The 61,366-nt window shown below is 37.8% G+C and overlaps 2 protein-coding genes across 2 annotated transcripts; one reads left to right on the forward strand and one right to left on the reverse strand.

Annotated features, from left to right (window-relative positions):
• The first annotated feature begins 29,196 nt into the window (after nt 1-29,196).
• Nucleotides 29,197-45,392, forward strand: LOC108665279 (dnaJ homolog subfamily C member 25 homolog). Its single transcript, XM_018152014.2, has 7 exons — nt 29,197-29,373; nt 39,850-39,991; nt 40,280-40,468; nt 41,157-41,254; nt 41,878-41,998; nt 42,386-42,554; nt 43,267-45,392. Exons 1-7 carry the CDS (start codon nt 29,271-29,273, stop codon nt 43,450-43,452), a joined length of 1,008 nt encoding a protein of 335 aa, XP_018007503.1. The 5' UTR covers nt 29,197-29,270; the 3' UTR covers nt 43,453-45,392.
• A 209-nt stretch (nt 45,393-45,601) lies between these two features.
• Nucleotides 45,602-60,444, reverse strand: LOC108665278 (E3 ubiquitin-protein ligase MARCHF6; the record flags this gene model as incomplete). The annotated part of the gene is made up of 19 exons (XM_018152013.1): nt 45,602-49,220; nt 50,052-50,291; nt 50,629-50,763; nt 51,395-51,529; nt 52,297-52,457; nt 53,111-53,248; nt 53,600-53,885; nt 54,607-54,790; nt 55,175-55,326; nt 55,560-55,739; nt 56,390-56,528; nt 56,954-57,122; nt 57,638-57,790; nt 58,022-58,183; nt 58,382-58,451; nt 58,997-59,132; nt 59,467-59,601; nt 59,913-59,994; nt 60,274-60,444. Coding segments are annotated over 19 exons (3,284 nt in total), but the record flags the coding sequence as incomplete, so codon positions are not given.
• Nucleotides 60,445-61,366: the final 922 nt, after the last annotated feature.

Raw genomic sequence — 61,366 nt, forward strand, 5'->3', positions numbered from 1 at the left:
AGGGGTGATATGCTGTAGAATGTTTCGTATTAAATAACGTGGGATAATATTGAGCGGCGGTGAATGTTGAAGAATGGTGGATTGGGCAATGCGGGAGAATATTGAGTTCTGGTGAATGTTTGAGAATGTTCGCTTGCGGGTAATATGGAAAGCTGTGATCGAAAGTTGTAATAACTAATATTATTAAGTTCAAATTCGCGTTTTTTTTGCCATTTCATCATTGTTTTCTCATCTGTCCCCGCTAGAATAAGAATTTGCAAAGACAACAAACGTAATGAAAAGATCTTTTCCTGTCTCTCCTTAGGAAAGGATGGCAGGCGGGGTGTTTTTTTAGTCCATTTTCCCGGATAGGTCGTTCCCGCCTTGGAAGGTATCAGATGCCTATATAGTACGATCTCGCCATCATTGAGGAATTTACCTCATTCTAATTAGGTGCCTATTTCGTTCTGAAAAATTGAACGAAACTCTGACATAGAGCCGCCAATTTATGTTCGAATCGAGCTTTTGATGTCACGAAATCATAAGCTGCCAGGACCGCCAAACATAACCGCCAGCGACTTGCTGGCTGAAATAATATCTCATTAATTTTTGTGTATCAAAGTTTCAGCAATATCTGGATCAGATCGTTCGAAATGTTTTTAATTTGTTTTAGTGAATAGTACCATTGAGATCCAGCATTTCAGGTGGACATAGCAGAGCCATAAAGTAAACTCCCCTGTGTGAGCAAACAGTTAGAGAGGAAGAAATTTTCGAAAAAGCCTGCGTTTACGTAACTCACTGAGACCTCCAATACTAGGAAAAGTATTTCGAACGTAGCAGTTGTAGTCCCTGGAACCCGGATAAGTTCGGTTGAACAAGGCCGGGGACGTGGAGTTCAGCAGCAGGCACTGCCCGCTGGTGCTGTGCACGCACAGAGTTGGGTAGGGGATGCCACTCTGCACAGCCCGGCTGGCACAGCGGATGGCACTCATGCCAGAGTAGTTCTTCGATGCCACGCCAATTTTGAGTAGTTCTTCCACCGGAACAGAGACCGAGATGTGCTTACTAGAACTCCCCAGAGTTTCCTTCACCACGGTAAGCAAGGTGAACACTAGCAGTTTGATGGTCATTATGCTCACAATTTCCATTGTCAACGGAAACTTTCCAATCATTGGAGTATCTGAAAAGAGTTAAGGATACATCTGAATTCTAAACACTGATCGCACAAGAAACGGAAGGAATTCTCGAGTGTGCATTTCAATCTAATAGTTGATATTCATGAACGTGCGATAGTTTGATAAATGGACAGGAAATATTCTTACACGACGTTGTTATATTAGCAATTATCCATTACACATTGAACGTTTTGCACTTAATAGTCTTCTTCTATTGGTCGACGCTGCTAGGAAAAGTGAGAATAGCAGCAATTATGTCAGTAGTTCATATGATATAATTTTCTCCAGAGTTTCCGACATAAGTTCGATGAAGGAATGCTTTACTTGCATTCGTTCTTTAGCCTCCTCTCTATTTCCTCACAACAGCCTCCTCTCTATTTCCTCACAAGAGCCTCCTCTCTATTTCCTCACAACAGCCTCCTCTCTATTTCCTCACAACAGCCACCTCTCTATATCTCTATTTCCTCACAAGAGCCTCCTCTCTATTTCCTCACAAGAGCCTCCTCTCTATTTCCTCACAAGAGCCTCTACCAACGACAGCCTTCTCTTCTGACCTTCAATTTATTTCGTTAATTAAAATTCGTAAGTAAACTCAAGGATGATCTGATGTTGGAATTGACTGCTTTAACTGATGTAAAATAGCAACATTATATAAAAAATGAAATACCTACCGAATTAAAAGTATACATTCATAAATGTCGTCTGCCTAGCGGCCGCAATAGCTACATTGAACGTCTACTGTACAGATTTTATGCATGTAGTATAAGAATCATATAGATTATGTGTTTTCAGCTTACCGAATGAATTGAGTAAATTTCAGGTTAAAGAATTATTTTCCTTTTCACTTTCAATTTAAAAAATGAAAATAGACTGCGTTGAAGCTTCGTTTATATCTCAAAAATAATTTGAAACATTAAGTTTTGTGGATAAGTGGCCTGTAATTAAAGCTAATCATTTTAATAACAACAAACACGTCCTCGTCTTGCAGGGACCTCGTACACACTGACAATTGAGTTCCTCTTTGTTCTACTACAGTGGAAATCAATGGAAATTATCAGCGAATACCACTGAGTTCCGAAATAATTTTGCAGACGAGAACATCAGGAGAGATTCGTGATAATCTGGGACGATCGAGTAGCGTGAAGTCTTCAGTTCCATAGCATTGATCAAGAAACAAATGGTGAGCTTATAAGTATTGTACTGAAATTAGTATACGAAAATGTAGGTTTGATCAGCGAAGTGGCATCGCTGTGGCAAAAAATTCATGGATGATCGAGATTATCACTGCTCGAGCTTAGTTAGATATTCATTGCTTTATAGCAGTGACATACTGCCCTGGAGCAGTGACCAACTGCCCTGGAGCAGTGATCTATATACTGCTCTGGGGCAGTGTGTCAACTGGACGTGTTTGTCATACCAACGGTAGTTCTAGTTACTGGTTGTTTAGCATGAATTTACATCGCGACGGTTAATACGTAAAATAGGTCAATAACACTAAGAACAACGTTCAAGTAACGTCATTCATCGAACTCAAATTTGATTCGGTGTCAGATGTCTGGTGGGATGTTTTTGGAACTTTGGCCCGTTCTATAGGACGGAACACAAGCATCTTAAGGGCAGGCTGTTGGCTGTGTTCAGTCCCCCTCAGGTTCTCTATTGGCCGAATAACTCACTTTACTTGAGGGATGAAAAATTCTCACAATTTGTTTTGTGCATTCGGCTGGTATATTAACATCATTCGGACGATGTAATAACAGTGCTTGAGACTTCCGTCAGAAATAGGATTCTCTATAATTGTGGGTTCCTGAACAGGAATTAACATCAGAAAACCAATTCTAAGTACCTAGCCTAAATATTTCTTATAAATAAATATTTAATAATATTTATTAATATAAATAATAATATTAATATATATTAATATAATAAAAATAATTTTAATATATCAAATATTAATATTAATAATATTAATATAAATAATATAAATATTATAAATAAATATTTCTTATAAATAAAGAATAAATGTATAATAACTAAGATGGGGAAATTAATTACAGAATCGTTCTTTCTGCTACAGGTTTCTTAAAGAACCAGTATCGGTCAGCAGCCCATATTCCGCAATTCCTCAACATTCAATAATTTAAAAATAATTATTTCACATTCATTTCGATGAATATTTAGTACTGAGCTCAAAAAGGTGCAAAAAATATTTTCGCTGCACAGGTTGCCACCCGATGTCAAACATCTTGGAGAAGGAAATGAGTGCAATGACCTATCAATGCATTTTATCGCTTTATGACTTGGATAATTCAAATATTACAAGTGGCTCAGGTTGAATAATACAAACAAGGACACGCTTATTTAGAAACACAGACAACTGAGAGGGTTAAAGCAGAACTGCCTTGTTCCACAATGCAGGATCATATTAAAGCCTTATTGAAGGTTAATTTAATTTTAATAATTGTAGCATTAAATATTTATTTAAAACGTTCCCTTGAGGTAAATATCACAGAGATATTTCAAAACGAATATAAACATCCTTATAAATTTCAGGACGCAATTTCAAAGAATATATCATCGGTGATATCAAAGAATATATCAATTTGATGATTTGACAGTGTTTGAAGGAATTCCAGTCTAGGTATCAAATTGGGCATCATGACACGGCAGCAGTAAAATTCTTTGGGTAGCGTTCGACCGTATAGGCTGATTCGACACACGGGACAGATACGGACGGCTCCTGCTCGCTCCGTCCGGGTGCACGGTCTAAAATTTTTTCGCGTATTGGCAGACGATAGTGCATGGGCCATTCTACGTCAGGCTATTTTCCTGTGGGCTGATTGATCTAATTCAATGCTGTGATCTGTCTGGTGGCTCGCGGCTGATAATGTTACAGTCAAAAAGTGTTATAGGCTACGTTCTTGAGGGAAGGGATCATGATAGTCCATTTGTCATTTGATGCAAGGCAGTTGTGGTCTCCGACAGGCGTCCCACAATTCGAATGAAGCATTACCTCGAAATATTGACGTTGTACTTGTCGCAAAGGCAAATCCACTAAAATATATTAGGTAGATTTTTAGTGTGTTTGCTTTATTTTTTCCAACCCTTGGACATAATATTGCCATCGGAGAGCGATAGAGGTTGGAATTGCATCAGGAGTTTTTGGGGTTTTAAAGGAAAGTATAAAGTAAATTAACATTTTTTATTAAGACTTCATAGGTCACCGCTGACAGCTTGAGAAATATTACAGTTTGGGGTTAAGTAACAATTATGTTTAACGAACGGGCTTTCAATGGTGATCTTAGCAGATGAGCGCAGAATGAACATATAGTATCGATGAATGAACGCTGAGAAAATATTTTTCTTAAGTTAAGACTCAATCATGCTCGCTGCTGTGAATTTCATCGACAATTTTCATTAGGATCCCCCGCAAGACTGGAAAATGTTGGATTTTGAACCCAGACTAACGTTTGAAGTCCTAAAATGCAAGATCAAAAAAGAATTATATAGGCAGACAATACCTGTGCATTTGAACGTGTGTCGTGTCACATACTAGTAATATAGGCAGACAATACTTTGGCATTCGAATGCGTGTCGTGTTACACACGGCAGACAAATGAGACAATACAGGGTCATTTGAATGCGTGTCGTGTTACAAACCAGAAATATAGGCAGACAATACAGCGGCATTTGAATGCGTGTCGTGTTACACACCAGTAATACAGGCAAATAATACAGGGGTATTCGAATGCGTGTCGTGTTACACGCCAGTAATATAGGCAGACAATACAGGTGCAATTGAATACGTGTCGTGTCACATACCATGGGATCGTCTCCAATTTCCATGTGTTACACGGCTGGAGGTGCATCAGTGGGAAATACTCGAAGAATTTCAAAAGTTAGACAGTTTGTGTATTATCTATGCTTATATAAGTGTTGTCACGCTAATCCTAATATCAACTGCTATATAAGAACATCCCAATTACTCAACACTGCCAACACGGAATAAATAAAAGGGGGAATAACCCAGCAATTTCTTCACGTTTTGAACGTTGCACCGTGGCAAAATTAAAGACTGCAGACTTCGCAAGAGGTACTTTTGCGAAGCACCCATTTAGCGAAGAAAAGTGGTAAATTTTACTAACATTAAAAAACTAACATGTATATGCCATCCATAAATACAGAAACTAAGCGCAAATGAATCTTCCAACCGGTAATTTAGAGGGTTTGTTGAAGCAGATCACGATGTTAGGAAACCAGTTGCAAACAAATCTATGTAAAATCATTCGAATATCTAGTTTTACGGAGTGAAATGCCACGTCGCATGATTGGTATCTTGAAAACTGATTGAATTAGTTTATATGAATTATATTAAATTATCAATTAATTCACATTTTTTTATCATCTGGGCTTTATATTCAGCGCACGCAGATGAGAGGCATCCACATAAGGAATAGAAAGACGCTTAATTAATTAAGTCAATTATGTCACATGCTAACCTGTTCTCGCTTCATCTTATATTTATGTTCAGTCTTAAAATGCCTAGCAACTTACGGACCAAGCAATAAGTCCAGCAGCTATCTCAATCAATCGTCACGTATGGAAAGATCGGGTTCCAAAGGCCGGATCCCTTGTGAATCAAGTCACGAAAAGTAGAAGAATCGGCAACAGGCCATGGGCCTATTTCTTCAATGCTGACACTTCTATTCTATTTTATTCTGTATATGAGTCATTCTTTGCATCATACTTATACGTCACTCGTTGCATCTCTAGGAGCTGGAATATGATGCGTGCTTAAAACTGCATCAATGTATTAAAGTATTAAGTTACCTTTACTCTTTATAACCTGTACAGTAACCTTTCTTTAATGCATCATTGATCTGCCATAACGGGGTGCATGATGGAGGCCAGCTTTGCCAAACTTCACTTTTAGTTCATATTTCTTTCCGTAGGTAAGAACGCTAGAGTGCATAACAGCCTTAGAAGTCAAGTGCTCAAAGCCATAGCGCCGGATGTCCACAGTCACATTATAAGCTTGCAAAACTTAAGCAAGGCTACAGCCTACTCACTCAGCAGGGGTCTCCAAACTATGGCCCGCGGGCCACATCCGGCCCGCCACACAATTTCATCGGCCCGCGGCCCGCCGGATGAAATCGTGAAATTAATAAATAATTATTGTACGAATGGCATCGCAAAATTATTCAAAGCTGGGGCCTGCGCACGGGTCAGTTTTCCTCTCTCTCGATAGTGTGACGTACAGATACTAGTGCTGGTAGGTAAGTGATATGCATTACAACCAATCAGTTGTGTATAACTGTATATTGTGGGAATGGAGGCCGAGTGGGGCTTCGCTTCTTCAGTTTCAGGGAGCACAGCTCTTTCATAATCCATTTGACTGCAATGCTGAAAATCTTCCAACTCAATTTCAAATGGAAATTATTGATCTTCAGGCAGATGACAGACTGAAGGATAAGTATCGAAAAGGAAATCTGATTGAGTTCTATAAATACCTACAGCCAGATCAGCGTCCAAATTTGATAAAGTTTGCTTGTAGTTTTGTGTCCATTTTTGGTTCAACATACTTGTGTGAACAAACATTTTCCAAAATGAAGTATGTGAAATCTAACTATCAAGCAAATTTGTCTGATGATCACTTGAAATCATTTCTTACAATTGACTAATCTAATCTGAAACCGGATTTTAATGAAATTTTGAAGTCAAAACGACAGCATCATTCGTCATTCTAATTTGATTAAATAAAACTAAAGACAGGCATCTATTTAGTTTACCCAGATTTTTTACAAAAATATTTGTTTTCAATTTTCCATGGTTATACCTTAATATTTAGGTAAATAAAATTACTGGCACTGATTTTTTTATTCATTCGGCCCGCATAAATATTGGAAATATATAATGTGGCCCGCACTGTGAAAAGTTTGGAGACCCCTGGCCGACTGCATCTGGCCAAACCTCTTCCAAGTAACCTACACAAGTTGCAACATTTCTTCACCCAAAACAACCCTGAGCAGACTTAACCTAACCTCATTGGCTGCAGAAAGTAAGAAAGACGGTCCAAGTGTGCTGGTAGAGCCAGTCATTGGCTGCAAGAAGGTTGTAAGCCCGGACAGCATGAATAGGTTAGGCCAGAAGAGGTTAGGTTGGAGTAGGTACTGCCAGATGAGGAACTGCCTGCTTATGAGCAAGATTGCTTATATAAGCATTAGCTGAAGACGTACGGCTCTATTATCTTTCGGCAGTGTATCACTAGCTTGGATTACGGAGTTGAAGCGTAGTCTGCGTCTTAAAGCTCTGAGGCTGAGTAAAGTTAATGCATGGCGAAGCTCAACGTTGGCTCCAGGACTTATTTGAGAGTAAAATTTGTGGCCTATTGCTGCGCCCCCTCGCACCGGAAGTCAAAATGAACATCACAAACGAGGTGGAAAGTCGCAAAAATCAAAATTTTCTCAAATCAACGATCATTCGTCGCCCACAAAGGGCGGAAGTTCTCAATTGTGTAGCCCGATAAAGCTGGCTGGGTCTGACGTAACATGCATGAGCCGCTGAAGTTGGGACTGAAGTAACATGAGACCGCTGAAGCTGGGACTGAAGTAATATGAGCCCACTGAAGCTGGTTCATGTGCTACAGACACATTATACTCGTATTTGCGAAAATACTGTAAATATTTTTCCATGCAGCCCTCATTGCTACAGGCTACTGGTGAGTTACTGTCATTACTTCCACATGGCAACTTCGTGCACTGCACCCCTGCACCTGCAATTAATACATTAATACGACAGTAAATATTCCATCACTTGACTTCTCGGAACTACCACCCAGCAATTTAAAACCACACAAACTGCTTTTTATTTCTCTCGCATGACACCCTCCGTTACTGATAGTTACATCTGTTTTACTGTACGTCCAGTCACTGTGTCACTGTACTTCTTATTAATTACTGTCTCACATCAAAATGTAGTGTTTCACTATTGCATAACAACGGAAATTAACATCACTGCATCATTGTATTTGTACCACATCACTGCCTGTAAAAACAGTCGTACGAGGTCTCTCATTAACGAGCTGTGTTTCTGCAGTCATTACTCATTACCTACCCTCATTGTAACGTATTTTGCGCAATTTTTTCTGCAATTGCCATTTTTTCTAGCATTACTGTTAGAATGAGATCGTACAATGTACAAAATAATTGTGGCGGTCATAATTATCTGCAGTATCTGCTATTGCTTGACCATTTGACAGCATCTCTCTTCACTGCAGTGCACACACATACCAAGCGCTTCTAAAACATGCCTGGTCAATAAAGTTAAAGCTTGAATTACTGAGTACGATGACTGCACAGTCCGAGTTCTCGTTGGGGTCATAAGGTCCCCAAAGCTCCGAACCCCGAACGCCTGTCATGACTTGGCCGGCGCGCCACGTCCACACGAGGTTGTAGCGGTGAACCCCGAGGTGGTAGATTACAGATTGGCTGCCAGCTGACATGGAAGAAGTAATATTTTACGATAATTGGAGTTTCAAGATTGCAATTGTATAGGATAGATGTTTCAATTTGATATTGGACTGTCAAGTGTGTTTTCAGTCGAATGTACACGGACGAGAAAATCTTGCAGTAAGAATACAAATAGGAATATTCGGGAATTTATGCTACTTCTAGAGTGAATCTGCGTTCTATCGCGCTCACTTGTAATATATCAGCAAACAAAATGATGACTCAAACACTAACTTCGAACGAATGACTTATTTCGCACGTAGGCAGCGAGCTTCCAGGTATTATCGCTGTAGAGGGACACGAGTTTGGAGCCTCTAGGGCAAGAGGCCTGGGCAACGTCGTACGTCACTGCGGTCTCAACCACAACCACACAAACGACGTCCTCAACCCAGTCGAAGGTGGCCGGGCAGGGTGGGGCTGTGGGGTAAGTTATTACTAACAAGCTACAGGGTAATACATTCATCTATGACTCTATATTCACCAGAAAAATTTCAAACGGGTCATATTTGGAGAGCTGTTTCGCGCTGATTGTGAATTTAATCGAATAGTAGAGGGCATCCATGCCATTGACGAAGTCTGGCTGTGAAGTAGGCTTTCTGCTGACCTAATCAGAACTACATAATTTGACAGTTGAAGCAACTATACCCCCATTAGATCGAATCGATACTCTGCAACCCCACTAAAATGCATTTTAACAATGAAAGTTGCGATTCGAAATTAATGATTGTTTATTTATTCGAGATTTAATTATAATAATGCTATAGTGCAATAGTTTGCATTATAGACTCAAAATAAAGGTTTAAAATTGCTCTGTCAAATATTTAAATTTACGTGACTTTTTTCCCAATCTACCTTGACATGAGGTTGTCAACGTGTTTAATGATTAATGAGTATTTAAGTTGTTGAGGCACAACCAACGTTAGCAGGGTGAGGCTGTAGTTATCTGTTACTACTATACGTAATACGTGTGTTTATGATGCTGAGGCACAAACTACGTCAGCAAGCAGGTTCTTAGAGAGCCATCCAATATTTAACAAGTTGAGACAGAACCCGGCAATAAGGATAATCCTCGTCAGCAAACTACCGACAGATATTAATCTTTTTCGCATCTATCTTTCTGATTCTTCGTAGCGCCGCCTTTCATACGGCCTTAAATCGATTCAATTTATCACCATTTATTAATCCCTTTATTAATTACAATCCTGTCTCTAATAATGTTTGGTTTAAGTATCACCATTCGTTAATTGGCACCTCAACAAACGTATCAACATTTACGAAACGTTTTCTATTGACACAAGTGTTGGGGCGCGTATCCAGGATACTTATTGTGTCGGAATATTGTACTATATAGGGGCTGTTGGGGCGCGTATCCAGGATACTTATCGTGTCGGGATATTGTATACAGGGGCTGTTCGGGGCGCGTATCCAGGATACTTATCGTGTCGGGATATTGTATACAGGGGCTGTTGGGGCGCGTATCCAGGATACTTATCGTGTGGGGATTTTGTATATAGGGGCTGTTTGGGCGCGTATCCAGGATACTTATCGTGACGGGATATTGTATATAGGGGCTGTTGGGGCGCGTATCCAGGATACTTATCGTGNTCAATACCGTCTTACAAACAAGATTTAGCATGTACGATATGAAACTCATCAATACCGTCTTACAAACAAGATTTAGCATGTACGATATGAAACTCATCAATACCGTCTTACAAACAAGATTTAGCATGTACGATATGAAACTCATCAATACCGTCTTACAGACAAGATTTAGCATGTACGATATGAAACTCAGCAATACCGTCTTACAGACAAGATTTAGCATGTACGATATGAAACTCATCAATACCGTCTTACGGGTTCTTGTTATTTATTGCACCAACTTGTTTTGGTCAAACACACTTTCACGTATAAAAACTCCCAGCTGCAACCAACCAAAACGTAAGTGCCATTTATAGGTACCGTTAGTTGAGTAAACATGTCACTCGTTTCCGAAAATTGGACGACTGTATTTTAACCTAATTTTATTCCTCGATGTGAAATTTGAGTTGAATGTTCATGCGGTTGTTGAATGGAGATTGAAAGATTTGGGTTAAACGGAATTGAATGAAATTAATTCTATCATTTTTCTAAATTGTTTTGGGGGAGCAATGAAAACTATTTGAGTTCACGATCTTCATGTTTCAGTGTTTCTCCAGAAATGCCTAACAATGCCGGTTCTCCCACCAGTATAATGCCATGAAATGACGAGGATTAGAAGTATGAGCCTCATTCCTGATCACTGGCGCATGCAAGTCCTGCAACTCGACTAAATATGATCACGTCACGCAAGTTCTAATATATCCATACTGATTGATCCATACTGATTTATTCATACAAATACTGATACTAATTGATCAATACTGATATATTCATACAAATTAATTAATCATACCAAATATTGAACAAGATGCCAATACTATATCTTACTTTTCATTCACTGAATCACGATATTGCATCGAGCGTTCATAATTTATCGAACGCTCGATATTCATCGAGCGTTCACTACGCTATAAAATATTTCGTTTGTAATGGTTGTTCATTGCACGGAATTATGGAGAGCTTCTCTACCGTACCAAATACTTAGTATATAGGGCAGCCACAGATTTTCATATGTACAAATTCTTAGTACATAAAGCGGCGGCAGATTTTGATACGTAGTCTTCAGTACTTACTAATACTTAAAATTATCCTATGAAAAAGTAGGCAAGGCCTTGCTGGGTCGGAATTAGTTCTTCTATTCATGGCGTGCGACTGGCGAATATTTGCGACTATTTGTCTATCATGAATATTGACTTATTGATTTTTTAGTATTTCTGTCGAAATATTGTGCTTGTATCGACCATTCTATTATTTTTATAGTTTACATTTGTTCGTTTGACGCTGACATTCGCAGGAATAGTTTGCCTGTGTGAGCTTGATAGCAATTTGCCTTTCAACTGAACGTGTTTATACCTAACTTACAGTAATTTGGTGAGCACATTATTAGTAATTTGTTATAGTCTATTTAAGATAGTAATTGTATAGTTTATAGTAATTAATTATTAGGATAGTAATAGTTTATAGTAATTATCGGCCAAAATTGCCGTTTCTATGGAATCGGCAGCCAGTTTGCCGAATTTGTAGAATCAGCATTTCGTTGCTAATTCAGAAAATCGGACGTTAGAGTTAGAGTTGGAAAAGGTTAGGTCAAGTTCGGTCAAGTTCCTTTATATTTAATTATTGAAAAAACTTGGCTGACTGACTTAACCCCAATTTCCTATAGTATAGAAATTTCGATTCAACTGATTCGGCAAACTGGCAGCCGATTCAATGGAATCGGCAATTCTGCGATTTCGGCACGACACATATCTACATTTTATATACCTACGTTTTCTAGATTTGCCCTTTACATATTATACATTCATTTCAAAGACCGGTCAATATTCAACGCGAAAAACGCGACTTCTTTTTTGTGTCTACGAACCTAAAGTTTCTGCTTTAAGAATTCTTCACAAATTTTTAAACCGTTTTCATTAGCACCTCAATCACACAATAACGAAAAAAGAAATTCTGAAACAACGTATGTAGTGAAGCAAAATTTACCTCGAACGCCAAGTTTTGTATTTAATCTTGGTTAGATCAAAGAAAATATCTCTTTTAATATCAAACGCGTCCGTGTCTTGAGGGAACGCCGGTCGCACTGACGACATATTTCTGCAGGTTTGTGGTCGAGTTATTCGTACAAAATGTGGGCCATGCTTCGATGCCGAACCTCGAAGAAATCTCAAGTTAATTTGGCCTGACGAGAATATTAGAATAGAATCGTGACAACCAGCGACGATCAAGTAGCCTGTCGAAGAGAGCTTCCCTAGAATGAATAGAGATGCGAACGTTCATTTTCAGTGTAAAGTATCAGCTGCCTTGCATTTAGAGGACATATATATATGTAGGTGCGTGTGGAATCTGTGCTACATATTCGCAGCAGACATAAACCCAAGGAGGTAAATCACCGATTCATTTGTGATATTTAGAACACGTGTTGGCGCTTAGTTTGATATGCATAGCTTTCGAGCACTCGCACGGTTCCGCACTACGGTACTCGGCATACTTCATCGATTCAAAGCCGATTGCTGTCCCGTTATTTCTGGAAAATTCGTCCAGATCTCTTAGCTCTCCTTGGCGACGAACAATATGAAACTGTGAGTGGTCGAGTTTTTCGCCACACGTAATGGTTGGGCTGCCCGACTACTTTTGTGTCATGTGTTATTATAAAAAATATCTTAAAATTTTAAGTACACAAGTGAAGGTCATTAATCTGATAAATGAGCAAAATGGGTGCTGCCCTGATCCTTATTTCAAATTCAAGAACCGATTGCTATTTACATGTACCCCGCTGAAGTTTTTCCCGTTTTCTAACTAGAGTTTTCTCATTGTCCGGGTAATAATATATATATCAGCTGGACTTGTCTGAGTATAGTGACCTAAATGGCACCGTTTAGTTGATAGGAAATATCAGCTCCAGCGACCGAAAACGACGGGGGCTTCAGCTGCGCCAAAGACGGCGCGATCGCGACTGGGGAAGGCGGCTCGACTGAACAATGAACATCAAAGTCTTGTAGGAGTGAGCAGTGCGCACGCTTTTGAGCCTGGCCTTTATTCGAGTGTCAAGGCCTCTGTCAATGTTACCTTTTAATATTTTTAGTAACGTACGGTAGTAACATTCACTCGTATTTTTAAAGAACATGACAACTACACCATTAAAAATCAATTCCTGCAGTTGATCACCATAGCAATTCAGTGTTCAGATAGATCCGAAAATCTTCCACTAATACAGTTTATGACGGTTTGGCCATAAACTGACTGACTATGACTATGCGTGTCTCTGTAATATATATCGATAAGTTTATATTTATCAGAAATTTCAAGAGCTGCTGCGTGTAAGAAGGCATAAATTAGACACCAAATGTCAGTGTCAGAAGTTTAGTTTCACGTCATCTTAAAAAAATCATTTCTTCTCTTCGGATGGGGAAATAATTTAATTGAATAAATAAAAAAATTTAACGATTTCAATTAATTAATCACGGCTGTGCAATTAAATGAGAACTCATTCGAGATTGTAATCCTTGAAAATTATCCAGAGAACAGACAGCATCATTCCGCCTGCTCGGGATATAAAGCATTTCCGTGGATTATTTTGAAATTGTTTACTGATTTGCGTTTGTACTGAATCAAAATTACAATTTTTTTAATTTTCAGCTCCACGTGAAATGATATCAAACTTAAGGGATGTCAATAAGTCTGCTGTCAACTCATGTCGATTCAGTTCTGGTGGAACTTAGCAACACGAAACGTTTACACCTCATGAATTGCAATTAATGAAGAAGCTCTCGCCTTTGCAGTAACCGTTGCTCGAACTTTCGTCCGGTAGTCGACTCGACTGAACATGTAATATGAAATATTTATTACTACCCATACGTTCACTGTTGTGGCATCAAACTTTGTTGGACCACGCGTCCTGTGACGTGTTGGACCACGCGTCCTGTGACGTGTTGGGACCACGCGCCCTAGTGACGTGTTGGACCACGCGTCCCGTGACGTGTTGGACCACGCGGTCTGTGACGTGTTGGACCACGCGTCCTGTGACGTGTTGGACCACGCGTCCCGTGACGTGTTGGACCACGCATCCTGTGACGTGTTGGACCACGCGTCCCGTGACGTGTTGGACCACGCATCCTGTGACGTGTTGCACCACGCCCGTGACGTGTTGGACCAAGCGCCCGTAAACCTTCGTCAATTAGTTCAGTACATCAACATCAGCCAGCTTTCTGAATAAATCTGATTAACTGGATCTTCTTCATGTTACCCTATACCACAATAGTCAACGAAGGTATTGATCGATCACTGCAGGCCTTTCAGCGGTGCCTCGGCTGATGCAGCAGCTGACTGGCCTGACAATACCATATCTCTCTTCATTGATTTCAAACGAACTAATTCTTGTATGCTTATATTTTGCAGATAGGGCACAAAATTTCTAAAGATTAAACTTAAGTCCGTTAATTCGTTTTTTTGTCTCCATTGGTATGTTCTACATGATTTTATAGAATATTCCTTATCAGATTCGCACATGAAAAATATATTACTGCTCAGCAGAGTTCAGATTCACGGGCATGAGTTTTTTTCATTATTTGACATGGATTGGTTAAATATTTGTTATAAATATTGCTAATATGGTTATCTGCTGGTGAGTTATTTGGTTTTATATTTTATTTCGCTATACATTGAGAATAATCGTGCTGTACTGTACAGTCTCATGGGAAAGCGACCAATAGGAGTAACTGCAAGTAAATCTTGTGATGGTGATGATAAGACTTGAATTAATCTCATTGTTCTTCTCTACTTAATGTCATTCATAATTTGGCCCCAATAAATCCGATATTGCTACACTGTAGAACGAATTGTAACATCACTTGATACTGGCCATGTTAAGCCTCTTTCTCACAGGGCGGCTTATACCGCGAGCATCAAAAAATGCCGCGGCGGTATTTACCGCGTCATCATTCATACAAGGCGGTTTTTAACACTGGAATCTGTCATTCTTGCAGTGCTGTTTTATGCACCATAAGTCCAACGCTATGTTTATGCAAAAATATTTATGTTTATGAAATTATGAAAATATTTATGTGTTTATGTTTTTCTGGAAATATATTTCTATCACTTTATGGAAATATATATTTATCGATGTATATCTTTATGTTTATGTGATAAAATTTATGCACCGATATATATGTAACAATATCAGTCTATGACCTATCAGTCTTGCAGTGCTGTTTATTATGCACCAAGAATACGGCCCCACTGTCTGTATTACACTAGGATGCGGCGTCAAAAACTGCCCAGTGTGAAAGATTACATTAAATACCATTGCAAGCTAAACTGTCGCGGCAAATCTACCGCCGCTGTTCTAGCAGTACACTCGCGGGCGCGTCAGGCGTCAAATTCTACGCCGCGTTAAAATCCGTCGTGTGGGAACAGCAATGCACAATTTTTTGTCCGCCAAGGATCGGCGGTAAATACCGTCGGACGCTGACGGCATATGCCGCCCTGTGCGGAAGGGGCCCGCACTATGCTACTTTTGGAGATATCATGCAATTTGCTTAAAAATACAATGGACGATTCGAGTCGTTATTTTTTGTAATAAATTCAGCAAAAATGTTGTTTGTTCACTGTTGGGTTGAATATTCCTCATCAATTATATGAAGTTATTCGTATATAGGTTTGTCGCGGCGCACACGTTTGAATCTTATTTGGTTATTCGCTAAGAAGCTCCAAATTTTTTTTCGTTGGATGTTATGTATGGCGACGTACGGAAGAAGTAAGCGTAAATAAAGAAATTTATGGCTGATATGATTAACTAATGTTAAAAATGACTTTTTAAACAACGTAAATCTGTGGTGGAATGAAGAATCGGAATTAACGCTTCACACGTGACTTAAAATCTACATAGGAAATACATAATTATTCATGTATTAAATAAAATTATTCCAAATAGAACAGCCCCAATCGGAGTTGCCGTCTGTGACTAGATTATGCGGTCAAAAATTATAGTCTAGTTTCGTAGAGTCCGCGCTGAAGAATTTGAGAATTTTAAGCATGTCATTACTTTGTGAGATGACAACATGAGGCATATCAACTTTTTTGTTAACCTTATTTCTTAAAGTCAATGCAATGAAGCTTGTATCGACATTCTCGAATTCCAACGGCATCCTTTGCGCACTTCTGCTTCACTTGTCTCTTAAGGCCTTTTTCCACCATGAGACTCTGCGCGACTGACGTGTAGAGTTCAGTTGAGCTTTTCAAGCCAGACTGAGGCGCAGTCCGGCCTATCGAGACTGGCTCATCGACTGCACTGCTCAATCTTTGACTTTTGGTGAGCCGCTCATTGTGGGACTTAAGAGCGGGAGTGTCGCTGTGAACCTGTGACTTTCGTCCCAGCAGGTTGTGTGTAACTGTCGCTCCAATATACGCACTGAAATGTCGCAAGTGGCGGAGCGGTAACCCAGGTGGAACTCAGTCTCGATCCCAGCTCATGTGCGTAGTGGAAACGCGCACGCCATTTTTGAGGAGCAGTCATGAGGCTTATTGGTCTCAGGCCAGTCTCAATCTCAGAATCAGTCCCGAAGTGGAAAAGAGTCTTAAGTTCTCTTCTTGAGAACCGCTCAGACATTTGGGACAAATTTTTCGAACGAATTTCCAGAACAATTTTCCACAACCGATCTGGACCTTATTTAAAACGAAGCTATTTATTCGCAATACGCTTCTGCAAGCGTTGTCAGAATTACGCTTGTCCGCTCTTTTCACACATCGTGTGCTGTTCGCTAAGTTAATTTGACCTGCCAAAGGTGCTAAAACGTATCGTTTAGCAGACTACGTGAAAACCAAGCTTCGGTTTTAATTCGGTCAAAATTGGTTTCGGTGATTTGACAACGTCGAATAAGTGCTAGGAAATTTCATTCCCAAAATTCGTTCGAAAAATTCGTCCCATAAGCGACAGCGAACGGTTTCTTGTGATTCTTAATATTTCGATAAAGTTCTCCACACATAGTAACGGGTTCAACACTACATCAACTTCTATTAACTTGAACTTTATATTCCCGTTGTTGAAGGTACAGCAGGATTACTGGTGTATTCCTTGGTCGGGCCGAAGTGTTGCTTCAGAAACTTCGAACTAAAGAGACAGCGGACGAGTAGACTGAAAGCGAGACGCAAAAAATGTATATTTTTAGCACAATAAGCTGCACCAAGCAGCACAATAAGCTGCACCAAGCATCACAATAAGCTACAATAAACAGTGCTGCATAGTTCACAGTCTGGCTCAGCTATTAAGCTGCACTGTATTGTTGTCGCAGTTATCTGCGCTGCTAACAGGCTCGATAACGGGCCTGTTGAATTGCACGCTCTAACGAGCCTGTAAAACTGCTCGCTCTAACGGGCTGGTAAACTCGGTGGTTAAACTGACAGATTTAAGCGTGCGGCAAACTGCACGACTTTGAAGGGACAAATAAAATTTTTGATCCGCGGGCGTTGCTAAGGATACGCTTTAGAAGTAAGATTATAGTTTGTATTATATTACTTTGTTGTTTATAATACATATTACATCACGCAATAGTCACGCACCGCTCTCACACGACGCCCTCATCACCCAGTTGGTGACACCGCGTCATCACGCAATAGCCACGCACTGCGTCCTATCAATCCAATCAAAAACATTGACGACCAATCAGATTTCGGGGGTCGCTTGCCAAGTCTTCGGAAGCTCAGGGAACGATTTCCCGTAGGATTTTTTTTACGAAGATCGTATGTGGAGTTTTGCTCCTTCGTTCATTCCAATCAGACAGGAAGGAGTTTTATTTTCAGGGTTATTCCCGCCGAGGATGTTTTGACATGGTTGAAATATTTTAATTTGAATGGGTGTTTTGATCTCGCTGAGTTTCCCAAAAAGTTCGAGCAATCCGATAGAACTTAATTACAATCGTCAAAACTACTTGTTTAAGGTTTATTCGTACTTTTCAAAATGTGGTGATTCAAATATTAGAACTAACGAAAAATATGCACCGTTTTTAATAAAGTGAATTTATTTATATTTATTTCGCGAAATGAATATCCTCGGATTTGATCGAATGAAATGAGAAGCGCTGGGAGCGTCAACAATAATTTTAGTTTTTCTCATAAAGCGAAGCTTTCACTTCCGTCTTATTCTTTGGGAATAATTGCTTTGTCGAATCAGACATTATTTGGACATATTTTGATGGCCTACGCAGTGAAAAGTTTGCGAGCCCAGGTCATATTAATATGATATATTTCATGAATGCACTCAACATTCAGGTTTAAACTTTATGTGAGAATTCCAGTTTTATTGTACCGATATTTGATTCCTAAATTCATTTATTCTTCTATATCTGATCTAACAAAGCATTACAATTAAATTAATTCATTATACAGCTTGTTCAGAGTCAGGCGCTGCAACTTTAATTCAGCTTTAACCCAGGTATAAAGTGACATCATTTTGCATCAGTTGAGTCAACGTGGACCTACGCAATAATTTTCAAGCGCAAATTTTATCGTTCTGACATAAACAGAGTTGACCACTGAATTTTGGCAATGTTCGTATTAGCGATAAACTAATGAATGGATACATCCATGGTTCAATAAGTTTTGATGTAATTACAATAACAAGTCTCGCGGTCTGTGGTCGAATAGGATGTGATCGACATCGAGGACAATATCAGTAGAACTAATACCTCAATATCGGCAGAACTGAAAATCGAAAATGTAGACTTTTTCAAATCCACTATAGTCAGCAACCGACGTATGGAATTACGGGATTTATAAAAATAATAATAATAACTAGGACCTAGAAGCATGAGATGATAAGACTCACAGAGCTTCGGAGCAGTGAAGTTCTTGTTTCCTAAAATATTGAACAAATTTACATCTATTTGCGTAAATAAATTTTACTCTTAGGTGAAGAAGAGCAAATTAAAACAAGTGCCGGTAATTCAGAAAAAACAAAAACCAGTCTGCAGCTCATTAGGATGGAAGTTTAAAAGGAAGCTGAGCGTCTCTGGTACTAGTGATGGAGCCACGTCCATCTCAGGCCGGCGCTTCCGAAGACGACTAAGAATTTACAGCGCTGGCATGCAATCACCAGACCAATTTCTTATCGCGATCCCTTGGGAGGCTCGCTCTGTCTGCCGGTCCAGCCGAGCGCGAGTCCTCGCGTGGTCTGCTGACTTCGCTCGAGATCGCTTCTTGGTCTTCCTCGATCAAGAGCGAGCTGTCTGATACACAGTGTGCAGTTGTTACCTTGATTGTTTTCCTTTAGAATATTTATTATTTTTTATGTTGCGCAATTTGTATCCATCTTTGCTTTTCTTCAGAGCACCATGTAATCTGGGTTATAATTCGTTATGATAGTTCGTGTTTTGTTTCCTTATGCTGGCTCTTTCAAAAAGTGTCATTTCAGTTTACTTTATTCATAAATTCGTAACCTTGATTGCAGAATGAAGCAGAGATACAATTAGAGGCACCGTATGAGAGGAACGACGCTACACCATTCGAAACAACTGACCGGTTTGCTTCTTTACATCGTCCTAGTGACACTGTAAGTCAATAGCGAGTATTATTATTCACCACACCATTAACAAATATTTCCTGCATAACTGTGGAGAACGCTGGTGCAAGGTGCACAAAGGCAGCAAGATGTAGGTGATAACGGTATTGATGGACTGATAGTTACTGAATGCAATTATTAAAAGCATGTGGAGAGTAAACATCATCTCGATGGCCGCATCGCCATCAGCAGGACAAACCAAACCGGCTAATCATTTCCACGTCCGTCGGACCGAACAATTTTGATGAAATTGCAAGGACACGCGAACGAGATGATGTAGATAATCTACAAGTCACACATAATTTCAGCCGGACTTGGTAGAAATATCCAATAAGTTTTAAGAATCGTTCTCAAACAATTTTAAACTGCGTTTTTCGAGATGTGTGGCTAATTACCTCATCTCAACTATTTGGACTTTTTGCCTGGGTGCGGCTGAAGAGATTAGTATGACGTCATTTATATGTATGACAGTTCTGACCGGTCAGTTCGTGATTTCTACCAATCTTATTAATTAGAGAGGTGGCTGCCATGCAGTGCTAAATTAAAGGTATTTGTCACGCCCGCGAAATTTCTCTTTCGATAAATTCAATTATTTACAGATTGGATAGGGATAAAACTATCCCACTGCCTTTTTCACTTTTCATGCAACGATAGTTCTCCGATAATTTTGTAATTTCAGTTTAGAGATGCTCCACGTCATTAGCGTTATTCTCTTGCACGTCGAATTGTTCTCGTTGACTTGGAAGTCGGCTGTGCTCCGCTTCATGTCTGTCCACGATTCAGTGTTCATTCACGCCTGTATGATAGAGCCGCAATCCTCGTGAGTATTAATTCTGTGACCATCAGATTATTTGTTGCGCATTCATTTTGCTATGAATTTCAGTGTTAACGATTAAGTATTCGTTTCCCTATAATACTCAAAACTAGGCATTTAGTTATGTATGTTTTATGCGCAGTACTTTGTCCAGCCATTGTTCATTCTTAGAAATTTTCATGGATTCGATATAGAATTCGTCAATTGAATGTTCTCTGAATCTGTAAAGAATAGGACGAATTTTGAATCATTTTTCATCATTTTTTCGCAGATTACGTTCTTTTTAGAGTACCACCCAATATTTCATTAAAGTTTCACGGAAACGACTTAGGATTACCCCACGGCCGAAATCCCTGTAGCCAGGGAGTTGATGCCGTGACAGTATTAAAAAATTAAAGGGCTTTATTGTGTAAAATGAAATAAAAATCTATTACTACATTTTATTTGAATTGTTTATTGATTTTCTTATCAACCGCACTTTTTTGTGAGAGTTTAATCAATGTACCGCGTAATTACAGATCACACAATTCATTACCGAAAAAGAAATTACCGTTGGCCCTAAAAATACATGGAAAAATGTGGGTTTCTGAATTGCAGATGAAATATTTAAGAAAGTCACATTCTCACAAGATACGAATTACCGGCTTCTCAAAGCTCATTCAAGCTGCAATTGCAGTTCAGATTAACGCTCTTGAATCACATCGCCCTGGAATTCTTTTGCCTCGACCAATTGATGTGAACCTGAGCGGATCTACATCAATCTCGTCTCAGGAAGCAATTCAATTCTCTATTTCCAACCCGGGAAAGAAAGCGCCTGATTTGTCCCGAATGACTGCCAGTAAGCAGTTGCATTGGAAGGAGCTGTGGATGCCTGAAACTTTGTTGCAGAAAGACACTGCGTGCGTAAAGGCTATCTACAAGATACTCACTTGCAGCGTAACAAACTTCAATGCAGCAATATGCAGGAATTTTGCAAAATAAGACTCATAGCCGAAGCCGACTCAAAATTTGCTTGAAACTTTTAGAATGTTTCAATATATTTGCTGAGCCATTTCAAGACTCTCTACAAGCAACGTTTCGAAGGACAAAAAAATATTAGATTCACTTCAGAGAATCACGGGAGAGTGAAATGGGCTTAGAGTGCAGATTGGCCGCGCCCGAACCGATAGATCGAATCTAGCGGCGATGCCTTTGGAGAATCTCCCAAACTTTCGTGGAATTCAATCTATGTTTGTTATTCCATCGTCCAGTAGGAACTCGAGACTTCATGGACCTTTTATTTCTCGGTGGCAGTTTCCTGCAGCGCAGTAGGACGATATTCACACTAAGGCCTCGGAAACGAATGCAAATTGTAGTTTCGTTACGTATTTAAGTGAGTTTTTCCCTTGCCCTAGGTGCTTTGGTCTATGAAAATAAAAATATTTAAGTTTTCAGCACTTGTTGAAGTCACGAACAAAAAAGATTTTGAAGCAATTGTGTTCGACAAACGAAAAGTGTAGCTTCGTTATATAATAAAATCAGGTGCAGAGCACGTTTCCGATTAAAAGAAAAAAATAATTGACATCTTACTATTGAACTCGAGTCTAGCCAAGGTTTTGATAAGACCAGGGGCCGTATTATCAAAACTTCGTAAGTACGCAAAATCGACTTACGAGTGGCGTAAGTGCTGACTTGATGACGTAACTATATATAGAGGTGGTATTATCAAAACATTTGCGCGGGAAGATACGTAACGTAACTGTACGCCTGCTCGGAGATGTCGTAAGTGGAGTTCCGCACAAGTTTAGAGTGTCTGCTGAAGCGATATGAAACTATTGGTTTACTAGCAAGTAGCAACACCTTGACTTGTGATAGAATTTTGTCACTAATCCGACAGCGCGGATTATACACGCATAGAATGATGGCTCTACTTGTGATGGCTCCACTACTTGATCGTGCAACATTTGCACGATCAAAATATGTGATCGTGCTAAACAGTTCTATTGGAAAAGAATTCAATTGGGTTAATGCCAGAAACTGATTTTGTTTTCCTTTTACGTTATATTTTACAAGCAAATACATATTACGTTATATTCCAACGCTCATCATTCATTCCTTCCAGTCGGTACTTCATATCTTTGCCAACCATAATTTTTAGCTCCCTACACAGATTTCTTCTTCAACTCACGCTGTTTATTAAAAAGAGTTCACAACTATTTTAGAACGGCTTTTTCTGGGCCAACAAAGAGCAATACCGATTCAATACCGACAGACAGCATTCGATAGTCGATACTATCGAAGGCATCGATTCCCGCCATCGAAGTTCACAGAATGTAAACAAATCCAAAGCCTCTGATTGGTCAGTTGGCCAGATGGTTTTCATAGTACGCTTTTAACTAAGTCTTACGTACGAATGTTTTGATAATGCCAAAATGAGGGTGTACTTACGCAACACGTAACTTTTTTGTCGGAAGTACAAAAAGTTACGAAGTTTTGATAAGACGGCCCCAGGTATACTTTCTGAAAAAACTGAGAAATTAACTATCAATTAGCGGTATTTTTTTCTATTCATGCCGCGTTGTAGAAAATATTATCAACGATGGTTTTTGGTTATTTATCTCACCGGTGGCAACACCTTCGCCAGGTGTACAGGTCAGTCATGAAATTGAACTTGACGGGTTGGTTGTCCATGTTTTAGCTTCACTGTGTTGCTTTCAATCAAAAAAAAAAACGCAGTATGATTGATCGATGAGGTAACCAAAACGCTGATCAGGCAGATTGTGAGTTCGTTTATCTAATAGCCCTATTGTTGGATTGTTGAAAGTGATTGTAAAAATTAAATATTATAATACAAATTACATTTCATAATAGAATTATTAAAAATTATAGAGGGTGATTTACAGAAATTTCCTGATTTGAAAGCTCAATAGAACTGGTAAAGATATAATTGCTATATAGATATTATTAAAAAGACCTGAATTGTTAATCACTTAGTTTTAAAGATGACATCGGACAAATGACATCGTTTTTCAGTTCATTCAGTTAGCCGATTTTTGAAGTTCCGTTCAACTCGCTGAAGAATATTGACGGGTATGTTGGCAATGGCTTGGCGTATGTTGTTCTTCAAATGAGGTAGGGTCCTTTGACAGTCATTGTAAACAATTGATTTAAGAAAACCCCTCAAAAAAATTACACGGAGCCAAATGGAAGACACGGGCCGGCCAAAGAAGGTTACCTCTCAAGGAGATGAGGCGCTGTGCAAAATGTTATCTCAGATGGAGACAACTCTGCAAAACGGCCGTTAGAAAAGTACGTCATGACAGCAGACGCACGCTGCTCACTTGTCCAATGCATAGTGGCAACTTCATGACTTTGCCTTTCATATGAATTACTCTAGGCCTTTTTCCTACAATATCTGGCTACCTGGCGCGAAATGCAAAACAGGAAATTTTCGTAAATCACCCTGTATTTACCTGTAATGATTAAAATACGGCATTGTCAAGGTTTTGATGCTAAGTTCGTAAAGACATTCAAGAATTTTTGGGGGAATTGATAAGTTTCAACCCAAGTCCTAATTAAGGCATTTCAACGTAAGTCTGTAGGAGGTGCCTCGGCAATGCATTTTTCAATTTTGTGCGGTCGAGTAAACTTGACAAAGTAAAACTTTGATACCAGGGTTTCAATTTTCCAACCTGTTAAATGCATACCAATAATTTTTGTCTAGATTTGTGTTCTAAAATAAAAGATTTTTGCTATCGATACATTTCATGTGCAGCACCATTATTTCAACCGGCCATTTCTCTCTGTCTTTATATACTTATCATTTCACAAAGTAAATGTAATAAGAAAGCAAATCATGTTTGTCCAAATTCTATGAGAGGTAATTTAATTTGCATGTTTCGTTGCGTATTGACGTCAAATGTAGCAAATGTTCTGATCCGCAGGCCAGGAGACGAACAAAAATATTCGTTTCGTTGCCAAGTAAAGCAGTGACGGTTGGCGGGTCGCCTGCCGAAGACGACCACTGCCCTGGATGTAATGGACCATCATGATTGGTGCACAAAATTGGTGGTGCACGGCTGCGCTCCCACGGTTGGCGCGTCGTGAACAAAATGACTCTTCTGTGTTTCAGCTGATAAATTTTTGGGGCCGCTTCTAGCAACAGGGGAGGTAAATTTTGGAGCTTTGTCATTTGGAAAATGGATTCAAAGTTACAAATTACTGTTGTACAGCTTAAAATAAATTCATGAGTTGCATTTGGTTTCGCTATTATTAGGTGAGCATAGCAAGTATAGCGTGTCGTCGAGGAGCGCTTTCGGCGTCAATAAGCTTTACGTTTTAAATTAGAGTAACGTGACATAAGGCACAGATAAAGTAGGTTTGCAAATCACCAACACGTAAAATAAAGTCTTTCTCTCGTACCAACATGTAAAATAATGCCATTCACTCAAGGTAGGTTGTATATAATATTTACTTCTAAAAATTTTCAAAATCATCATAAAATCGAGCGATGGCTTGACCTTTTGTAAAAAATTACTCACATCTACATTAATTGCTTCTGTCTCGCGTAATTGGCAGTCCCATTCCCGAGCAATTCCGTTCCACGGGACAAGGTTGCTAATCAGATTTAATAACGTTGGGAAATTATCACCAAGAGCCCTGAAGTTGACACCTTCGTATATTGCGAAGCTGTTTCGTTCTGACGTTCATAATTTGCCATGGAGTGAGGGATATAATGACTTCTGTCCTGATTCATGATAGCTTTTGATCTCATTTGATTGCGTTTTAGAGAACCTCATTTTGGTGTTATTTGATAGAGGTAAAAGTTAGAAAAAAATAATTTTTATCTATTCAGAATCACTTGATTTCATTGTATAAAGACTTCATCATCTTCTGAAAGCTGAGCATTCAAGTCCATATGGCGTTTTTTACGGTCGTTCGACATTATATATATGATCTTTTGTACTAAAATTATTAAAAAAAAATCTGTACGACGGCCATGGCCTACCAAAAAAAATATTCAAATAAATTTCTTTGAGTTGAAACATTATGCAATATTTTTAAATGTAAATTGATGTCTTGCACTTAACTCAAAATATATGTTTACGTACGTACACGCAAGTAACCAAAAATTGCCTCTGACCACATTCAACAAGATGATTCATCCATGAATAACAAGGTAATTTATATCTTGATTTTTTTTAATTTGCGTGTAACTTCCACATGAAAATTAAAACTTCCTCCAAGAGCTTCCAGGGCAATCTCATGTGTATTCACAACACACTGAACATGAAAGTAGCAGATTTTGGAAAATGCTCTACATGAACCCTTGCAGGCTAATTTTTGAGTGACCTCCTGGCCCCATATTTTTAATCTTCCCCACGCACATTTCCGGTACTCAAGGAGAATTTTGATCAGAATTGTCCAAGAGGAAATTCTTCACTTCTTATTGACGACTGTCACTCGCAGGTGCGCCTTAAAAACGTGCAATTTTGCAAAGCAATTTGAATAAGTTTTATGAGTGACTCGCAACAACCTCGTCACGTCTGAACATTTTTGAATAGAATTTCGACAATTACTGTGGTCAGTGCTTAAGATTTTTTTCTCGAAAGAGAATACAATTAGAATTGACGTTCCACTCTTGATTTAGAGAAAATATGGATTGCACAACGCAAAAAAATTTTTAAAATCATTTCAAATTGAATATTTTTGACGTAACATCACTCATTGAACTTTGATATGAATATTTATAAATTAAGAAACCTAAATTAAATTATAGCCTAATATTAAATTGATGTATAGCAATCATTGAGCAAAGTAAATCTATTTCAATGAATAATAGTTTAGTAAGACTTAAGTGGCATTAGATTGGCGACTTATCTAGGTACTTTTCTAAATTATCTACAGTTTTCAATTTATTACAATTTATTAAATATTACGCAAATGTTATTCGTAATATTCCTAATTCACGTAGAACTATATTTCACTAATGTTACTCGACCTTAAGTTTCGTTTTGCAAATGCCTTTGTTTGAATTTGTAACGGTAAAAATTGACAATTCGTGTGCATGAAATTTATGAACAAAAATTGGAAAGTTTCATGACGGCTTGGAGAAAGCCAAGATGTTGTTTCTCAGAATAACGCAGCATTTAATGTTTTTTATCATTAAATTTACTTTACATGCTCTATAAAACTACATTGGAATGTTAAATAACTTGGAAAAAAAAATCAGTAAAGAAACCATCTTCAAGGCAGATAGTTGAATGTTACCGTGATGCCGAGCTCGGTTTTTACCACGCCATGGCCACAAGTCAAATGTCTAAGGACCAAATTGCAGGTAGCATAAAAGAGATGTGAAACCTGCAGCCATCTTGTGTGACAGGTAGCACAAAAGAAACCTGCAGCCATCTTGTGTGATGAGGGAGTTCACGCAGGCAACGCAAGGGCAGCCATACCGCAGGCCGGGGACTGGAGTGAGGGCTAGCTTGATAATAACAGAAATTGGATCGCCCACGTGGGAGAGTGCGAGAGAATCAGATGAAGCAGCTGCTTTATAGGAGCTAGAAGCGAGTATATGGCGATGAGGGTAGCAGGGATCTGGGGTCAAGAATTTGGGTATAAAGTTATGGTTGAGGGTATGAATTTACACTACAGGTAATCATAAAATTACTTTGATTTATTTTACTTCATTTTCTCAAAAAATTTGTCTCGAAAGCACCGGTACGATATGTTTATGTTTCAGTAATCGAAAATGATACTTGCATTATGGACTTATAGTGCAAATAATAATATTCAGTGATACTTGAATATCAACATGAATCATTCGGTGTTAATAAAGACAATGAGCAACCAGGTTGGGATTTAAAAATATGTATTGAATACGTTTATACTTTATACGAATGCATAGTATGAAAAAACTGTAAAAGCAAGTACTATCTTTCATGACAGCTAAAAATCAGGTTCGTCAAAATTATTCATCAGCCGTTATAATAAGTTGAATTGCAAACAATCAAACAATCGTCTCGATAACAAGAATGGTAGTTTATTATTGTAATCATTTCATAATAAGAGCATTCAATTTGATGGTGCTTCCCAATTCCTTCCTTGCGACGTCTCAAGTCGAAATATACTCTAAACCTTCTAGAGAATGTGAACTTTTCATGGCTCAAACCTATAGATCAAATTTAATTAGAAACTGAAGTACTTATTTTTTGTTATGGTCTAAGGTGAGCTCCGGCTCGAGTACAATTCCTTCAAAGTACCGCGTTACGAATAACAGTACCTAGTTGTTTTGTTCTGCATAATCCTAGATTGTTTTGAATCTCCGTTGAAGAAGACAAATGCCGCCGTAAGCCAATAAAAAAAACAATTGTTAGTGATTTGTAGTTTTAACTCTATAAAAGCTAAGTTAAAATGTTCGCAAAATATTTTTTTAACTGGATTGAAAGATCACGATGAAATTCACAGAGCTGTTTTGATCTCTGAGTTCATAAAGAACCTGAGAAGGATTTCAGCGCTAGCCCCAAAATCCTCTTCAGAGTTGGAATCGGTTTGGCACCAGTATGATTGGCATCGCCAAATCCGACATGAAGCGGCTTTCAGTTTATACTTCTTAAAATAAATACAGGATTAATTTTGATTTAGAATCGGTTCACGTACATGAAAACCCCACTCAAAAAATAAACGAAAGTACCTTAATGGATAACATTTATAGTTTTATTCCATTTAAAATCAGACGTTGTGAAATGAACATGCTGGCAGTCTTAATTCTTGTTGGGATATTTAGATATATTTTTTTCAGAAAAATTTTGCAACCTTAGATTCAATGATTGTTTTTCTCGCAATCTACGTTCTTCTTAAAACTCAAATTTATAATTATATCGATTTCAAGAGGACATCAAAAGAAAATCCCGCGCAAATTAATGCTTATGGAACGTGGGGGGATCAGCTTGGGGGATCAGACTCAGACACAGGCGAGTCATGTATTAAATAATAATCTTGTCAATTGATTTCAATCAACATTTATAACGCTGAAAATCTTATCAGTAGATCTGATCTACTGCAATGAAAGAAAAAGCTAATTTCACTCCGTACCTATATGAGAAGTGTGCTTTATATTTTCTATACGCGGCAAAACAAAGTCCTTCCCACTTGAACAAAAATTGCAACACAAAACGCATCGTGAAACAATTTAACTGAGAGAACTAAATCAGCTTTCATTGTATTATTTTTTTTTAGAAATATTTACACCACTCTTATTTAGTATTTCTTATATTCATCGCTTTTGTGTGTTAGGCATTGATCGCGAGTAAATGAAAGATTCGTGCAACAGGAAAAATGCATGAAAACTTACGTGGAAGTTAGGCTTGGAACAAACGAGTATTGATCATTATCAGATTACGCGACATTTATTCCTATACGCAAATAAAATATCAAGTAGTCTTATTAAATTATTTAGAATATTATGAAGACAAAATAATCATGTTACATTATTATTGTATTGCCGAGAATCGAGATTACAAGTTCCGAGCTTTGCAATTGCAGAATGCAGGCACTGCAGCCAACAGTCGAGATCGTGGGATTCGTGGCAGTTCGTTGGGCGAAAGTACAAAGGCTCTGTGAAGATGACTTGGGGATGGTTATTATTGATTATGCTGGCAGTTTTGCCTTCTATAGACGCATCATCAGTGGAAAATTATTATTGTGGTGACGATAATTGTTATGATTGTAAGTCCAAATTTTATTTTTAATATTTAAACATAAGAAATGACATGGAACGTGCAGCTTTCTCTGGAAACCCTCAAATCGATAACCATAGCATTTGAATCGGCAGATTCGCCAGGCGGCCAGGGCCCAGGGATTTGTAGAATTATTCGCATATTAAAAAATGAGAGATTTTTTAGAAAATATTCTACTAATTCCATGAATTTGTTGAAAATTTATCCAATTCTATGTACCTACCTAGGTATATGATTCTAGGAATGAATGATAATTGATGCCCTGGACCTGGTATCATAGTGGTATGACTATGAGTGGTAGGCTTAGAGGCTATCCAGTATCCAATCATGGAATCAATGGGCATGATACTGAATTTACTGATTACTGATGATAGGCCTAGCCCTAGCCTAGTAGTTGACCTACTTGTTGTAGTTGTTCCACTAAAAAAATTCAGGAAGGCTAATAATTATATCATTTATATGTGATTATAATAATTATGTGAACAAGTGCTGAAGTGCATGTATGATATTGGATCTAAAATTTGTAAATGAGATATTACCCAGACTTACCCTTATAGCCTATCTATCCAATATTTAAAAAATGATAAAATTCCACTATATATATGAAGATAATAGAACTATAAAAAAAGTTCTAAGAATAGCAAGCAGAAATGGTCAGTTTTTCTTATTTTTTTTCTGATAGAAATTAGGCAATAGTCATTGAAAAAGGGTGAAATTGTTCTGAAGCACTGGCCAGGATGGAATTCTAATTTTGAAGGTTCATATATTATTTCGATCCACCAAGACCANTCACGGCTCGTAGAAATGGAATCACGGCTGGCAAATCCATAAAACCACGGCTCGAAAAATTCAGTCGCGGCTCGCCAAGTAGATATATTCCATACTAGCATGCCAGGGTGCAGAGGGTTGAACGTGGAAGCAGCATCAGTGCATCACCAATATATATGGGTTTTTAAGCCCAAAGCGTTGCCAACCATTTTCAAGATGCGTCGCCAGGTAGTTTTTAATGAAAAGCCATTTACGCTGAGTAATGAAAAACTATTTACAAGCCACAAACTTATTTACAAGGTTACCGGTACATGCACGTATTATCCCAAATAACTAATTTTACCCTTAAAACTGTCCGATTGTACAGCAAGTGTCAACTGAACATGTAGTAATGCAGTCTGACCGGGGGGCCAGTGTGGAATTCTGTATAGGTAATATATTCTCATGTCAATATAACAGGCTGGAATTCTAAGATTGGAAGTTCACTTATAAGAAAGCTTTCCACCCAAGGTGAAAAGCTTTCCTTTGATACAGTGCTCTGCCATGTTACTGACTATAAATTTAAAGATGGATCATAAGTGGACAAACTATTTCAATTGTATAGTACATTAGGTTTGTTATAGAATAATTTGGATGTCTCTTGTTTGATAGATATTTTTTATTTTTATTTTATTTATTGGATTTTTAGAAAATTTTCCCAGCCCTTTGTTCATAATTATCAAGTTTAAGTTAAGTATTTAGTTAACCAGTACTGTAGCACATATACCATATTTGGTGGTGGGGCTTATGGACACAACCAATCATAGCATGAAAGCATCCCCATCAACCAATCACAGCTTGAAAGCATCCCCATCAACCAATCACAGCTTGAAAGCATCCCCATCAAGTCAACCAATCACAGCTTGAAAGCATCCCCATCAACCAATCACAGCTAGAAAGCAAAATAATCTTACAATTCCATTAACCAATCACAGCTGGAAAGCTGAAAGGGGCTAAAATCACAATCTCATCAATCAATCACAGCTGGAATTCTGGAAAGGGATAGGATATCATGATATGTACATAATTGACTGAAAGTGTAAAGTTCCTGGCCTTTCCAAGCTTTCAGGTCCTGCTTTCCAATATGCTATGTGTACTGGTTAATTTAATACCCCTCTAGAATTCCACACTGCAATATAAGAAAACGTATCAAAAACCAACCCTACCAGGCTACCACCGCGTTACACCACCTTCCACTGCAATGAAAATTGATGAAATGAGCCCATTAGAAACTGCCGCACTTCCAAAATTGAGCGTGGTTTGACATCCAATCCTGTTGGCAACGCCTCAATCAAGTTAACTAGTCGTCTATCTGTAGGGTAGTAGACAAATTTTTGCAATGAATACATTCTAAAATAGAAAAAAACACATCCACATTTGTAAAAAATTCTCACGATTGGACAAGACCAACAAAGTTTTCGATTACACACAAAATTATGAGATAAACTTCTACTTTTTCACTGCGTACATTCACATCATACTTCCTATGTTTACGTATTTACAGGATGCCATCACACACGCTTTTGTTTTGGTTGTGTCTTGTTTGATTTCACAATAAATAGATTTGATTCACATTCCATTCTGAGATTTAAATGATCGAAAGTTTTTTTAAATTATAAAAACCCATTTATACATTCCAGATTTGAATTTTTTCCAATTTTTGCCCTATTATGTTGAATTTATCTTAATAAATTCACTTCAAATTCTGAATGATTTTTTCTGCCATCCTGCGTTTTCGAACGTTTTGTGTCTTTCAGAAAATGTTCGTTGTTTAAAATGGGAAACTATTTCATTAAATAAAAACTAGAGCATGTACCATTTAGTGCATTAATAATACAATTTAATTTAACCAGTAAAAATGAGCATCATAGGAATGAAAGTAATACTGTCATTCATACATCACAAATTGAATGACATTGGATGGATTTGATAGGTATTTTATTAATCCTGTTTATATATAAGAACAGAAATGACGCTTCTATTTCAGAATGACAATGGAAATGTTCCTTCTATTTCAGAAACTTTCCTTGAATTCACTTGCGAAGACTAGAGTTCTGTAATCAATAGAGTCTTTGAAATGACAAAATCATTCAATTTAAAATTTTTAGCTACGGTCAACCGGAGCTACTCGGGACAAGCGGGGCTACTTGGGACAGGCCTCCGACACAGCGTAAAACTGTTGTAGTAGCAAAACTAATTGGAATATTGCAAAACTAAAAATAGTGGCATAAACGTCAACATTTTTCCTTTCTATGTAATATAAAGGAAGTCGAAAAATACCTACTACATTTACTTGCTTTGAAAAATTCCTGAAAAAAATGGTGAAAAACTATATTTTGTAAAGTTACAACTGCTAAGGTATGTAGCAAAAAAAATATTGCCGTATTAAAAAATTTTACTTGCGTAAAAGTTGCACCTAGGTGTCGGCTTGAAAACGTAATTGACAGAATTTGCCTATCTCATTCCAAAAAGAAATGGCAGCTATTTCCGCAAGGTGGGGCTACTCGGGACACCCCCCTGGGGCTATTTGGGACACCCCCAAAAACGCATTTACGATAGAACCTCAGTTAGCAAAGGCTCCAATTACAAAAAAAAAAAAAAATTGATTAAAAACAAAGAATATTGATTACATTTACCTGGCTGAGGGAAAAAAAGTTCACTTTTCATCACACAAATTACAAGCCCTCTTGTAAGCTTACAGATACAGAAAAAAATGCTATAAGGCTGCAGATATGAAGCTTGCAGTGAACAAGGTTGTTGTAAATGCTCAATGGCATGTTCATGGATACAGTAATATCACATCAACAATACAGTAATATCCCATCAATAATAGGGTACCATCAACTGGGGGATTCAGCCATGTTCATAATGATGGCCAAAGCAGGTCATAAACAGTCATAAACAATGGCCAAAGTCACTCCAGTGGTTATGAACTGGTTTACAACCCTGGCGTTTACGACCCTGCGTTTACGACCCCAGCATGAATCAAAAACCAGGTGGAAGTCACCCCAGTTGAGGGTAATTAATGTTTATGGTAATATCATATCAATAAAGGAAAAACAAGTAAAAATCACAGAAAATGTCGTTTATTCTACCTCTACATCCTCTACAATGAAAGAGGAGGAATTCAGAGTACTGTTAGTAATGGATGAGTACGCTCTGCATGCTTCAAATGTTTTGAAATAAAGTTTTATTCCCATTGTCCCGAGTAGCCCCGACCGACAACGGGGCTACTCAGGACAATCTTTATTTTGCGTCTGGCACCTTAGGAATAGCATATGGAATTTTTTTGACAATGCCATTTGATAGCCCTCGCAAAGAGCTATTAAATGAGCCTAAATTTGTTTATGAAATGTTTCATCATAAGAAGTTATTAACAGTTATTGACAAAAAAACGATCAAATCTGTCCCGAGTAGCCCCGGTTGACGGTATATCTAAAATAATTAAATGCAGTGAATGGATATAAAATATTTGAATTGTGCACATGTTTATTTCAAACAGTGTTGGCTTTTCTCATATCTTAAGTCTCGTTTCAAGTCGTATGAGGTTTGTTTGGTTATCATTCAGTTTATGTTTAGTATTGGTTTATTGGTCTGAATTGAATGGGAACAGTGCAGTGACTGCAGTCAGTCACTCAGTCACTACTAGTTGGTGTGTATAGAGGGTAGAGTCTGGTAGATTTATAGGACATAAAACTAGTAGATCTATTGATAGTGTTGTGCACTGTGCTATCAGCTACCTATGTGTTATGTGACTCTTCAATGTTTAAAAGATCTGCTTTCCTGAAGTGTTTTTGTATATCTATTGAAGACAGTTAAATGGTGAATATTTAGCTCATTACCTTGCTCCATACAAACTTGACAAAGCTAATGAATAGACTTATCAGTAATTGTTTACCCAAAAATCCCCAAGTGGTAAACACCACCTTGGCCTGTTGGCCATTATTGAAGGCAATAAGTGCCCTTTTTAGCCATCCATTATGTTCCATATACTGTTATTGTTAGTAGGGTAATTGCAACATAAAAAATAACACTTCAAAAAGACAAAAAAGGTGAAAAAATAAAAAAAAATCAAATAAATAAAAAAAAAATCATGAAAAAAATGAAAAAAATCATTGATTTTCGATTTTTTTATATAAAAAAAAATAAAAAAAATCACCAACACTGGTACGTATCAAACATAAAATATGTCATATAGGTACCTATGGTAATTTTAACTTAATTTCCAAGTCGGTCAATGTTACGCTGTCATGGCTGCCATTAGGTGGTCAAAGTTCCCTCATTGGGGGGCAGTGCCCCCCATTTGCAAACTATGACACATTCCTAAAATTTGTCTTTTGCATATGTAGCTAGAAGAGTTCCACTACAATGCATCAAAACCTGGAGTTATTTTCCCAAAAAATGAAAAAATTGAAGGGGGTACTCTGACAGGCTTTAAATAATAGCTCTTTTTTGTGAGTCACATTATTAATTTTTTAACCTATTAGATATGCAAACTTCTTAAATCTTTCTACTGTGTTACATAGCCTCAGTATTAGGCCTTTGATGGCCATTGACAAAATTTTTCTATGTCAAATCGTTTGTGAGTTTTGGGGGTTTTTGTTAAAAAAACGAAAAGTGGTCAAAGTTACCCCGCCGGTCAAAGTAACCCCATTTTACGTTAGGCTAATTGCAACATAAAAATTAAACTTTCAAAAAGACAAAAAAGCTGAAGAAATAAAAAAAATAAAATGAATAAAAAAATCATGAAAAAATATAAAAAATCATTGATTTTTGATTTTTTGATTTTTTTTAATCAAAAGAATCACCAACCCTGGTTTAGTCAGATCTGGCTACAAATCCTCAATGATACCAGCAACACTTGAGGCCTAAAGGCTAAAGCTCCAATCTTGGTGACACACTTGCCAAACTGCAATGCAGTTGGGCAAACACAGGCACAGGATTGGAATTTGCTGCCTGACTGTGTATTTCTGTCAACATTTAGATAGGAAGTAATTCATCTTTTAGTAATATTGCAGCTCCATGTCTCCTATCAGAGTAACAATCCACAGATTTTTTAGAATCAATTCATTTTTAATTTGCTCTGCTCAAGATTTACACCAATTTCTTATGCATGCTAATGCTTGTATCCATGATACTACTTTACTAGTCTACTTATAAGACTATAAAAATGGACATGGAGGGAGAGTCTAAAATACTCTGTTAGTCTGATTTGCCACTATGCCTCCAATTTTGCATATATACCATCAAACGGGGTAATAAGGGATGGGCAGGGTAAATTGGGACAGGCGTCCCTCATTATGTAGAAATGTTATAGCAGCTAAACTAATCAAAATATTGCAAAACTAAAAATAGTGGTGTAAAGTTCAACATTTTTACTATCTATGTAGCATAAACTGATAGAGCAAGTTAAGAAATTGTACATTTTCTACCTCTAAAAAATCCCTGAAAAAAAGTGTGAAAAGTGAGATTTTGGAAAAGTACCTCTTCTATGGTCTGTAGCAAAAAAAAAAAATATTTGTTGTATTGAAAAATTTTACTTACATAAAAGTTGCACACTTGTGTTGGCTTAAAAATGTGGTAGATAGAATTCGATCTCATTAAAAAAAATGGTGGCCATTTCCGCAAGAAGGGGTAATAAGGAACACCTGGGGTAATAAGAGACACCACTAAAATCACATTTACAGCAGAATCTTAGTTAGCAAAGGCTCCCGTTAATGAAAAAAATCAATTAACAATGTTCAAAGAATTTTGATTACATTTACCCTGCTCAGTGAAAAAAGTTTCACTTGACAAAAAATTAATGCCTCAGGCATCACAAAATTGTGTATAGAATGTCATAGATAGAATTGAGCACTGGGCATCAAAGAATGAAAAGTAATTAACCTAAACTACGATTTACTTCTTCAAAAAATATGATGATTGTCACTAAAATATTCCTTCCTGCTTCAGGTGTTTTTTTACAATCTTTTTTGTTATAGTGAAATCACTCAACTCTATTAAAATTGTGCAGAATTACAAGCCATTCTGTGAGCTTAGAGGTACAGAAGAAATGCTATATGGCTGCTGATATGAAGCTTGCAGTGAACAAGGTTGTTGTCAATGCTCGATGGCATATTCATGGATACAGTCATAGCATATTAATAATATGGTAATATATGGATGAGGTAATATCAAATCAATGAAGAAAAAACAAGTAAAAGTCACTGAAAATATCCTTTATTCTACATTTACATCATCTACAAAGGAAGAGGAGGACTTCAGAGTGCTGTTAGTAATGGATGAGTACCGTCAAATGGGGTAAAAAGAGACGGGCGGGGTAAATCGGGACGCACATCCCACATTTTGTAGAAATGTTGTAGCAGCTAAACTAATCAAAATGTTGCAAAACTAAAAATAGTGGCATAAACTTCAACATTTTTACTATCTATTATGCATAAAGCTAGTCAAGTAATCAAACATTTACTATCTCTAAAAAATTGCTGAAAAAAGTGTGAAAAGTGCGATTTTGGAAAAGTACCTCTGCTAAGGTCTGGAGCAAAGAAAATATTCGCCGTATTGAAAAATTTTACTTGCATAAAAGTTGCACCCAGGTGTCGGCTTGAAAACGTAATTGACAGAATTTGCCTATCTCATCCCAAAAAAAAATGGCAGCCATTTCCGTGCAACGGGGTAAAAAACGACACCCCCCCCCGGGGTAATTAGGGACACCCTTAAAAATGCATTTACAGTAGACCCTCAGTTAGCAAAGGTTCCAGTTAACAAAAAAAATTGATTTACAACAAAGAATTTTGATTACATTTACCTTGCTCAGCAAAAAAAATTCACTGATTGAAAAATTAGTGCATCATCAGTTGTCACAAAATTGTGCATAGAATGCTATATATAGAATTGTGCACTGGGCATCATAGAATGAAAAGTAATTGACCTAAACTATGATTTATTTCTCCAAAANCTTAATAGTATTAAATATTATTTAAAAACCAGCATGATACATACATAATATAAATTACAGAATAAAACTGTACGAAATATTTTGGTGTAATGTTGTCAACCTCAGCCTGTTACTAACTTACTAGTGTCAACATGTTAGTTGTTACTTGTTAAGTTGTTACCAGTTACCACTTACAGGTTTTTTTCATCTTTCAGTTTGCTTACAGTTATTTTTACACAGTTATTTTTATGTTTTACCTTCCCTACATGGATGTCTACTTTAATCTACCAATCTCAAAAATGATCCACATATATATACAAAAACGACTGATTTTTATGTGTATATGTGGATAATTTCTTAGATTGGTTGATTAAAGTTCACATCCATATAGGGAAGGTAAAACATAAAAATAACTGTAACTTCTATTCACTGTATCTAACCCTGGGGTAACCCATACTAGTTTGGTTAGGTTAATTGCAATAAAGTTGCATTGATATGTTTTAAAAATGTTTTATTATCATTAAATGTTAATGAGTAAATCCCAATAGCAGAACAATAAATATTGAGAAATTTCCAATAATTTTGGCCATTGTAGCGGCTAATGTAGGGCGCTACATTTTACTGTAGCGGTAGCGGTAGCGCCTGTTACAATCTAGTGGGTATAGCTGTAGCGCCCGCTACATTTAGAGCATGTAGCAGTAGCGGTAGCGCCGCTACATTTCCAAGTAGCGCTGCCCAGCTCTGTCAATGGCATGCCCATGGATACAGTAATATCACATTAATAATACGGTAATTAATGAATATGGTAATATGATATCAATAAAGGAAAAACAAGCAAAAATCACAGAAAATGTCATTTATTTTACATCTACATCATCTATAATGAAAGAGGAGGACTTCAGAGTACTGTTAGTAATGGATGAGTACACTCTGCATGCTTCAAACATTTTAAAATTAACTTTTATTGCAAGTGTCCCAGATTTGAGATTTCCCTGTTCCCAGGGGTAAATCGGGACAGTTTTATTTTGCATCTGGCACTTTACAAATAGCGCATGGAATTTTTTTGAAGATGCCATTGGATAGCCCTTGCAAAGAGCTATAAAATGAGCCTAAACTTGTTTCTGAAATGTTTCATGGTAAGAAGTTATTAACAAAAAACGCTCAAAACCGTCCCTTTTTACCCCGTTTGACAATTCAATTTTCAATTCAATTTCAATTCAATTCAATTTCAATTCAATTCAATTTTTTTTAATTGAGTTTTATTTCAAGTGTCCCTTATTACCCCGTTTCCAGATAAATTCAGGAGGCTTTTTTATTGCGTCTATCACCTTACATAGAGCATATGGAATTTTTTTTGGAGATCCATGTGATAGCCCTTGCAAAGACCTTCAAAATGAGCCCAAACTTGTTTATGAAATGCCGTCAACCGGGGTAATTCGGGACGATTTTGAGCGTTTTTTGTTAATAACTTCTTACGATGAAACATTTCATAAACAAGTTTAGGCTCATTTTATAGCTCTTTGCGAGGGCTATCGAATGGCATTGTCAAAAAAATTCCATATGCTATTCCTAAGGTGCCAGAAGCAAAAAAAGAGTGTCCCGAATTGCCCCNATTACGTTTTCAAGCCGACACCTGGGTGCAACTTTTATGTAAGTAAAATTTTTTAATACAGCGAATATTTTTTTTGCTCCAGACCTTAGCAGAAGTAACTTTTCAAAATAGCGCTTTTCACCATTTTTTTCAGGAATTTTTCAAAGCTAGTAAATGTCGTATTTTTCGACTCCCTTTATACTACATAGATAGGAAAAATGTTGACGTTTACGCCACTATTTTTAGTTTTGCAATATTCCAATTAGTTTTGCTACTATAACAGTTTTACGCCGTGTCGGAGGACTGTCCCGAATTACCCCGCCAGTCCCGAGTTACCCCGGTTGACGGTGTTTCATTGTAAGAAGTTATTAACAAAAAATGCTCAAAACTGTCCCTTATTACCCTGTTTGATGGTATACCATGCCTGTGCTCTGTGAAAACCAATTTTCATAAAATGAAACCCTGCTGGCTGCTGGAGTTGCTACTGGGCAGAATTGCTAAGCAATTTGCTGCCTTACAGGACTCAGGAACAAGAGCATAATTATCATAAAAAAATCAGAATAAGGGTGTATATATTGTCCAAAGAGATTATCATTTGATAATAATTTTTTTTGTCTGAGCATTTTGGGAATAGTTTTCTTATTTTTATGAAATAAACTAGGCAAGGGCCATAAAAATCAGAAAAAAATGAGATCAAACATGGGCATTTTTTCTCCTTCTCACATGGCTTCTGACCAATTTTCTAGAATGGCCCATGCATGTGGGCCAGTGTTGAAAATATGTTCAAAGATGTTAGATGCTACCAAAAAATATCAATCAAATTTTTCAGATGCTACCAAAAAGTATCAATCAAAATTTTATGCATAAATTTATTACAGACTTAAGTATCATATATTGATTGCAACTCAGATAGAATTTGTTGGCAATAGTTTGTACTATTGGAGCTCTCATTATTTTTAATGATTGTTAACTTGTTTTATTTATAGGAATATATATCAGTAGTGTAAGCCAAAATTTCATGTTTTATAATAAAATATATTTGCTTGGAAGTCTGATTCCTTATTTTATTTAGAAATACATTTTGATTAATCCCTTAGGAATATTTATTTGTATTTACCTCCATATATTTCCAGTGCTTCAAATAACTCGGGAGGCAACCAAAGCAGATATCAAGCGAGCATTCAGAGCTGTTGCATCAAAAACCCATCCAGACAAGTTCCAGGATCCCAGTGAGAAAAGAAATGCTGAAATCAGATTCAAAAAGCTTGCAACTGCGTAAGTAATTCAACAAAGATATTTTTACTGCAATGTTTAGTTGCAGAAATGCCAATAAAACCTGTTGCTGCACTGTATATATTTTGTGAACAACATGCAATCACATGAATCGGTTGGTATTTATGGTGAAAAGATTTGACTATAATAGAATTGGATAAACAAGGTTTATAATTCATTTGCTCTTAGCTGTGTGCTATATGATGTATTCAATGCCATTAGATACTTATGTGTCAGTTCCACAACTTTTGCTCATTGCACTGAAGTTCTCACTGACAAATTTGTTTGCAGGTACGACATCCTGCGTGATGACGAGTTCAGACAAGACTATGATTACATGCTGGACCATCCAGATGAATTCTACATGAACTTCTATCGAGCTTGGAGACGTCGCAACTATCCCAATGTTGATGTCAGGATTGTCTTGGCTGTCACCATCTCGCTTATATCTGGTGTCCAGTACTACAATGGCTGGAGCAAGTGAGTTGACAGTTGAGACTTGGATAATTATAGAAAATTATATATCAATTTATATAATTATAATATAAAGTATGCTCTGGTCTTCAATCAAACCTGTATAAATGAAGAACTTCTGCCTAACTACACTAATTATAGAAAAGTGCATGTACAACGTATCATTTCAGATAATTTAATAATTAGTTAATTTCTTAATACGAGCAATCCTCATTTGCTCTATCTGACCTTGTTTCTGGGTTCCCTAACACTGGTAAGCATGCCGCTAATTTTTATATCTCAAAAAAAAAAAAATTAGTTACCGTGCACAAGAAAATGTAACAACTATTTGCTATCGTTGTCACATACCACCCTCTTGATCCCAGCAGCTCACCATCATTATATTCAAATTGCCTACTACCCCATGGGCTAATAATCAGGGCATTGAGTGAAATGATACAAATAATAGATTCTAGCCTGTACATTTTTGAGGCTTATATGTATTATTTAATGTACCTACACGATGAATTGACAGAACATCCAACTGTTATCTGACAAGTTGACAACAATACATACATGACAACAGTATGATAGCATAACCATACACCAAACAGTTTGTGAAGTTAATAACGTAAAATAGACAGAAATGGCAGCAGCATGATAATTCTTACTGCTCTAAGCTTTTGGGGCTGTTTCTAATGTAAAATTATTCCAGATTCAACGAAGCCATCAAGTTTTTTAGCTCAACACCCAAGTATCGCAATCACGCCTTGGAGATAGCGAAGCAGGAGGGACTACTCGGTGCTGCCAACGGTAGGTGACATTTACTGTTGCATTTTTAGTGCATTTTCTCATTTATGGAAAAAATGCCCTATTGACATGTCCGTCTGTCCGTGACTTCATGTTTTCGTCGGCGAGAAAATGCGCTCTCTGTAACTCACTGCAGTGAGTCTACTGAGTTTATATTTTTTCATCATCAAAGATTGCCTAAATCTGTCTAGTCTTCAACTGAACTGAGTTGTATGCCTTCACTGAGCATTTAATTTTTCCCAAATTTTTTATACAACGAAACTCTTTTTTATCAATAGAATCTTGATGAGAAAATTATAGTTTTATGCAGAGCTTGATTACTCATTACAAAATATTAGTAGGTTGTGTTTAATTGCATGAAGAAACTACAGGAAATGTTATAATGAGCATTACTCCACTTATCTTTAGTGGTGTAATTTCCAAGTATTTTTTTCAAATTTTTTAAATCTTGAGTGAACCAGCTGGTATAGAAAGAGAATAATTTTATTATGAAAACTGTATCTGCTTATGGAATTATGCAACATTCATGTACTTTAATAACTAAACAAATGAAGATGTTCTCACACTTCTGTCATTGAACCTTTGATAACTATCGTTTCTTATTACTTGAATCATTTTCGCTGCAGATAAGAAGAAGCAGCGCAGAATGACGAAGCAGCAAATAAAGGAAGAAGAGGAGCAAATTATACGAAAGGTTATAGAAGATAAAATGGACATAAGAGGCGTCTATGCCAAGCCCACCATCTAGTGAGTCTGGGTTATGAAACCAACTATGGAACTATGGTGTATTTCTAAACTGGCCTTAGTATGCTACCACAGACCTTACACTTTAGTTTAAAATTAGCTTTCAATTTTCAGTTATATCTCCAACACTACCTACTTCTATCCAGGAACACCTGGTCTTAGCAATATTACTACAGGTAATGTTAATGGATGTAATGTAATGTTAAGTTTTTAATATTAGTCGAGGAACTCCATCATCAATATTAAAGATATATCCTGAATGCCCGAATGCTATTTTTTCTTTCTATCAATGGAGACCTAAATGAGTTCGCTTCCTAATTTATCAGTATTACTATCACTTGTGTCGTATTTGCTGCACATGATGGGACATTGTTTATTTTTGAATTACAGTGACCTACTGTGGGTACAGATGGTGATGTTGCCCATATGGACGTTCCAGTATCTGGCTTGGTACTGCAGCTGGATCTACAGGATATGGATCCTCAAGAGAGATTACGAGAAGGAAGATAAGAACTACCTCATCAGGAAGAAGATGTGCATGAGCCAAGGCCAATATGATGTGAGTGATGATGGTTGGTTTCTTTTGGTCCTACAGCCATTACTTTCCCGGGGTGCAGTGATGTAATGGAGGCGCGATTCTGTGTGCCTGAGGTGTTACATTTGTTGAGGCTCAATCGTCTTGTCTCTAGCTTATAATTGCCTGTGGTCTCAACTTACAGCCGCTGCGAGTGCTGCATGCTGCACCGACATTTGAAAATGGTGACATCACATGCACCTAAAATTTCTCTAAAAACTTATCAAGCGAATTTTTGTGACGCAATGGGTTTCTGATGTGTCAGCCATCTCTCATTCCTTAATCTGGATTCTTGGAATTCATGTTAGGAAGTTTGGCCGTTTATTGCGTATGAGTACCAACGAGGCTGCAAAAAAAAACTATTTTGACTAACGATGTTGCAGTCTTGCAGATAGAGCAATGTAGCAGCGCCGCAACTAATGAGCCTACTCTGATGACAGTGGTAAACTGGCTCCTTTAAGTAACCCGCTCTACATTGTTTTGTTCTGGCCGTGAAAATTTCAGATCATGGCGAGGGCGGTCTTCGAACGACGAAGCTTGGGGAAACTGAGCCAGATTATTCCATAGTTGTTGAATAATGGACTTCTGATCATTGGATCTTGGAGTAGGTTTATCGATAATTATATTTTATCGCAAAAATTCAACCTGGCCTGGTTAAAATTTTTATAAACTTATGTCGATATAATTTTTTCGCCAGGCCCTGGACGACGAGACTCGCGAGAAGTACCTTAAGCTCGAGCTGTGGAAACAGGAAAATTTTCAAGTCTGGAAGGCCGAACGTGATGAAGAAATTCGCATCAAGCAAGCGTCTTCTGGCCGCTTCAAGAGCTACCGTCGCTACCTCAAGAACAACGGCCCCGGTCGAATGTATTTTGATGACTAATTAATATGGGAGTGTGAGCGTCGTTTCTTGTCGAATTTGGTCAGTTCATTATATTCATGAAGGGAATCTCGATGTTTACTTTTTTTGTTGCGATTATCTTGCTGTTGAGAAAAAAAAGTAAATTTGTTACTTGGTTTATCTGTAATTTGGTGTTTGGTTTTTAAATTTGGTGATAGAAATTCTTCATCAATTTATTCGGCATCATCAAAGTAATTGAGGGACTCCGCTGCTTTACCAAGAAACCACCGGACGAAGTCTCCTGCAAGCGGAATTATTAAGACGGTATTTTGAAATTGATTTATTTAGTTGTCACAAAAATTCCCAGAGGTGGTGTACATCCAGAGTGTTTTCTTTTTCAATCCGGTTGTGGCATTCGATAGAAAATTACAAGAAACTGATGTAAATTAAGAGATTAGATTATATAATTCGGTATCGTAACGGAGGCAGATTTTGACTGCGCAAATTGCCTATAAAGAGTTGATTTCAATGCGTCTTTGCCTCAGCAGCCGTTTGCAAACTCCCCTGCAGCAATTTCAGTTCCACTTAAAAAATCTCTTTACTTGTATTAACAAATTATTTTGAATGATAGATAACAGTAGAATGTTCATGTTACTTCTCGATATCTTGAGTAGAACTTGAGGCTGGTGATGATGTCGATTATTGGATTTGTTGCTGTAAATCTTCATTTGAAAGTTCCCCGTATGATGCCAGTATCAGGTTAAGGAAGAGACCGATGTGTTTTGGCTTTCCTAGGCACATATTTTCCTGTTGTGATCTTGAAATCGAATTTGCTCTTTTCCATGTTAACCAGAGCTAAGCCTAAATTAATATTTGGTTAGTGAAAATTTCATTAAATTTTAATTAATTCTAATTCTTGTAAAGGTTGCAATGTCCACTGATGTTCCTGCCATGCGCACGCTATTAACTTGCTTGATGTTCATATTCATCTGTAAGACAGTGTAAGGCCCGTGTCACCAATTTATCGTGCTGCTCAAAGTTGCTAGCAGTTTTCTCAGCTGTTGGCCTTGATGAAACCATTGGAATCTACCAAAAACGAACAACGATCCGGAAAGACCAGATTTTTCTCGTTATCTCATTCATGTTGTGAGAATAGAGTTTAGTTACGTATTTGTATTCCATCTATAGTCATTATTTCACTTGGTTTGTGAAATAGTTTGTGTTGCAATTGTCAGAGGTTGTTTTAGTAGGTAATTAGTTTGCGTCAGGCTCACGTGGGTAGAATTTCTGTACTGGTAACTTGCAGGTGGCACTAATTACGCTTGCGAACGGTTTGGGCGAGAGGTCGTTTTGTTCCATAGGTCGATGTCGTCAATTGAGATATTATAATATATGACATACATTTTAAGGGTTTATATTAATAATTTATCTCCATTAACAATAGTTTAAAATGAATTGTTATTTACTTTCTGTAAGTTCAGCCGAATTTTTACATTGACGTTCTATCAGGTGAAGCAAGCGTTTATCGGTCAATATCTTCAAGTCCTCTCCCGCAAAATGAGGGAACATACCGTACGTTGACTCTATGACGTTTCTCAGGTTTATTTACATTGATGCAGTCACAATCAAATTGATGATCACTTTCATCTTGTTTGAGGCAGGGAATGTCGATTTATTTTTAGATACTCTCCGATTGTTTTCTTCACATTAGCAATGCAATTAAAGGGGCTGGTAAGCACCTGACCATAGCTTGGTACAATTTGTCGTCATCAATAATAGTTCTTTTACCTTTACATTATATAAAGGTCGCAAATGAAGGCTTCTGTTACTTAACAAAAAAAAAACATTCAGTAATGAATATATTTACAGATAGTACCCCCCCCCCCACTTCCAGTATTAGAATTCATGGAATTCTCAACTCTATGCATTATTTTCTGTGCACAATGCGGACAATTCGGGTTCATTACAATGAAGCATTTCTCCACGTTTCTATTTTTTTCCAAAGATTCTATGATGTTCTTTACGGTGATTCTTGCATGCATCGAATGAAAATCTTGTAATGTATCACTTTGGTTGGTAAACTTCCCTTGAAGTTCACCAACCGTAAGGCAAGTACCGTATCACTTCACTTTCTCACTTCGCACCGCGAACCGGCAAATTAACTTGGCTTGAAGGGATTTGCGAGACCAGCTTGGAAAAATACATTTACTAAAGAGTAAGCTTATTATGGCTACCCAGCAGTAAAATGACGAAAGAAATAAGCTTAGAGGCCGCTAAGGAATATTATAATGAGCTATGTATAGCCGGCTAGTGAAAGCAGGTACAGACACTACCAATCTCAACAACACTCGCTGCACGCGTGAGGAAGGCCGTGATGGCCAATTAAGGTCCAGACCTCATTGTGAACACCTTGGTTCTCAACAAGCGGGTAAAAGTATTCGCGGAAACCTGGTGTAAAGAACGTGGTTGCCCAACAGGCTGATAGCAAGCTTCTGCTCTTCCTTCTTCTAATCTAGCAGCTATGAAAAATGAGATAGACGGCGAAAAAATCGATAACAAAAATTAATAACGATTCATATGGTATACTTTAAGCTGAACTAAAGTGTGCGCATGCTGCAAATTAGTCAAATTATCTCATGATTCCTGTCGATACAATTTGTTGAAAGGCATAAATGAGACGGTTTGATTTGGAAAGGTGATTTATGGCTCCTAGAAATGTACCGTCTCGCACTTGGGAGTCCGTGCCTGATTCCCCTGCTACTTAATTTTTAAAAGGATATCACGGCCGAGATATTTGCGGACATGATAACTACTAACAGTGGCAATTGCTGTAATGCAATACCATTACCAGTATTTGAACGCCTTCAACGTACACGACAAACAAGTAAAAATTGCCCTTTAGGGAAACTATAACCAAAATTAACACGTCTTGAAAATAACGACCATCAAATTTTAGGAACAGCATTACGCACGTGAAATAATTTCATCATTATATGTGCTGCTTTAAATAATACACATCAAAAAGGCAACAGAATGCAGTAAAATAAGACAACAGAGTCGCCTAATGCACACGGGTGGAAAGATTATTCGAGATATACAGGTAATCAAATTGAAGGACACACATGAATGTATAGGAATCGTTTAGGTTTTTCACTTACAAGTAATAAAATAACAGCCGTTAATTATGAAAACAAAGACGATTCAACTTACTCTCATGTCCAGCACAAGTTTAGTCAAATGTGGGTAATGGGATGACCAAAAAGTTTTCTTCCCAATTCATCTTCGTAACGAGTAGAGAGGGGACATTTTCTGACTCGTTTTCTTGAGTCGACTAAGAAAATGTAAAAAAAATAAATTTTGTATGTATTTCTCACGAGTGTTTAATGCTTAGACCATTTCAAGAACACAATTCGAACCTTTAGATTATATTCATCATAATCTATGAGTTGGCGAGACAGGCTTGAAAAAATGCGTTTACTAAAGAGTAAGCTTATTTTGGCTACCCAGCAGTAAAATGGCGAAATGAATAAGCCTAGAGGCTTATTCGATAATTGAAAAAAAATCCCCACTTCTCCACAAACTCACCGTACTCACGAGTCATCATTTTCAACTGAGTACCGCAATTATTCAACAGTAATGAAGTAATTACGGATCAGTAAAGTTGACTCCCAAAGGCTCCTGCTCTCCAATGAAGACTGGGCAAGCAGCGCACACAAATAAGTTTAAGAATTCAGAGCGAGCAGTCTTCTGGCCCCTCATATGATCAGCTACAACGGACTTATACACAAGTCTTCTATGTATACGTACTAGAGTAGTACACCGCAGAACATCATTTCCAGCCAGCAAATAGAATGGCAGGATATGCCGATGTTGATTAATAACGAATAAATTTCATATTCCGCAGCGGAGAGATTCATCGATCAGAATGCATTTACAGAGAAATATTGATCCTCACTCTCTGCGGAAAGCAAACCTGAGCAGTAACACAACAAAGGTAAATCTACATGAATGAACAATTCCTCAAAATCTTACATGAAAAGTAAAACAATGGTGAGCAGCAGAAACGGAGTAAAGTTAGCTCAATATAATAGTAATACATGGAATTATTGACAAGATTTAATAGCAGAGGCACGAAAGAAAATGAATTTCTGTAGGGGCGCATCCCTATAACGAGCTACTATTCGTATATTGAAACCCAGCGAATGAATATAATTTTTTTCCTTCACTAATTCAAGAGCTGTAGCCTGCAAGAGCAACAACACGCTGAGGTGGTTTTTGATGTCAAAGCTAAACCGTCTATAAGCTTGATGAACTTTACAGCCAGACTCGGCGTTGCCAAAAAGCTACGACATCGCCTATGTCCAAGCACGTCAACAAACATAGCTAGGATCTAATGCAGATCAAATGACAAAACTTCTTATTCAAATTTAACCAACATTCAAGGCAAACATCAATCAAGCTGCAATAATACAACCAATAGAACACAAGAAAACATCATATTGTATTCATTTTTTAAAATTTATTGTAATTGGATTAATGGTATTAATAGCTGGTGCGAAAAAAGGAAGAGTCTCTTGCATTAGTAAATCCTATAACATTTAAGGTTATGATCACAGAAGAGACGATGATAATTTGCAATTTAGTGACATCGAGAATGGTTTAAGTTAAGTGTTTGTCGCAAACATTAAAGGGCGACTTGCAGATTGGTTGACGAGTCTTTTCTTAGAGCAACAAAAAAGAAATTCAATAGCAACAGCAAAAAATTGTCGGTATGTCCCAATTTAATGTTAGAACAAAAGCGAGACTTTGAAAATCGACGACTGGAAACTCTACAGATTTTCTATAGTTCACTGAACTGGAGTCACGTATGAAAGGAAATATAATGCGTTTGACATCTGATAAGTTTGAGCACATTAAAGTAAAATAGTTCTTAACAAGATAGTCTTTCTTCATCGGCCTAAGAATAAAGTGACTGGTTGGGTATGTTCCATTTCAAATCAACAGTACAATAACTCCCAATATTACAATCATGCTTACTTGATAGCTTGGCAAGTAACGATACACGTCTCAACTACTATGTATACCAAGTAGGTATTCTGGCCATCACGGAAACGGTTCATGCAACCAATATATACAGTTTTAAAGAATTTATGTGCAGGTCAATAATTGAGTGTTGAAACTGATTATTTCACAGTTTATGGGCAGCAAAAATAATAGTCTAGTAGTATTAGTAAAACTAGAAGTATGGGTTTGCTAGCGTTTCAGAAAACCGGGAAGAACCTAATTAATATGGACCACCTAGCTAATTTCAGAACAAACTTTCACATATGAACAACTAGAATGGTGATCAAGGCTCACCGCACTACGTTTTCAGGGGCGTCCATGAGGCCTAAATTAAGGAGCAGCTGCCGCTCGTCCATTTCTCTGATGTCTTCGTCGTCGTCCACACTGGCATTTGAATGCTCTGAACCGCCACTGAGGACATCCAAATCATTATCGCCTCCAACATCATCAGCACTGTTAATCCCGCCAGCGGCAACTGCACCAGCATCATCGGCGATGTCATCACCAGCAGGGGGGTTGTTGGGTGCTTCTCCACCACCACCACCACCACCACTACCATCATTGTTGCTCTGGTTGAAGTTATAGTTGCGTATGTGGTTATAGTTGACCAAGCGACGACCCACTAGGTACTTGTCATTCTTGATATGTTCGTAGAGGCGTGAGAACTGTGTGAGTTGGATACGCACCAGCAACATCGTCACTGATACGAACAGCATTGCAGGGTAGATACGCCGTTTTATCAGAACCTGCACACAAACTCAATATTTTAGAACCTGTGTGATAAAGACCTCGTAATACCTACTCAACTAACTGCTAGGGTTTCCATGCGAAAGCTCACTAATGTTTGCAATGTAACAGACACTTTTTGATGGCAGTAAAAAGAAATTGCGCGCAAAAATGAGATAAAAGTTCAATTTACTATGAAAGAAGCAAGCACATTGATCAGATTGAAATGGTGATCATTGAGATTACTTTCTCACAATCCCAATTGTACTTAAATTTTGCACAACTATTGCGCAAACCAAAACGACTCACTAGGCAATAGCCCCGTACTAACTAAAGTATCTTTTCAGAGACAGGTGCGAATAATTGAAAAGGAGACTACAGATGATTCGTTTGCACACTGTGTCAAAATTGCGCAAGGTGAAGTCATATTTACCCTAGGTTGCATCAACACTACAACGATGGGCATTGAAAAGTCACAGTCAAATCAATACGAGTCTCTGTACTTAACCAAGTATAGCGAACATCGAGAGTTTAATGCAGCAATAGTTAATGACACCAACCACCATTCACCATTCTTCAGCCATTCATCTAATTCTACTTGATAAACGAGCACCTGGCTTGTCTAGGGTGTTGTGTAATGCAAAAATGGTTCTGGCGGGTCACCGAGCCAGTGAAGGTCGTGGAACTACCAGTGGCATTAGTGCCCGAAAAAAACTGACCTATCAACTCTACCTTACCTAGTTGCCACTACCAGGATGGGCAATACAACAACAAACTACAACTCGACCTAAATAAGTTGTGTTTGATGAACCCATTACAGCTTATGGCAGCAAGTGTGGCACAGCACTCACCAAAGCTTCATGCTCAACCAGCAGCGGCGCGATGCTCTCGGCGATAACAAAGGGCAGCGTGAGCGCCACCAGGAGGCCCACAATAACAGGGAAGGCTGTCTCCACCACCACAAGTTTGAGGTCGACGTTACGGAGGCCACGCAGGTATATCTGCTCGAGGTGCGTCTTCAGCCACCAGTTGGGGCCCATCATCACCAACGCGCAGATGATCTTTGTGTTCGGCACACCCAGGGCCCAGTTCTGATCAACATCGTTTGCATCATCGCGTGTAAAAAGCATTAATGAACGGCCAAATGTAAGGGACGTTTTATTACGATTCAAAATTACCTACTAAACTTCATATAGGTACGAGTCCATTATCGTGCCAACTAGGTTATGGTAGCAGTTATTTCATGCTACCATTCCTTGGAATAAGAAATTTTTATAAGAAGCAAAATGAAATTGTAGAGAGCTTATACTCGTAATAAACATTATCCGAGGTCGAAAACAATGAACTCGTAAGCAAAATTGCAAATTAAAACACACACGCTGAAAATGTTAAAAAAAAAAGAAAACCCCCGAGAAGCTGGTGACAGACCTGCCAGAGGAAAAGCACAGGCGTTTGGTGGAGAGGAACACGAAGGGGAAGCAGCAGCACCAGCTCTACCAGCACACCCACCAGCAGGGGGATCACCACCGCCACCACGATGATGCCTACAATTGCCTTCACCCCCTGAAGTCACACCAAAAAAGTCAGTAGCTCACGAAATTACTAACTAATTTCAGCGCAAACATTACCCTTATTGAAATATTGAAATACTGTGCACAAAATTTTATATTGAAGAATTTTTGCTAGAGGAAGGCTCTTCTAGTACTTAAATCTTAGAGTAATTCAATACTATGTCATTAGCCTAGCAGAATTGCGCACAAAACTTCGCATCACAAGACCATATTAGATAGGCCCATCATAATCCAATAAACTAACACGATCAACACTAGTATTTTGTCCCAAACGATTAGGTTGAAAAAATTAAATCTGCGTCAATGATTTGCACATTCTGAGCGAAATCTCATCAGATTCACGTAAGATATCATCAGTTCGGTTCCCATTAACCCTCTACGCTCTACCGCTTGACATGAGCAACCGGAGCAATGTTGCCATGAGCCTACTTCCCAAAAAAATACATTCTAGTGCACGCAAAATGACTTGCACTGATGGTTGTCGCCACATACAACAACTTTAAAATGTTATTTGTTGCGTACATACGGCCTCAGGTTGCTACAGTCAATAATTTACGTATAATTCAGGTTGAAAGTTATGTTCCTGTAGAATGACATACGGTAGAGGTTTAAATACGACTCACCATGACGGTCCATCCCTTGAGTTTATTGATGACCTGCGTCCAGCCAAGCTGACACCAGGACACGACCAGCGTGACGGCGCGCACGAACAGCAGGCACATGTACAGGCCGCACGACCCCGTGTACAACTCGTGGAACTGCAACACCAACAATGAGTTAGTGTATAATTTCCAGTCTGACTTCAATTTTCGACCAGGTCCAATTTATAGGATAAAGAACTTCCTATATATGCATGAACCCATATGGAAGAGTGAAGCATCGGCAGTGGTCATTTTTAACAATAAAATTTTTAACCCCCAAAAGAATCATCTACAGAAAAAATTTGACAGGAAATCAGGATATTATTCAACAATGAGAGATCATACAGAATTATCATTCATACTAGTTAGTACAAGAGCGAAATTATTAAAATTCATCATTTCACACAGAATTCTGTCTACCATATAATACAAAAATTAAATTAAAACTGAAAAGAACAAACGAATTATGTTTAACTAGGTTGTAACTTAACACACAGCAGCGGAAAAACTGGAATCCCAAAAACTGAAACCAAATGAAAAAGATTACGTGCATAGCCAGGATATAAAACTTTAAAATACATCATAGTTAACCATATGAAAAAAATGGCATAGTTAACCTTATATGAAAGTTAAAAAATAGGATAGTCAACCTTATAAAAACGTTAAAAAATAGCATAGTTAACCTTATAACAACGTTAAGAATAGCAATAGCATAGTTAACCTTATAAAAACTACAAAAAGCATACCTAGTTAACCTTATAAAAACGTTAAAAAAAGCATAGTTAACCTTATAAAAACGTTAAAAATAGCTTAGTTAACCTTATAAAAACATTAAAAATAGCACAGTTAACCTTATAAAAACGTTAAAAAATAGCGTAGCTTACCTTAGACTCTTTGCCGAGCACGAGAGCCATGGTCTGCCTGCCGAGGGAGACAGGCAGCGTGAGGCACACCATCGCTGAGACCGTCAAGCTCGCGCACATCAGCAGCACCAGCAGCACGATGCGCACGCCGAACCACGGCGGCTGGACGTATGCTCGGAAGCCTGAATGTTAATAGAAAATTATAGGTATAATAAAGTCATCCATACGACTTTTCAGGAACTTGTGAATTATATATACTACGGTAGAGCACGATGTAGGTTCCAATACCAGCGACAGAAATCATAACTGTACATAATAGACTGATGACACTTCTGTTATTGTCTACAGGAACTTGTAAATTAAACGGTAGAGCTCGATGTATGCTTTGACACTCAGGACAGAAATTATATGCATGACACTATGTATTTAAATACTATTATGTACATCTTATTTCTCTCCACAACTGGAATAAGAATCTAGCACTTCATACGATAGAACTGGATGTAGGGTCGAAAACCTGTTACAATCAATGGTATATTATTACTTACTTCAACTAAAAGTAGAATCTTGCACATTATATCAGTTCAGCCATTATTGAAATATTCGACAATGACGTCACACCTTATATCATTTACCAATCGAAGAAATTTTTCAAAATTACAATGAGCAACCATTGTAAATTGTGGTTATTGTAGCAAATGAATTACACACAGTGTCCAAGCTCAAGTTTAATATTTATTAGTTGAAATCACAGTTATTGACGCCCAGTTGTTTTCTTTCAATACCCACAAAACACCTGCACATAATTGAAGATTCACGGGACACAAGCACTGACCGATGGGTCCCTCCCGCTGTAAGAGCGCCTGGTGGGCGGCCCCGAGGCCTCCTCCCAGCGGGCCTTCATCTCCAACAGCGCCGAACAAATCTGCTGCAGGAGGTGGGGGAGCAGCAGGCTCAGGAGCAGCAGCAACATCTGAAGGAACGTCACGTGGTGTGATGGCAAGAAAAAATAAAAAAATATAACTCAGCACTCACAGCAGTGAGTGACAGAGAGCGCATTTTCTCGTCGACGAAAACGCGAAGTCACGGACTGACAGACAGAATGACAGACAGACGGACGGACGGACACGGCGAGCACAATGGCGCCTTTTTTCCATAAATGAGAAAATGCGCTAAAAAGGAACTTGAAGGAGATCAAAGAAATTTCTTTCAAGCATAAAAAATGATGGCAGAGAAAAATGTATTATAAAGCATATCTTTCAGAGAACAAGATTACCACTAGAATAATTAGTTTCGCAATACAAATATTCAGGTCTCCACTTACCAGGCACATGCCGAGGCGCATCGTTATGATTGCCACCAGGAGCTGCCAAGTCGTCAGCAACAACCTGAGGCACCAGCAAATTTTCAGCCATGAGATCGTTGTTATTGTTGTTGTTATTGATGTTGTTGTTGCCGTCGTTGTCTTGGAAGAGATCGTCCGGCTGATCGTCACGACGATGTTCTGGCGCGGCGTGTGGCGCATCCACCAGAGGGTCCACAGGGAGACCCTCAGCTTCGTCCAGCCTGGCCATGTCGGGTGCAGCCTCGTCGCCGATCAGGATGCCCGCCTGATTATTTCCAATGGAAATTACTACCACTAAAATGGCACCTTTCTGAAACAATTCATCAAATAATTTATTGAAGTTTACATCAAGTTAAAACGTATATATAAGTAAACTTGTTGCGTTTCAATGTTAAAAGAATCTGGTTCTTTGGAATCAAATTCACCTTTTTCTGATATTCAAGGTAAAGTGTTTTTATCATAACTGGCTGGCACTCAAAAAAAAAATAAAATAAACGCTCCGAGTTGTAAAAATGAATGAGAAATTTTGCTAGAAACCAATTTAAATACGAGTGAAAGTTCATTATAGAAATAATCATTGTTAAAAATCAACTTAGTTCTCTCTTGAGCCTGTAACAACAAACAATTAATAAATAGCAAAAGGAGAAATACACCCGATTAAACAAATAAATCTTCATTGTATTTCTGGCACCGAGAAATATTTGGTGAGAGAATTGAGAATCAAAGATAGCCAGAAACACCATGAGGTGAGAATTTCATCCCTTGCATTACGAAAAAAACTTACATCAGTACACACTGCAATGATTGACAGAGAGCGCATTTTCTCGCCCGTCCGTCCGTCCATGAAGCCACGGATGAACGGATATGACGAGCACAATAGCGCCTTTTTCCATAAATGAGAAAATGCGCTAAAAATAGTTTTCAGCTACAAACATGTACTGCGTTTATCATGAGTAAGGTAAGAGCCAGAGGCAGTGAACACCCACCTGCGGGTCTAAGGGCACATCACCCAGCAAGTAGCTCCTGATGCCAAGAAGCTTGGACACGACCACACACCACTGCCGCACGACGAGCTTCAGCCACGCCCTTGTGTGACTCTGTTCCAGCAGCGCAGGCAGGATCACTTGGAAGTGCAGCAGCTCTTGGAACAGTTCGCTGCCCACCGTGTCACTGCAAACAATAAAATTATAAAGTCAAATGATGAATAGCTTCAAACGTGCGTGAGAATAAAAACGCAAGTGAAACATTCATCTTTAAGTTAAAACGTGATTATTCTGATCTGAACTGTGATTTACAAAACAATTTCAGTTGATAACGAAAGGATCTCCAAGATAACATGATAAGGATACCAGGGCCTATACATTAAAAAAAAGTTAAGAGATCGTAAGTTCATCCACCAATCATTGACGGCCTTTCAAGCCAAATCCACCAATTGTAGACAAGAAAATAGCGCGTAAGTACTTACATTCACTAAGCGAGTTTGGAAAGTATGACCCCTGGATAAGTATATAATGTTTCTGAAATATCAAAATAAAGACGTTCTTTCTTGGTTACCTAGATCTAGGGAAGTAGTAAGGCAGGAAGGACGGCCACACCAGGTGCACGATGCGGATAGGTAGCCACAGCATGAGCAGGACCGTGCAGCCGAATATCACCGTCGACGCCAGGAAGCGACGCGAGTGTCGGAAAATTGGGAGGTGGATCATCTGAAATTGGGGAACACTTTAATAAAGCAAGTTCAAAAATAAAAAATTAATTTGCAATCATGAATTAATAACCTGGATTTAATTCAGTTATGAGATGTCTGATACTTGACGACAACAGTACCATAGTAAAAATAATTTAATAATATGAATCTAAGACCTAATATATTCATGCATCAGATGTCTCATGATTAACGGTAATGGTAAAACGCTAAAAACAATTTGTTGATATGTACCTCCTGGACAGGGTTGAAGTCAGGGTCGTTCAAGTTCCTGAGGAACCAGAGCACACCAGGCCTGAGCACCTCACGCAGCAGTAGGATGAACGAGGCAAAGTAGAAGACATAGACCATCCCTCCCAGCCAGTGGAAGAACATCATCGAACCTGGGGCTTTGCGGAGACTTGCTTCACGGTCCTGCAATAGACAAATATTTCTGACACGTTAGAGTCTTGATTGCAAATTAGAAGGACAATAACCTAACATGGTTATTAGCTTCACAAGAAAATTATTGAAATGAACAATAACGATAAGGTAAATGAAATGCACAAAAAATAACAGATACAAGATGATATGTAAACAACAAATTGTGCACAAGATTTCTGCTTCCAAGTGAAATTCTCTTTTTCAAAACTAGCTTGTCTTGCATCCTGCCAAAACGCGTGAAAGTTCTCAACACATATATAATATGTTTGAAAATTAATTAACTCACACAAGACGCAATATTGAACACCATTTTGAACAGATGAGCAAGGTATTTTTGTTCCTCCAAATCCTCGCTTGCTGCTCCATCAATTACTATGACGCACTCAAATTTAAAGCTCTTTTGATTAGTATTATGCACAATAACAAGTGGAATCCAGAGCGCTACTAAATTTTCTGGATATTAAATGAATTTTGATAAGAGTAGCATATTACAGGAGCTGACCTTGAGAGTGGAGTCACTCAAATTAAAAGCTCTTTTGATTAGTATTATGCACAATAACAAGTGGAATCCAGAGCGCTACTAAATTTTCTGGATATTAAATTAATTTTGATAAGAAGAGTAGCATATTACAGGAGCTGACCTTGAGAGTGGAGTCGAAGAGAGACAGGGAGCAGATGTCAAGCCACCACCCGCCAATGAGGGGGAACACCCCGATCTCTACAACGGACAGCAGCGCCACCTTCACCACCACGTAGCATAGACCCAGCGCACGCCGCAGCCTTCACAGAAACTTCTCATTACACCATGCATGAGGTGATAATAGAATACGGTTTACTGATGCTGAATAGAGCATTATTCTACTTTTTATTAAACTACTTCATATTGAGCAGGTAAGAGCTGGTTAAATGACTTCTATAAGCTGGTATCTGCTTATTAATTAAATGTTCTATGTGGTGAATATTAAAAAAAATAATTATTCGACCATGGGCTTAAATATTCCATATCAATGATAATATGGAACATTTTCCAATTTTTAACAAGCTTGATAGAGAAATTTATTAGGTTATTGCATATTTTCACGACTCGTGGGCAATAATTCTTGGGGATCTTGGTCATGATAACGTAAGTTGGGAGCCTAACTAATGTTAAACAACACTCAAATCTAATAAGATATTAGACCAATGTAATAAAAGAGCAATCTTACTTGGTGAGTTTAGTGAGGGCGACGAGAGCGTGCATGAGCATGAGCGCTACGCCCAGCACACAGTAGCCGCAGAGCGCTGTCAGAATGCCTTCAAAGTGCGAGGACGCCACCCACGCCTTCACGCCCACCCCCACCAGGCTGAAGTGCCCAATGTGGTACGGGCAGAATGCTGCAAAAACACGTATAACTCAAGTATATGTGCCTACCTTAACAGTTATGTGCTTGAAAATTCCATCATCATTTGGCAATTAAATTATTTAATTAAAAAATTAGTATTTACGGTAAAACCGATAACACAAAAGTATGTTGCATTATTATGTTAGCATTTAATGGAGTAAATGAATGGCGTTCAATGAGATGGCCCAGAATACATGAGTGAACTTCTAAATTTATAGCTTTGTTGAGCATAAATGTTAGGCATTACTCACCGAAGACCAGGATCAACATGGTGTTCAAGGACACCACCCAGAAGACATGTTAGGCTTTACTCACCAAAGACCAGGATGAACATGGTGTTCAAGGGCACCACCCAGAAGACATGTTAGGCATTACTCACCGAAGACCAGGATGAACATGGTGTTCAAGGACACCACCCAGAAGACATGTTTGACATTACTCACCGAAGACCAGGATGAACATGGTGTTCAAGGACACCACCCAGAAGACATGTTTGACATTACTCACCAAAGACCAGGATGAACATGGTGTTCAAGGACACCACCCAGAAGACATGTTCAAGGAACACCAGCGACCCATCCAAGCCCAACAGACGCTCCCACGTGAGCTCCTCAGCGGCTCTATCCCACTCTATGGGGTTCCAGTTGATGTCTTCCCCACCTGGCAGGAACATTTTATTTAATTTTGCAACAAACCCATTTCAATGGGGAAAATAGTAGGAGAAATTGAACAATTTATAAATTACTTCCTTATTGCATTGAAGTAGAAAACGCCATATAAATGTTAAGGAAATAATACAACAGTTAGTGACATAATAAAATTAAAATCACAAGTACATGTAGAAACAAACATAATCGCAGCATCGCCAGGAGACACAAATAATATTCATACCATCAGGATTGATGGGATTAGCAAGATCAGGGTTGGCGAGGTCATCGGGGTCATTGGGGTCAGCCGCGTTCAAGTTCTGAGCAGCGATGTCAATGTTGGGTTGCATCATGCCAGCCTGCATGCCTGGGTCCACAGCACCCAACCCATGACCGTTGGCCACACCTGGCGAGTTCAATATGATTAATTCACCTTAAAAAATACTATACTGACCAGTATCAATACTGCTCATTAACCGTGATAATAAAATACATTTAAAATAGATGAATATGGAAATTACACAACAAGAATGTTGTAGTCTGTAATATCTTGAATAAATTATGACGATTCATGTGCAGAAAGTAATCATCACTCCACACGAACCAGCATTGGGAGGAACAGCAGCAGCAGCAATGAGGTCTTCTCCACCCAGTGCAGCGCCACCAGCGTCTCCCTTGCATAAAAAGCCACAACTTGAGGAAATAACTTTATTTATTGAGCGGCCTACTAATTTTAATTTATTTAAACAGATAGAAGGGACACACAGCAACACTATGCAGTTGACTGGCCTAAATGACTAACAAAGCATATTTGTGATCGCATGTCAGCCCTCATCTCTCGAGGTATGCAGCCAATATGTTAAGGTAAAATGTTCACTGTTGAAACAAAAAATACCATATTGAGTGCCAGGTTAAAAAGAATTGCTCAAGAGTCCTCTAAATTTTGCACCTAAGGCAAACCCTACATAAGGGAATAATTTTAGTTCAAAAAAATTGATTCAGATATGCTTATAAAATCTACTACAAGTGATTCGATTTCATTTTTACATTCATCTTTTATGATGGGATTAAGGCCAGATAATTTTTGACACCACAGTACCAACATTCTAGATTAAGTGATTTGATAAAGATAAATTTGCAACATAAAATCAATTATATAGGTACCAATTTAGTCTCCAGATAACTAAACTAATGTGCAAAGAATTTCAGAGTAACTTACATGATCCCTAATATCTAACCAGTCAGGTCCACCGCCATGTAAAATTTGTTCTCTTAGCCACACAAGGCTGATGAAGGCGGAGAGTGTACATGTGACGACCAGACATCCATGAAAAATGTCTGATAACAAATTATCCCTGTAGATAATAAAATAAATATATTCATCAAGGCTGATGTGGGAGTACATTTCATGGCATCAAAATTAGGGAATATGGCAAAGAAGAACATAGTTAAGCAAATATTGTTGATAGAAGTTTCCATTTTATTACTCAACCAAATTCAAGCCAGATCATCAATTTCGATATCTTATGAGAACAAAAATGAACACACTAAATAGCATAAAATTGAAATTAGATCAGATTACAGATGATTTATTACTTCTGAAACATTATTGCAGCATAACCAATTCATGTCACGAAATGCATTTATTTTGCATGCCCCTGCAGAGATACCACTCATGTTGCAACTTACGTAGAAAGTAAGTCAGTGACTTGTTCAAACAGTGAAGCAACTGACACTGTGAAGAGGCACCGGTAAATTCTGCAAGCTGTCAGAGGTACAACTCCAAGCCATGCGACTGCTACAAGGGTGTAGTGGAGCCAGTATCTGCAAATTTATTTCAATTTCATATCTTATAGATAATAAAAAGAACACTAAATAGAAGAACTCTTAGGAAAATATTAACAAACATAAGATCAGTTAGTATCATGCAAAATATCAGTCCAAATAGTGAAAAAAATTTTTCAATTATATAGTACAATGTATATTACATACATAGTATATCAAATTAATCACACAATTTAAAAATGCCCAATGATGTAACTTACTAAATGCATTATTACAGCTGCTAACAAATAGATTATATAATTTTGATTACTAGCCTTCATAACCATATTGTAATTTGTTGGCATATTTACCTTATTGCTGTTCCCATACTTCTGGCTAAGCCAGATAAAATATCTGCTATTGGCAATCGATTGGGCATGTCGGGGGAATAAACTGAAAAAAAAAGGAAAAAAATATAAACCTCTGTGCTGAGAATATTCAGGTAAATATTGGGTGACACATCACATGAAATAATTCATCAGTAAAGCTAGGTATATATTTTGATGTACATATTTTATGACATTTCATGGAATAAAAAATTGCTCCAATGTGTGGCTAATACAATGCCAGTATATATAAAATGATTTCTGTTAATAAAGATCCCTTATATACATTCACAAGATTACTATATACTAATAAATTCCAAGAAATTAATATTAAAGCACCACTTACTTGGAGTAAAGCTGAATCTGTGTTTGCATAGCTCGCAATACTCTTTTCGAGAGTACCGAAGCCATTGTACTAAACAGTCTTGGTGAATAAACTTTATTGATCCTGTGCAAATGCATGGATGGAAGAGAGGCCTGTCAGCCGTTGCTTCAGAGCGGCAGACCCGGCATATATCTGCAATAAATGGCAGTCATTAACACCAAACTCCAAAGAAAAATTACATTTAATTTGGAATTTACTGTGCATGAAATACCAATTCCAAAACCATGAAAGTGAAATAATGAAATGTTCAAGAACTTCTAATTACCAAATCAAAGATTGAAGAACAATATGGGCCAAGGACAGTGAATTCTCTACCCTGTACAAGCTCATGTATAACTAGACAATTGTTTATAGAGGTTGTAAGGTCAGTGAGAATAGGTCACTAAATAGGTACACTTCACAGTTGGCCAACACTTAGGAGCAGTGGCTGAAAACCAATACCTGATCAATAACCTGAAAATGCTAATAAAACCACAATCTATATCACAGAGATACCTTCCTACTTTGCAGTTGAGATTAAGTGGTTCATGTAGCCAATGAGAAACCTTAAGAGCTGTCAATATCTTTTCTGAAAGGCACCATTTAACAGGATAATATTTTTTCTATGTATGCCGATATCTCGAGCTGAAAGGCCCTACTTTACAGCCTGGGGGTAACTAAGACCACTTTTTTCTAAATGATGCCATTTTTTTACTAGCTAAATTAAACTTGAATTGAAACATGCAAAATACAGGTCTATACTCTAGCAGGGTTGGCAATGATTAAATCAAAATGATTAAATCATGTGATTAAATCACTTGATTTTTTATAAAAAATCATGATTTTTTTATTTTTTTCAATTTTTTCATATATGTAAATATATTGAGTGGCAGTCTTTAATTTATATTGAGGTTTAGTACAAATATTCATGGTTTAGTATAAATGTACTATGAATGACAAATTGGTATATAAACTTGTTGCCTTTAGTGTGTATTAGGTTCTAATAAATTGAATGTTTTTGGTACAGAGGCATCAAGTGTGCAATACATTGTAAGCAGCTAGCAGCTTAGCTAAT

The sequence above is a fragment of the Hyalella azteca genome, unplaced genomic scaffold (assembly GCF_000764305.2).
Source record: "Hyalella azteca isolate HAZT.00-mixed unplaced genomic scaffold, Hazt_2.0.2 contig3500, whole genome shotgun sequence".
NCBI lineage: Eukaryota > Metazoa > Arthropoda > Malacostraca > Amphipoda > Hyalellidae > Hyalella > Hyalella azteca.

Excerpts from the sequence above, each read along its gene's own strand:
- LOC108665279 (XM_018152014.2), top strand. The coding sequence starts at position 29,271 with ATGACTTGGGGATGGTTATTATTGATTATGCTGGCAGTTTTGCCTTCT. Across the intron at positions 29,374-39,849 it reads TGACGATAATTGTTATGATT|TGCTTCAAATAACTCGGGAG; the intron begins GTAAGTCCAAAT and ends ATATATTTCCAG. Across the intron at positions 41,999-42,385 it reads TATGCCAAGCCCACCATCTA|TGACCTACTGTGGGTACAGA; the intron begins GTGAGTCTGGGT and ends TTTGAATTACAG.